The sequence below is a fragment of the Phalangium opilio genome, unplaced genomic scaffold (genome assembly GCF_054372755.1).
Source record: "Phalangium opilio isolate 3A_F unplaced genomic scaffold, DU_Popi_V2 ptg000021l_1, whole genome shotgun sequence".
Taxonomy (NCBI): domain Eukaryota; kingdom Metazoa; phylum Arthropoda; class Arachnida; order Opiliones; family Phalangiidae; genus Phalangium; species Phalangium opilio.
In genome coordinates, this window is record NW_028324153.1 from 4,619,670 (window position 1) to 4,691,758 (window position 72,089).

General features: G+C 42.7%; 2 protein-coding genes and 10 non-coding genes across 13 annotated transcripts; 2 read left to right on the forward strand and 10 right to left on the reverse strand.

Moving 5' to 3' along the window:
• Positions 1–1,453: 1,453 nt before the first annotated feature.
• Positions 1,454–1,526, reverse strand: TRNAY-GUA (transfer RNA tyrosine (anticodon GUA)). Its single transcript has one exon. It is a non-coding gene; the product is annotated as a tRNA-Tyr (tRNA).
• Positions 1,527–3,655: 2,129 nt separating this feature from the next.
• Positions 3,656–3,728, reverse strand: TRNAY-GUA (transfer RNA tyrosine (anticodon GUA)). Its single transcript has one exon. It is a non-coding gene; the product is annotated as a tRNA-Tyr (tRNA).
• Positions 3,729–4,390: 662 nt separating this feature from the next.
• Positions 4,391–4,463, reverse strand: TRNAY-GUA (transfer RNA tyrosine (anticodon GUA)). Its single transcript has one exon. It is a non-coding gene; the product is annotated as a tRNA-Tyr (tRNA).
• Positions 4,464–5,858: 1,395 nt separating this feature from the next.
• On the reverse strand, positions 5,859–5,931 carry TRNAY-GUA (transfer RNA tyrosine (anticodon GUA)). Its single transcript has one exon. It is a non-coding gene; the product is annotated as a tRNA-Tyr (tRNA).
• A 1,397-nt stretch (positions 5,932–7,328) lies between these two features.
• On the reverse strand, positions 7,329–7,401 carry TRNAY-GUA (transfer RNA tyrosine (anticodon GUA)). Its single transcript has one exon. It is a non-coding gene; the product is annotated as a tRNA-Tyr (tRNA).
• A 1,397-nt stretch (positions 7,402–8,798) lies between these two features.
• On the reverse strand, positions 8,799–8,871 carry TRNAY-GUA (transfer RNA tyrosine (anticodon GUA)). Its single transcript has one exon. It is a non-coding gene; the product is annotated as a tRNA-Tyr (tRNA).
• A 7,328-nt stretch (positions 8,872–16,199) lies between these two features.
• TRNAD-GUC (transfer RNA aspartic acid (anticodon GUC)) lies at positions 16,200–16,272 on the reverse strand. Its single transcript has one exon. It is a non-coding gene; the product is annotated as a tRNA-Asp (tRNA).
• A 957-nt stretch (positions 16,273–17,229) lies between these two features.
• TRNAD-GUC (transfer RNA aspartic acid (anticodon GUC)) lies at positions 17,230–17,302 on the reverse strand. The gene has a single exon. It is a non-coding gene; the product is annotated as a tRNA-Asp (tRNA).
• An 8,655-nt stretch (positions 17,303–25,957) lies between these two features.
• Positions 25,958–26,030, reverse strand: TRNAS-GCU (transfer RNA serine (anticodon GCU)). The gene has a single exon. It is a non-coding gene; the product is annotated as a tRNA-Ser (tRNA).
• A 23,596-nt stretch (positions 26,031–49,626) lies between these two features.
• LOC149697267 (uncharacterized) lies at positions 49,627–51,136 on the forward strand. Its single transcript, XM_089867368.1, has 2 exons — positions 49,627–49,649; positions 49,734–51,136. Exon 2 carries the CDS (start codon positions 49,747–49,749, stop codon positions 51,049–51,051), a length of 1,305 nt encoding a protein of 434 aa, XP_089723494.1. The 5' UTR covers positions 49,627–49,649; positions 49,734–49,746; the 3' UTR covers positions 51,052–51,136.
• LOC149697268 (uncharacterized) lies at positions 50,644–52,613 on the reverse strand. 2 transcript variants are annotated; one of them, XR_016382466.1, is made up of 3 exons: positions 51,748–52,613; positions 51,454–51,687; positions 50,644–50,774 (listed from the first exon to the last, which is right to left on the reverse strand). XR_016382466.1 is itself a non-coding variant. In XM_089867369.1 (2 exons), exons 1-2 carry the CDS (start codon positions 52,242–52,244, stop codon positions 51,516–51,518), a joined length of 669 nt encoding a protein of 222 aa, XP_089723495.1. In that variant the 5' UTR covers positions 52,245–52,613; the 3' UTR covers positions 51,338–51,515. The 2 variants fall into 2 exon arrangements, 1 of the variants encoding a protein (XP_089723495.1); XM_089867369.1 differs by lacking the exon at positions 50,644–50,774 and having other exon boundaries at positions 51,338–51,687.
• Positions 52,614–70,151: 17,538 nt separating this feature from the next.
• TRNAT-GGU (transfer RNA threonine (anticodon GGU)) lies at positions 70,152–70,224 on the forward strand. Its single transcript has one exon. It is a non-coding gene; the product is annotated as a tRNA-Thr (tRNA).
• The last annotated feature ends 1,865 nt before the right edge of the window (positions 70,225–72,089 follow it).

Consider the following 72,089-nt stretch of genomic DNA (forward strand, 5'->3'; position numbering starts at 1 on the left):
ACCTGAAGATCATTTAATTTCAAAGCTTCCGTGGCGCAATGGTTAGCGCGTACAGCTGTTAACCGAAAGGTTGGTGGTTAGAGCCCAGCCAGAAGCGGGGTTGTGAAGTCTCTGATGTAACGTAAAAATTCAAAGTTTCGCCAAAATATGTGACGATAATTGTTTTTCAAAGCTTCCGTGGCGCAATGGTTAGCGCGTTCGGGTTTTAACCGAAAGGTTGGTGTTTCGAGCCCAGCCAGGAGCGGTGTTGTGAAGTCTCTGATGTAACGTAAAAAGTCAAAGTTTTGCCAAAATACGTGACGATAATTGTTTTCAAAGCTTTTGTGCTGCAATGGTTAGCGCGTTCGGCTGTAAACCGAAGGGTTGTTGGTTTTAGTCCACCCGGGAGCGTTGTTGTGAAGTCTTATAAATAACTTAAAAGTTCAAAGTTTTTCCACAATACCTGAAGATCATTTAATTTCAAAGCTTCCGTGGCGCAATGGTTAGCGCGTACAGCTGTTAACCGAAAGGTTGGTGGTTCGAGCCTAGCCAGAAGCGGGGTTGTGAAGTCTCTGATGTAACGTAAAAAATCAAAGTTTCGCCAAAATATGTGACGATAATTGTTTTTCAAAGCTTCCGTGGCGCAATGGTTAGCGCGTTCGGGTTTTAACCGAAAGGTTGGTGGTTCGAGCCCAGCCAGGAGCGGTGTTGTGAAGTCTCTGATGTAACGTAAAAAGTCAAAGTTTTGCCAAAATACGTGACGATTATTGTTCTTCAAAGCTTCCGTGGTGCAATGGTTAGCGCGTTCGGCTGTTAATCGAAAGTTTGGTGGTTCAAGCCCAGCCAGAAGCGGTGTTGTGAAGTCTCTTATGTAACGAAAAAAGTCAAAGTTTTGCCAAAATACGTGACGATTGTCGTTCTTCAAAGCTTCCGTGGTGCAATGGTTAGCGCGTACAGCTGTTAACCGAAAGGTTGGTGGTTCGAGCCCAGCCAGAAGCGGGGTTGTGAAGTCTCTGATGTAACGTAAAAAATCAAAGTTTCGGGTGGACTAAAACCAACAACCTTTCGGTTTACAGCCGAACGCGCTAACCATTGCACCACGGAAGCTTCGAAAAACAATTATCGTCGCGAATTTTGGCAAAACTTGCCTATTTTCGTTACATCAGAGACTTCACAACACCGCTCCTGGCTGGGCTCGAACCACCAACCTTTCGGTTAAAAGCCGAACGCGCTAACCATTGCGCCACGGAAGCTTTGAAAAACTATTATCGTTACATATTTTGGCAAAACTTTGATTTTTTACGTTACATCAGAGACTTCACAACACCGCTTCTGGCTGGGCTCGAACCACCAACCTTTCGGTTAACAGTTGTACGCGCTAACCATTCCGCCACGGAAGCTTTGAAATTAAATGATCTTCAGGTATTGTAGAAAAACTTTGAATTTTTACGTTATTTATAAGTCTTCACAACAACGCTCCCGGGTGGACTAAAACCAACAACCTTTCGGTTTACAGCCGAACGCGCTAACCATTGCACCACGGAAGCTTCGAAAAACAATTATCGTCGCGAATTTTGGCAAAACTTTGACTTTTTTCGTTACATAAGAGACTTCACAACACCGCTTCTGGCTGGGCTTGAACCACCAAACTTTCGATTAACAGCTGAACGCGCTAACCATTGCGCCACGGAAGCTTTGAAAAACAATTATCGTCACATATTTTGTCAAAACTTTGATTTTTTACGTTACATCAGAGACTTCACAACACCGCTTCTGGCTGGGCTCGAACCACCAACCTTTCGGTTAACAGCCGAACGCGCTAACCATTGCACCACGTAAGCTTTGAAAAACAATTATCGTCACATATTTTGGCGAAACTTTGATTTTTTACGTTACATCAGAGACTTCACAACCCCGCTTCTGGCTGGGCTCGAACCACCAACCTTTCGGTTAACAGCTGTACGCGCTAACCATTGCACCACGGAAGCTTTGAAGAACGATAATCGTCACGTATTTTGGCAAAACTTTGACTTTTTTTGTTACATAAGAGACTTCACAACACCGCTTCTGGCTGGGCTTGAACCACCAAACTTTCGATTAACAGCCGAACGCGCTAACCATTGCACCACGGAAGCTTTGAAGAACAATAATCGTCACGTATTTTGGCAAAACTTTGACTTTTTACGTTACATCAGAGACTTCACAACACCGCTCCTGGCTGGGCTCGAACCACCAACCTTTCGGTTAAAACCCGAACGCGCTAACCATTGCGCCACGGAAGCTTTGAAAAACAATTATCGTCACATATTTTGGCGAAACTTTGATTTTTTACGTTACATCAGAGACTTCACAACCCCGCTTCTGGCTGGGCTCGAACCACCAACCTTTCGGTTAACAGCTGTACGCGCTAACCATTGCGCCACGGAAGCTTTGAAATTAAATGATCTTCAGGTATTGTGGAAAAACTTTGAATTTTTACGTTATTTATAAGACTTCACAACAACGCTCCCGGGTGGACTAAAACCAACAACCCTTCGGTTTACAGCCGAACGCGCTAATCATTGCACCACGGAAGCTTTGAAAAACAATTATCGTCGCGAATTTTGGCAAAACTTTGACTTTTTTCGTTACATAAGAGACTTCACAACACCGCTTCTGGCTGGGCTTGAACCACCAAACTTTCGATTAACAGCCGAACGCGCTAACCATTGCAGCACAAAAGCTTTGAAAACAATTATCGTCACGTATTTTGGCAAAACTTTGACTTTTTACGTCACATCAGAGACTTCACAACACCGCTCCTGGCTGGGCTCGAACCACCAACCTTTCGGTTAAAACCCGAACGCGCTAACCATTGCGCCACGGAAGCTTTGAAAAACAATTATCGTCACATATTTTGGCGAAACTTTGATTTTTTACGTTACATCAGAGACTTCACAACCCCGCTTCTGGCTGGGCTCGAACCACCAACCTTTCGGTTAACAGCTGTACGCGCTAACCATTGCACCACGGAAGCTTTGAAGAACGATAATCGTCACGTATTTTGGCAAAACTTTGACTTTTTTTGTTACATAAGAGACTTCACAACACCGCTTCTGGCTGGGCTTGAACCACCAAACTTTCGATTAACAGCCGAACGCGCTAACCATTGCAGCACAAAAGCTTTGAAAACAATTATCGTCACGTATTTTGGCAAAACTTTGACTTTTTACGTCACATCAGAGACTTCACAACACCGCTCCTGGCTGGGCTCGAAACACCAAACTTTCGATTAACAGCCGAACGCGCTAACCATTGCAGCACAAAAGCTTTGAAAACAATTATCGTCACGTATTTTGGCAAAACTTTGACTTTTTTCGTTACATCAGAGACTTCACAACCCCGCTTCTGGCTGGGCTCGAACCACCAACCTTTCGGTTAACAGCTGTACGCACTAACCATTGCACCACGGAAGCTTTGAAGAACGATAATCGTCACGTATTTTGGCAAAACTTTGATTTTTTACGCTACATCAGAGACTTCACAACACCGCTTCTGGCTGGGCTCGAACCACCAACCTTTCGGTTAACAGTTGTACGCGCTAACCATTCCGCCACGGAAGCTTTGAAATTAAATGATCTTCAGGTATTGTAGAAAAACTTTGAATTTTTACGTTATTTATAAGTCTTCACAACAACGCTCCCGGGTGGACTAAAACCAACAACCTTTCGGTTTACAGCCGAACGCGCTAACCATTGCACCACGGAAGCTTCGAAAAACAATTATCGTCGCGAATTTTGGCAAAACTTTGACTTTTTTCGTTACATAAGAGACTTCACAACACCGCTTCTGGCTGGGCTTGAACCACCAAACTTTCGATTAACAGCTGAACGCGCTAACCATTGCGCCACGGAAGCTTTGAAAAACAATTATCGTCACATATTTTGTCAAAACTTTGATTTTTTACGTTACATCAGAGACTTCACAACACCGCTTCTGGCTGGGCTCGAACCACCAACCTTTCGGTTAACAGCCGAACGCGCTAACCATTGCACCACGGAAGCTTTGAAGAACAATAATCGTCACGTACTTTGGCAAAACTTTGACTTTTTACGTTACATCAGAGACTTCACAACACCGCTCCTGGCTGGGCTCGAACCACTAACCTTTCGGTTAAAACCCGAACGCGCTAACCATTGCGCCACGGAAGCTTTGAAAAACAATTATCGTCACATACTTTGGCAAAACTTTGATTTTTTACGCTACATCAGAGACTTCACAACACCGCTTCTGGCTGGGCTCGAACCACCAACCTTTCGGTTAACAGCTGTACGCGCTAACCATTGCGCCACGGAAGCTGTGAAATTAAATAATCTTCAGGTATTGTGGAAAAACTTTGAATTTTTACGTTATTTATAAGACTTCACAACAACGCTCCCGGGTGGACTAAAACCAACAACCCTTCGGTTTACAGCCGAACGCGCTAACCATTGCACCACGGAAGCTTTGAAAAACAATTATCGTCGCGAATTTTGGCAAAACTTTGACTTTTTTCGTTACATCAGAGACTTCACAACACCGCTCCTGGCTGGGCTCGAACCACCAACCTTTCGGTTAACAGCCGAACGCGCTAACCATTGCACCACGGAAGGTTTGAAGAACAATAATTGTCACGTATTTTGGCAAAACTTTGACTTTTTTCGTTACATAAGAGACTTCACAACACCACTTCTGGCTGGGCTTGAACCACCAAACTTTCGATTAACAGCCGAACGCGCTAACCATTGCAGCACAAAAGCTTTGAAAACAATTATCGTCACGTATTTTGGCAAAACTTTGATTTTTACGTCACATCAGAGACTTCACAACACCGCTCCTGGCTGGGCTCGAACCACCAACTTTTCGGTTAACAGCCGAACGCGCTAACCATTGCACCACGGAAGCTTTGAAGAACAATTATCGTCACATACTTTGGCAAAACTTTGATTTTTTATGCTACATCAGAGACTTCACAACACCGCTTCTGGCTGGGCTCGAACCACCAACCTTTCGGTTAACAGCTGTACGCGCTAACCATTGCACCACGGAAGCTTTGAAGAACGATAATCGTCACGTATTTTGGCAAAACTTTGACTTTTTTCGTTACATAAGAGACTTCACAACACCGCTTCTGGCTGGGCTTGAACCACCAAACTTACGATTAACAGCCGAACGCGCTAACCATTGCACCACGGAAGCTTTGAAGAACAATAATCGTCACGTATTTTGGCAAAACTTTGACTTTTTACGTTACATCAGAGACTTCACAACACCGCTCCTGGCTGGGCTCGAACCACCAACCTTTCGGTTAAAACCCGAACGCGCTAACCATTGCGCCACGGAAGCTTTGAAGAACAATTTTCGTCACATACTTTGGCAAAACTTTGATTTTTTACGCTACATCAGCGACTTCACAACACCGCTTCTGGCTGGGCTCGAACCACCAACCTTTCGGTTAACAGCTGTACGCGCTAACCATTGCACCACGGAAGCTTTGAAGAACGATAATCGTCACGTATTTTGGCAAAACTTTGACTTTTTTCGTTACATAAGAGACTTCACAACACCGCTTCTGGCTGGGCTTGAACCACCAAACTTACGATTAACAGCCGAACGCGCTAACCTTTGCACCACGGAAGCTTTGAAGAACAATAATCGTCACGTATTTTGGCAAAACTTTGACTTTTTACGTTACATCAGAGACTTCACAACACCGCTCCTGGCTGGACTCGAACCACCAACCTTTCGGTTAACAGCTGTACCCGCTAACCATTGCGCCACGGAAGCTTTGAAATTAAATGATCTTCAGGTATTGTGGAAAAACTTTGAACTTTTACGTTATTTATAAGTCTTCACAACAACGCTCCCGGGTGGACTAAAACCAACAACCTTTCGGTTTACAGCCGAACGCGCTAACCATTGCACCACGGAAGCTTCGAAAAACAATTATCGTCGCGAATTTTGGCAAAACTTTGACTTTTTTCGTTACATAAGAGACTTCACAACACCGCTTCTGGCTGGGCTTGAACCACCAAACTTTCGATTAACAGCTGAACGCGCTAACCATTGCGCCACGGAAGCTTTGAAAAACAATTATCGTCACATATTTTGTCAAAACTTTGATTTTTTACGTTACATCAGAGACTTCACAACACCGCTTCTGGCTGGTCTCGAACCACCGACCTTTCGGTTAACAGCTGTACGCGCTAACCATTGCGCCACGGAAGCTTTGAAATTAAACGATCTTCAGGTATTGTGGAAAAAATTTGAATTTTTACGTTATTTATAAGACTTCACAACAACGCTCCCGGGTGGACTAAAACAAACAACCCTTCGGTTTACAGCCGAACACGCTAAACATTGCACCACGGAAGCTTTGAAAAACAATTATCGTCGCGAATTTTCGCAAAACTTTGACTTTTTTCGTTACATAAGAGACTTCACAACACCGCTTCTGGCTGGGCTTGAACCACCAAACTTTCAATTAACAGCCGAACGCGCTAACCATTGCACCACGGAAGCTTTGAAAAACAATAATCGTCACGTATTTTGGCAAAACTTTGACATTTTACGTCACATCAGAGACTTCACAACACCGCTCCTGGCTGGGCTCGAACCACCAACCTTTCGGTTAACAGCCGAACGCGCTAACCATTGCACCACGGAAACTTTGAAGAACAATAATCGTCACGTATTTTGGCAAAACTTTGACATTTTACGTCACATCAGAGACTTCACAACACCGCTCCTGGCTGGGCACGAACCACCAACCTTTCGGTTAACAGCCGAACGCGCTAACCATTGCACCACGGAAGCTTTGAAGAACGATAATCGTCACGTATTTTGGCAAACCTTTGACTTTTTTCGTTACATAAGAGACTTCACAACACCGCTTCTGGCTGGGCTTGAACCACCAAACTTTCGATTAACAGCCGAACGAGCTAACCATTGCACCACGGAAGCTATGAAGAACAATAATCGTCACGTATTTTGGCAAAACTTTGACTTTTTACGTTACATCAGAGACTTCACAACACCGCTCCTGGCTGGGCTCGAACCACTAACCTTTCGGTTAAAACCCGAACGCGCTAACCATTGCGCCACGGAAGCTTTGAAAAACAATTATCGTCACATACTTTGGCAAAACTTTGATGTTTTACGCTACATCAGAGACTTCACAACACCGCTTCTGTCTGGGCTCGAACCACCAACCTTTCGGTTAACAGCTGTACGCGCTAACCATTGCGCCACGGAAGCTTTGAAATTAAATGATCTTCAGGTATTGTGGAAAAACTTTGAATTTTTACGTTATTTATAAGTCTTCACAACAACGCTCCCGGGTGGACTAAAACCAACAACCTTTCGGTTTACAGCCGAACGCGCTAACCATTGCACCACGGAAGCTTCGAAAAACAATTATCGTCGCGAATTTTGGCAAAACTTTGACTTTTTTCGTTACATAAGAGACTTCACAACACCGCTTCTGGCTGGGCTTGAACCACCAAACTTTCGATTAACAGCTGAACGCGCTAACCATTGCGCCACGGAAGCTTTGAAAAACAATTATCGTCACATATTTTGTCAAAACTTTGATTTTTTACGTTACATCAGAGACTTCACAACACCGCTTCTGGCTGGTCTCGAACCACCGACCTTTCGGTTAACAGCTGTACGCGCTAACCATTGCGCCACGGAAGCTTTGAAATTAAACGATCTTCAGGTATTGTGGAAAAAATTTGAATTTTTACGTTATTTATAAGACTTCACAACAACGCTCCCGGGTGGACTAAAACAAACAACCCTTCGGTTTACAGCCGAACGCGCTAAACATTGCACCACGGAAGCTTTGAAAAACAATTATCGTCGCGAATTTTCGCAAAACTTTGACTTTTTTCGTTACATAAGAGACTTCACAACACCGCTTCTGGCTGGGCTTGAACCACCAAACTTTCAATTAACAGCCGAACGCGCTAACCATTGCACCACGGAAGCTTTGAAAAACAATAATCGTCACGTATTTTGGCAAAACTTTGACATTTTACGTCACATCAGAGACTTCACAACACCGCTCCTGGCTGGGCTCGAACCACCAACCTTTCGGTTAACAGCCGAACGCGCTAACCATTGCACCACGGAAACTTTGAAGAACAATAATCGTCACGTATTTTGGCAAAACTTTGACATTTTACGTCACATCAGAGACTTCACAACACCGCTCCTGGCTGGGCACGAACCACCAACCTTTCGGTTAACAGCCGAACGCGCTAACCATTGCACCACGGAAGCTTTGAAGAACGATAATCGTCACGTATTTTGGCAAAACTTTGACTTTTTTCGTTACATAAGAGACTTCACAACACCGCTTCTGGCTGGGCTTGAACCACCAAACTTTCGATTAACAGCCGAACGAGCTAACCATTGCACCACGGAAGCTATGAAGAACAACAATCGTCACGTATTTTGGCAAAACTTTGACTTTTTACGTTACATCAGAGACTTCACAACACCGCTCCTGGCTGGGCTCGAACCACTAACCTTTCGGTTAAAACCCGAACGCGCTAACCATTGCGCCACGGAAGCTTTGAAAAACAATTATCGTCACATACTTTGGCAAAACTTTGATGTTTTACGCTACATCAGAGACTTCACAACACCGCTTCTGTCTGGGCTCGAACCACCAACCTTTCGGTTAACAGCTGTACGCGCTAACCATTGCGCCACGGAAGCTTTGAAATTAAATGATCTTCAGGTATTGTGGAAAAACTTTGAATTTTTACGTTATTTATAAGACTTCACAACAACGCTCCCGGGTGGACTAAAACCAACAACCCTTCGGTTTACAGCCGAACGCGCTAACCATTGCACCACGGAAGCTTTGAAAAACAATTATCGTCGCGAATTTTGGCAAAACTTTGACTTTTTTCGTTACATAAGAGACTTCACAACACCGCTTCTGGCTGGGCTTGAACCACCAAACTTTCGATTAACAGCCGAACGCGCTAACCATTGCAGCACAAAAGCTTTGAAAACAATTATCGTCACGTATTTTGGCAAAACTTTGACTTTTTACGTCACATCAGAGACTACACAACACCGCTCCTGGCTGGGCTCGAACCTCCAACCTTTCGGTTAAAACCCGAACGCGCTAACCATTGCGCCACGGAAGCTTTGAAAAACAATTATCGTCACATATTTTGGCGAAACTTTGATTTTTTACGTTACATCAGAGACTTCACAACCCCGCTTCTGGCTGGGCTCGAACCACCAACCTTTCGGTTAACAGCTGTACGCGCTAACCATTGCACCACGGAAGCTTTGAAGAACGATAATCGTGACGTATTTTGGCAAAACTTTGACTTTTTTCGTTACATAAGAGACTTCACAACACCGCTTCTGGCTGGGCTTGAACCACCAAACTTTCGATTAACAGCCGAACGCGCTAACCATTGCACCACGGAGAGATCTTTTGGCTCCAGCGACGAAGGAGGTAGGCCTGAGCACCTTTTTGTTTATTTTAAAGAAAGTTTTGACTTGTAATATTTTTGAGAGATGACAGGGTGAGTCGATAATAAAATTTGATATGAAAAGTACGTGTATTTACTCTAGGTAAGCCTACCAGTTTTGTAGGGCTTACAAACTGGCGCCCAACGTGGGGCTTTGAAACCGTAGAGTGATACATGTACTTAAGTTAATTTTTATCTCGAAAATTTAAATCTAAAGAGTGAGGGCCACTAGTCGGGTAGTTGATTGAAAGTTAGTTTAGTTTAGAGTTTAGTGATTTTAGTATAGTGATACCACTATATTGAATTATGCCGGAAACTAGATCCGGGCTATCCGCTAATAATGGTGAAGGCGCTGAGTCCGGAGACCCGGCTCAGCAAATGAGCCAAATTATTAGTGATGCCTTGCGTCAAGCCTTTCAAGGCTTTGTCTCAGGTAGTGGGGTAGCTAGTGTTGGAAATCCAACGCAAACACCTCAGGTAAGGTTGCGAGTAGACGCTCCAACCTATTTAGGACCCGCAGATGAGAAATCTCTGATGTATTTCCTCGAGGCTCTTCTGCGGTATCAATCAGCGACCGGCTATAGTGATAAGGATATCCTTTTTCACGTGATCCCTTTGTCTTTACAAGGGCCGGCCGATCGCTGGTTTAAATTTGTGGGGGGTTCAGCCGCTTTCAAAAACCTTTCGGAATTCCGAGAGTGTTTTAGAAAAGAGTATCAGGCAACTGATTACTCTAGGCGCATTCAAATTGAGTTGGATAACCGAACTCAAGGAGAAAATGAACCGTTGACTCAGTACATCCATTGTTTATCGGAGTATTCTCACCGATTAGAAACACCGGAGTCTGAGTCGGTACAAATTCAGCGCGTCCTACGGCAGTGTCATCCGACATACCGTAGAATGCTAAGGGGGAAAGCTTTCGCTACCCTTGCTGAATTGGCTGAGGAGGCTAAGATTATTCAATCTGATCTCCTAGCCGAGGTAATGTACAGACCCCCACCGTCAATGGCGGAGTCTTTAGAGCCTGGTCTGGCATATGGGGCAGGTATTTCGATTGAGCAATCGCTTCAATCGGTTAATAAAGCCGTCAGTATGTCTGTTTCCGCGGATGCAAATGCATTTGCGGGAAATCAGGTGGGAGTAGGATTGGCAGCCTTGGATCCGTACTCTTATTTTAGAGTAGAGAGACAAGTGATGAGCGGAGTAAATACTCGCTCAGGTAATAATTCTGGTGCAACTTTTAATGCACATTCCAATGGCGGAAATCCAGTCCAAAGGAAAGATAATCGGGGTATTGGGCGCTGTTACAAGTGCAACCAACCCGGCCATTTCAAAAGGGATTGTACTAATCCGGGAAATGGGCAAACGAGGCAACCAAGATAATCGGAAATCCGAATTATTCTTGGGAGGGGCCTCGTGATAAAATTGAAACCAAAATAACGAGGGCCAAAAACCAGGCAAGAAATTCGAAAACTCGAATTTTCGCGCCATCGGTTAATCGCTGTTCTGATTTTGGCGGGAAAACTCCCCCATTATTGAGATTTCAAGCTATGGGGCAATCGTTCCTTGGCTTGTTAGACAGCGGATCGTCAGTTTCTTTGTTGGGCGATGAATTCATACCCATGTTTGAAGAACGCGAAATGGCGATAAAAGCTAACAGAACAATGGTTAGATTCGGTCGCGGCACATGCCGCGTAGCCGGAGATATCCGTCTCCAGGTATATTGGCCCGGAGGGAAAAGAAGACAGCGCTTTCTTATTGTGCGAGGTCTTACCCCCTCAGTTATTTTTGGGAGAGATTTTCTTCGCGGAACGGGTATAGACATTAGGCTGAGTGAAGGCGGGTGGTCAATGGGCCCCTTCCCTCAGAAAGTTATATCGTTCGATTGCGAAGATATGGAAAAGGGGGCGTCTAATTGCTTTGGCGAAATCGTCAAAAGTGAAAAAGACCCCTTAAATGTGTTAAAAGCTTTAGCGTCGAAATCGACCTGTAGCAAAGATGAAAGAGCTAGGTTGGTGGATATGCTCTTGGAATTCCAAAGTATATTCACAAAGAAACCTGGCGAAACCTCGCTAATTGAGCACTCTATAGAGACGGGCGACGCTAAGCCTATAGCGTGTCATCCCCGTCCGGTTAGCAATAAGAAGAGGGAAGAAATAGACAGGGCTTTTGATGAGTTGTTGGAACTGGGAGTTATACGACAATCGAATAGTCCCTGGGCGTCCCCGATAGTTCTCCAGGTTTGTATGAACCCTGCACCTATTATTTTATACACAGAAAAATATAAATTTTTTCCCCTTATATTCTTTGGTTTTAAAACTCAAATACTTCACATTCTCTCAACCAAAACACCAAGTCAAAATTATCTTTGCTTCAAATAGTTGCTCAAATTATTTCAAACTACGAAAAAAATGTCCTTTAAACGATAAAAAAAACTTAGGGCAACCACACCCAATGTAATCGTCGCTCAAAAAAATATAAAAACTTTGAAATTAAAGCGTTCAAAGATTCAATTCCACGTGATATGGAGCGATTCACCCTTAATATTCAATAGCTATAAAGCCCATCCCATTCTGACTTCAACTTATCTCTGCAAAGTCCAAGTCAAACAGATAAGGTACCTAAGACTACATAAAACAAGTCCGTTAAAGAAACAATAACAAAAGAAAAAAAACCGTCATCAAAGTGCCATTGAAAGAAAAAGTCACCTTTGAAAAATAAAAGAAATAAAATTGGACTCGAGAAAAAGGGAGATAGCCTAGCCTGATTCCTGATACGGTTCAAAGAGTGAAAACGTGGATGTTGCATTTACAGGGGATACACCTTAATTTAGTAGGGAGAGGTAAGGAATGGATCCTTAAAAATACCCTCAAAATGGCGGAGAATATTACACCACCGAGTGGCTATATGGGCCTGGGACCTTTAGAAAGCCCTTTATACCAACAAATTCTATAAATTTGAACACGAAATCATACGGCATACCCTCAAAATGGCGGAATTTAAATTAAAACAGGAAATCATACAGCATACCCTCAAAATGGCGGAATTTAAATTAAAACAGGAAATCATACAGCATACCCTCAAAATGGCGGAATTTAAATTAAAACAGGAAATCATACAGCATACCCTCAAAATGGCGGAATTTAAATTAAAACAGGAAATCATACAGCATACCCTCAAAATGACGGAATTTAAATTAAAACAGGAATGCATACAGCATACCCTTAAAATGGCGGAATTTAAATTAAAACAGGAATGCATACAGCCATAAGTTCATAAGATATGCTCCATAAGTTTATCACTGGCTACAAACTGGAGCTTGTCATGAAGTGACAACGTAGGTCGTAGATTCTCGAAAAGCGACGGCTGATAGTGCTGTCAAAGGCTTAGTAATGCAGACTAAATAGGAAGATGGAAGTCATGCAAAATTAACCGAGTGTAGCCATTCAATTCTCGCTTGCCGTTCCCGAACTATCTCGAGCTGTAAGTCTCTAGCATAAGCATTACGAAGTATGGGTAGTGCAGTGTTCAGTTTAAAATATATCAGTATCAATTAGTTTTTAATAAAATTTTCATTCGATAAACAATGTAAATACCTATAATTAAAAATTGCCTGCAATTATAATCGGTCTCGAACTTGAGGCGGCCATATTAACTAGAAGAATGTCGGAGTTCGCGCCGGCGGTTGGGTTTGGCTACGTACACAGGCACTGGTGGTAAATAAATTTCGCGTTTATGACGTCAGTCAATTCGAGTAAATGGCGAGAAATTACGGGAATTCGAAATTTAAAACACAGATAAGAATATTTAAAAGCACTAGGCCTATCTTAGCATTTGCAGTGACGAAATTAACTATGCGTTTTGTTTTTTAGGCTTGGGCACACCAAGTCCTTTATTATATAATTTATTCAATTGTTTTGTTAATCGAAAGATTGGTGGTTCGAGCCCACCCGGGAGAGGTGTTGTGTGGTCTAAGATGTAGCGCAAAAGTCAGAACTTTTCCACAATACGTGACAACCATTTAATTTCTGAGCTTCCGTGGCTCAATGGTTAGCGCGTTCGGCTGTTAACCAACAGGTTGGTGGTTCGAGCCCACCCAGGAGCGGTGTTGAGGAGTCTCAAATGTAACGTAGAAAGCCAAAGTTTTTCCACAATACCTGACAACCATTTAATTTCTGAGCTTCCGTGGCTCAATGGTTAGCGCGTTCGGCTGTTAACCAATAGGTTGGTGGTTCGAGCCCATCCGGGAGCGGTGTTGTGAGGTCTCAGATGTGACGTAGAAAGCAAAAGTTTTTCCACAATACCTGACAACCATTTAATTTCTGAGCTTCCGTGGCTCAATGGTTAGCGCGTTCGGCTGTTAACCAATAGGTTGGTGGTTCGAGCCCACCCAGGAGCGGTGTTGTGGAGTCTCAAATGTAACGTAGAAAGCCAAAGTTTTTCCATAATACCTGACAACCATTTAATTTCTGAGCTTCCGTGGCTCAATGGTTAGCGCGTTCGGCTGTTAACCAATAGGTTGGTGGTTCGAGCCCATCCGGGAGCGGTGTTGTGAGGTCTCAGATGTGACGTAAAAAGTCAAGGTTTTTACACAATACCTGACGAGCATTTAACTTTTGGGCTTCCGTGGCGCAATGGTTAGCGCGTTCGGCTGTTAACCAATAGGTTGGTGGTTCGAGCCCATCCGGGAGCAGTGTTGTGTGGTCTCAGAAGTGACGTAAAAAGTCAAGGTTTTTACACAATACCTGACGAGCATTTAACTTTTGGGCTTCCGTGGCGCAATGGTTAGCGCGTTCGGCTGTTAACCAATAGGTTGGTGGTTCGAGCCCATCCGGGAGCGGTGTTGTGAGGTCTCAGATGTGACGTAGAAAGCCAAAGTTTTTCCACAATACCTGACAACCATTTAATTTTTGGGCTTCCGTGGCGCAATGGTTAGCGCGTTCAGCTGTTAATCGAAAGATTGGTGGTTCGAGCCCACCCGGGAGAGGTGTTGTGTGGTCTAAGATGTAGCGCAAAAGTCAGAACTTTTCCACAATACGTGACAACCATTTAATTTCTGAGCTTCCGTGGCTCAATGGTTAGCGCGTTCGGCTGTTGACCAACAGGTTGGTGGTTCGAGCCCACCCAGGAGCGGTGTTGAGGAGTCTCAAATGTAACGTAGAAAGCCAAAGTTTTTCCACAATACCTGACAACCATTTAATTTCTGAGCTTCCGTGGCTCAATGGTTAGCGCGTTCGGCTGTTAACCAATAGGTTGGTGGTTCGAGCCCATCCGGGAGCGGTGTTGTGATGTCTCAGATTTGACGTAAAAAGTCAAGGTTTTTACACAATACCTGACGAGCATTTAACTTTTGGGCTTCCGTGGCGCAATGGTTTGCGCGTTCGGCTGTTTACCAATAGGTTGGTGGTTCGAGCCCATCCGGGAGCGGTGTTGTGAGGTCTCAGATGTGACTTAAAAAGTCAAGGTTTTTACACAATACCTGACGAGCATTTAACTTTTGGGCTTCCGTGGCGCAATGGTTAGCGCGTTCGGCTGTTAACCAATAGGTTGGTGGTTCGAGCCCATCCGGGAGCAGTGTTGTGTGGTCTCAGATGTGACGTAAAAAGTCAAGGTTTTTACACAATACCTGACGAGCATTTAACTTTAGGGCTTCCGTGGCGCTATGGTTAGCGCGTTCGGCTGTTAACCAATAGGTTGGTGGTTTGAGCCCATCCGGGAGCGGTGTTGTGAGGTCTCAGATGTGACGTAAAAAGTCAAGGTTTTTACACAATACCTGACGAGCATTTAATTTTTGGGCTTCCGTGGCGCAATGGTTAGCGCTTTTAGCTGTTAATCGAAAGATTGGTGGTTCGAGCCCACCCGGGAGAGGTGTTGTGTAACATTTTACGTTACATCTGAGACGTCACAACACCGCTCCCGGGAGGGCTCAAACCACCAGTCTTTTGAATACCATTTGCGCCACGGAAGCCCAAAAATTTAATGGTCGTCAGGTATTGTGGAAAAACCTTGACTTTTTACTTCACATCTGAGACGTCACAACACCGCTCCCGGATGGGATCGAACCACCAACCTATTTGTTAACAGCCGAACGCGCTAAACATTGAGCCACGGAAGCTCAGAAATTAAATGGTTGTCAGGTATAGTGAATAACAGCTGAACGCGCTAACCATTGCGCCACGGAAGCCTAAATATTAAAGGGTCGTCAGGTATTGTTGAAAAGCCTTGACTTCTTACGTCATATCTGAGAACTCACAACACCGCTCCCGGATAGGCTCGAACCAACAACCTTTCGGTTAACAGCAGAACGCGCTAACCATTGCGCAACGGACGCCAAAAAATTAAATGGTCGTCAGGTATTGTGGAAAAACTTTGGCTTTCTACGTTACATTTGAGATCCCAAAACACCGCTCCCGGGTGGGCTCGAACCACCAACCTATTGATTAACAGCCGAACGCGCTAACCATTGAGCCACAGAAGCTCAGAAAATAAATGATCGTCAGGTATTGTGGAAAAACTTTGGCTTTCTACGTTACATTTGAGATCCCAAAACACCGCTCCCGGGTGGGCTCGAACCACCAACCTATTGATTAACAGCCGAACGCGCTAAGCATTGAGCTACGGAAGCTCAGAAAATAAATGGTTATCAAGAATTATGGAAAAGGTTTGACTTTTCACGCTACATCTGAGACCTCACAACACCGCTCCCGGATGGGCTCGAACCACCAACCTTTCGGATGACAGCCGAACGCGCTAACCATTGCGCCACGGAAGCCCAAAAATTAAATGTTCGTCAGGTATTGTGTAAAAACCTTGACTTTTTACGTTACATCTGAGACTTCACAACACCGCTCCCGGGAGGGCTAAAACCACCCGTCCTTTGAATAGCAGCTGAACGAGCTAACCATTGCGCCACGGAAGCCCAAAAATGAAATGGTCGTCAGGTATGGTGGAAAAAACCTTGACTTTTTACGTCACATCTGAGACGTCACAACACCGCTCCCGGATGGGCTCGAACCACCAACCTATTGGTTAACAGCCGAACACGCTAACCATTGAGCCACGGAAGCTCAGAAATTAAATGGATGTCAGGTATTGTGGAAAAGTTATGACTTTTTACGTTACATCTGAGACCCTACAACACCTCTCCCGGGTGGGCTCGAACCACCAACCTTTCGGTTAACAGCCGAACGCGCTAACCATTGCGCCACGGAAGCCCAAAAAGCTAATGGTCGTCAGGTATTGTGGAAAAACTTTGGCTTTCTACGTTACATTTGAGATCCCACAACACCACTCCCGGGTGGGCTCGACCCACCAACCGATTGGTTAACAGCCGAACGCGCTAACCATTGAGCCACGGAAGCTCAGAAATTAAATGGTTGTCACGTATTGTGGAAAAGTTTTGACTTTTCACGCTACATCTGAGACCCCACAGCACCTCTCCGGGGTGGTCTCGAACCACCAACCTTTCGGTTAACAGCCGAACGCGCTAACCATTGAGCCACGGAAGCTCAGAAAATAAGTGATCGTCAGGTATTGTGGAAAAACTTTGGCTATCTACGTTACATTTGAGATCCCAAAACACCGCTCCCGGGTGGGCTCGAACCACCAACCTATTGGTTAACAGCCGAACGCGCTAACCATTGAGCTACGGAAGCTCAGAAAATAAATGGTTATCAAGAATTATGGAAAAGGTTTGACTTTTCACGCTACATCTGAGACCTCACAACACCGCTCCCGGATGGGCTCGAACCACCAACCTTTCGGATGACAGCCGAACGCGCTAACCATTGCGCCACGGAAGCCCAAAAATTAAATGTTCGTCAGGTATTGTGTAAAAACCTTGACTTTTTACGTTACATCTGAGACTTCACAACACCGCTCCCGGGAGGGCTAAAACCACCCGTCCTTTGAATAGCAGCTGAACGAGCTAACCATTGCGCCACGGAAGCCCAAAAATGAAATGGTCGTCAGGTATGGTGGAAAAAACCTTGACTTTTTACGTCACATCTGAGACGTCACAACACCGCTCCCGGATGGGGTCGAACCACCAACCTATTGGTTAACAGCCGAACACGCTAACCATTGAGCCACGGAAGCTCAGAATTAAATGGATGTCAGGTATTGTGGAAAAGTTATGACTTTTTACGTTACATCTGAGACCCTACAACACCTCTCCCGGGTGGGCTCGAACCACCAACCTTTCGGTTAACAGCCGAACGCGCTAACCATTGCGCCACGGAAGCCCAAAAAGCTAATGGTCGTCAGGTATTGTGGAAAAACTTTGGCTTTCTACGTTACATTTGAGATCCCACAACACCACTCCCGGATGGGCTCGAACCACCAACCTATTGGTTAACAGCCGAACACGCTAACCATTGAGCCACGGAAGCTCAGAAATTAAATGGATGTCAGGTATTGTGGAAAAGTTATGACTTTTTACGTTACATCTGAGACCCTACAACACCTCTCCTGGGTGGGCTCGAACCACCAACCTTTCGGTTAACAGCCGAACGCGCTAACCATTGCGCCACGGAAGCCCAAAAAGCTAATGGTCGTCAGGTATTGTGGAAAAACTTTGGCTTTCTACGTTACATTTGAGATCCCACAACACCACTCCCGGGTGGGCTCGACCCACCAACCGATTGGTTAACAGCCGAACGCGCTAACCATTGAGCCACGGAAGCTCAGAAATTAAATGGTTGTCACGTATTGTGGAAAAGTTTTGACTTTTCACGCTACATCTGAGACCCCACAGCACCTCTCCGGGGTGGTCTCGAACCACCAACCTTTCGGTTAACAGCCGAACGCGCTAACCATTGAGCCACGGAAGCCCAAAAATTAAATGGTCGTCAGGTATTGTGGAAAAACATTTGCTACTTACGTTACATCTGAGACCCCACAACACCTCTCCCGGGTGGGCTCGAACCACTAATTTTTCGTTTAACAGCCGAACGCGCTAACCATAGCGCCACGGACGCCAAAAAATTAAATGGTCGTCAGGTATTGTGGAAAAACTTTGGCTTTCCACGTTACATTTGAGATCCCAAAACACCGCTCCCGGGTGGGCTCGAACCACCAACCTATTGGTTAACAGCCGAACGCGCTAACCATTGAGCCACGGAAGCTCAGAAAATAAATGATCGTCAGGTATTGTGGAAAAACTTTGGCTTTCTACGTTACATTTGAGATCCCAAAACACCGCTCCCGGGTGGGCTCGAACCACCAACCTATTGGTTAACAGCCGATCGCGCTAACCATTGAGCCACGGAAGCTCAGAAAATAAATGGTTATCACGAATTATGGAAAAGGTTTGACTTTTCACGTTACATCTGAGACCTCACAACACCTCTCCCGGGTGGGCTCGAACCACCAACCTTTCGGTTAACAGCCGAACGCGCTAACCATTGCGCCACGGAAGCCCAAAAAGCTATTGGTCGTCAGGTATTGTGGAAAAACTTTGGCTTTCTACGTTACATTTGAGATCCCACAACACCACTCCCGGCTGGGCTCGACCCACCAACCGATTGGTTAACAGCCGAACGCGCTAACCATTGAGCCACGGAAGCTCAGAAATTAAATGGTTGTCACGTATTGTGGAAAAGTTTTGACTTTTTACGCTACATCTGAGACCCCACAACACCTCTCCCGGGTGGGCTCGAACCACCAACCTTTCGATTAACAGCTGAACGCGCTAACCATTGAACCACGGAAGATCAGAAATTAAATGGTTGTCAGGTATTGTGCAAAAGTTATCACTTTTCACGCTACATCTGAGACCCCACAGCACCTCTCCCGGGTGGTCTCGAACCACCAACCTTTCGGTTAACAGCCGAACGCGCTAACCATTGAGCCACGGAAGCCCAAAAATTAAATGGTCGTCAGGTATTGTGGAAAAACATTTGCTACTTACGTTACATCTGAGACCCCACAACACCTCTCCCGGGTGGGCTCGAACCACTAATTTTTCGTTTAACAGCCGAACGCGCTAACCATTGCGCCACGGACGCCAAAAAATTAAATGGTCGTCAGGTATTGTGGAAAAACTTTGGCTTTCCACGTTACATTTGAGATCCCAAAACACCGCTCCCGGGTGGACTCGAACCACCAACCTATTGGTTAACAGCCGAACGCGCTAACCATTGAGCCACGGAAGCTCAGAAAATAAATGATCGTCAGGTATTGTGGAAAAACTTTGGCTATCTACGTTACATTTGAGATCCCAAAACACCGCTCCCGGGTGGGCTCGAACCACCAACCTATTGGTTAACAGCCGAACGCGCTAACCATTGAGCCACGGAAGCTCAGAAAATAAATGGTTATCACGAATTATGGAAAAGGTTTGACTTTTCACGTTACATCTGAGACCTCACAACACCGCTCCCGGATGGCCTCGAACCACCAACCTTTCGGTTAACAGCCCAACGCGCTAACCATTGCGCCACGGAAGCCCAAAATTTAAATGGTCGTCAGGTATTATGGAAAAACATTTGCTATTAACGTTACATCTTAGACCCCACAACACCTCTCCCGGGTGGGCTCGAACCACTAAACTTTCGGTTAACAGCCGAACGCAATAACCATGGCGCCACGGACGCCCAAAATTTAAATGGTCGCCAGGTATTGTGGAAAAACTTTGGCTTTCTACGTTACATTTGAGATTCCAAAACACCGTTCCCGGGTGGGCTCGAACCACCAACCTATTGGTTAACAGCCGAACGCGCTAACCATTGAGCCACGGAAGCTCAGAAAATAAATGGTCGTCAGGTATTGTGGAAAAACGTTGGCTTTCTACGTTACATTTGAGATCCCAAAACACCGCTCCCGGGTGGGCTCGAACCACCAACCTATTAGTTAACAGCCGAACGCGCTAACCATCGAGCCACGGAAGTTCAGAAAATAAATGGTGGTCAGGTATTTTGGAAAAACTTTGGCTTTCTACGTTACATTTGAGATTCCAAAACACCGTTCCCGGGTGGGCTTGAACCACCAACCTATTGGTTAACAGCCGAACGCGCTAACCATTGAGCCACGTAAGCTCAGAAAAAAAATGATCGTCAGGTATTGTGGAAAAACTTTGGCTTTCTACGTTACATTTGAGATCCCAAAACACCGCTCCCGGGTGGGCTCGAACCAACAACCTATTGGTTAACAGCCGAACGCGCTAACCATTGTGCCACAGAAGCTCAGAAAACAAATGGTTATTACGTATTGTGGAAAAGTTTTGAATTTTTACGCTAAATCTGGGACCCCACAGCAACTCTTCTGGGTGGGCTCGAACCACCAACCTTTCGGTTGACAGCTGAACGCGCTAACCATTGAACCACGGAAGATCAGAAATTAAATGGTTGTCAGGTATTGTGGAAAAGTTATGACTTTTTACGCTACATCTGAGACCCCACAACACCTCTTCCGGGTGGGCTCGAACGACCAACCTTTCGGTTAACAGCCGAACGCGCTAACCATTGCGCCACGGAAGCCAAAAATTAAATGGTCGTCATTTATTGTGGAAACACATTGACTTTTTACGTCACATCTGAGACCTCACAACACAGTTCCCGGGTGGGCTCGAACCACCAACCTATTGGTTAACAGCCGAACGCGCTAACCATTGAGCCACGGAAGCTCAGAAAATAAATGGTCGTCAGGTATTGTGGAAAAACTTTGGCTTTCTACGTTACATTTGAGATCCCAAAACACCGCTCCCGAGTGGGCTCGAATCACCAACCTGTTGGTTAACAGCCGAACGCGCAAACCATTGAGCCCCTGAAGCTCAGAAAATAAATGGTTGTCAGGTATTGTTGAAAAGTTACGACTTTTCACGCTTCATCTGAGACCCCACAAAACCTCTTCCGGGTCGGCTCGAACCACCAACCTTTCGATTAACAGCTGAACGCGCTAACCATTGCGCCACGGAAGCCCAAAAATTAAATGTTCGTCAGGTATTGTGGAAAAACTCTGACATTTTACGTTACATCTGAGACCTCACAACACCGCTCCCGGATGGGCTAGAACCACCAACCTATTGGTTAACAGACGAACGCGCTAACCATTGAGCCACGGAAGCTCAGAAATTAAATGTTTGTCAGGTATTGTAGAAAAGTTTCGACTTTTCACGCTACATCTGAGACCCCACAAAACCTCTCTCGATTGGGCTCGAACCACCAACCTTTCAATTAACAGCTGAACGCACTGACCATTGCGCCAATGAAGCCCAAAAATTAAATTTTCGTCAGGTATTGAGGTAAAACTTTAACTTTCTACTTCACATCTGAGACCTCACAACACCGCTCCCGGATGGGCTCGAACCACCAAGCTTTCGGTTAACAGCCGAACGCGCTAACCATTGAACCACGGAAGATCAGAAATTAAATGGTTGTCAGGTATTGTGGAAAAGTTATGACTTTTCACGCTACATCTGAGACCCCACAACACCTCTTCCGGGTGGGCTCGAACGACCAACCTTTCGGTTAACAGCCGAACGCGCTAACCATTGCGCCACGGAAGCCAAAAATTAAATGGTCGTCATTTATTGTGGAAACACATTGACTTTTTACGTCACATCTGGGACCTCACAACACCGTTCCCGGGTGGGCTCGAACCACCAACCTATTGGTTAACAGCCGAACGCGCTAACCATTGCGCCACGGAAGCCAAAAATTAAATGGTCGTCACTTATTGTGGAAACACATTGACTTTTTACGTCACATCTGGGACCTCACAACACCGTTCCCGGGTGGGCTCGAACCACCAACCTATTGGTTAAAAACCGAACGCGCTAACCATTGAGCCCCGGAAGCTCAGAAAATAAATGGTTGTCAGGTATTGTTGAAAAGTTACGACTTTTCACGCTACATCTGAGACCCCACAAAACCTCTTCCGGGTCGGCTCGAACCACCAACCTTTGGATTAACAGCTGAACGCGCTAACCATTGCGCCACGGAAGCCCAAAAATTAAATGTTCGTCAGGTATTGTGGAAAAACTTTAACTTTTTACTTAACATCTGAGACCTCACAACACCGCTCCCGGATGGGCTCGAACCACCAAGCTTTCGGTTAACAGCCGAACGCGCTAACCATTCGCCACGGACGCCCAAAAATTAAATTGTCGTCAGGTATTGTGGAAAAACTTTGGCTATTTACGTTACATTTGAGATCCAACAAGTTGGGAAAACCAAAATATTACCTCTCCGAGTCAAGAGGTCTACTACTACAAACTTATTTACCTAGATATGGAATTATTTCACTTTTTTGAAGTAAAAGTTTACGAAATATTGAAGCAGTATTCCAAACATAGTGAATGTACAGTAAAGCAGACGACATTTTACATCCAAATCTTGGACACATGGAAATCAGTCAATGGGGAAAAGAACAGGAAATGAAGTCTACGCTTCAGCTGTTTACCGTATATTCTGATAGCTACATTCACAACTGGTTTGCAGTGTAAACACTATTGTCTCGTCTCACCTCAACAATATTCTTAATTTGCCAACATGAATGTTAACGTTAAATAACACCAAAGCTGAATTGTAGCTAGACGCTCTAATAGTCAATACGCACCATAAAGGGAATAATAAGTCTGTACCTACTACCCGTTTACCACAAGCCCTTTTACTAATCTAATTGCCACCATCTTTTCTTCTATTTTAAAATCTTAACCTGATTATTTAAGAGTGTATTTAACTTTCGGCTCACTCTGAACCGTTAATGTCTCTTCATTTCAGAGACGAAAATCAAAGCCAAAAGTTTACTTCACCTCAGGCCTCAATTAATTACTCTTTGTTTCACTAAGCCTATTGCGGATAATGCGCGCTTGTTATACCCGCCGGAGTCTAGGTCTTAGTTTTCTTCATGAAATCACTAAACCAAGGATTATTCTATATACAGTTGTAGTATAGCTTAAGTAATATATAAACAACCATTTCAAATAACAATATTAAAAAAAATCTTTGGAATATCAAAATGAAACAGAGCTTTAAAGCTACAAAAGTACTAAATGCATCATAATTACGAAAAATACTTCCACATATTCACTTTATATTATGGAAAAAGGGAATATTAAGGTTCTGTATGATTTCTTAACACATCAACACAAGGCTAACTGCTAACGCGACGCACTAGTGTAACAATGGACGGACACACACACAGACAAAAACATAGACTGCTTTTTAACTCTTTCCGTATTAATTTTGAGTTGAGAAAAGAGATTATCTTAAATATTAAAATAAATATAATTAATATTAAATATTTTCTTCGTCAGTTGTTTGCCTTATTGAGCGTTACATCGTTTTGATAAAGAACAATTAAACATTCTTGAGAGACCTGACAAATATTGGCGTTTGAAATGAAGCATACGCCCGTTGCGTCGCCTTACTCAAATAGGTAGTATATAAGGGTGTCGAACTACAATTCAAAGCAAGAACAACCGCAATTGCGAAAACCTTTGGTGGACAACCCACCTTAGGGAGGCTAGACGTTTCTCGTAACCCTAGCTGATCGCCGCGAATGTCTTAATTCAAACGATGACGATGGAGTAGAAGCCAGGTGTGCAGACTGGTGTCCATGTGGGATGGACAAAAACAAAGACTAGCAGATGGTGGTGTAGAAGCCAGGTGTACAGACTGGTATCCATGTGAGATGGACAAAAACAAAGACCAGAAGATGGTGGTGTTAGAAGCCAGTGTGTACAGACTGGTGTCCATGTGGGATGGACAATGACCAGAAGATGGTGGTGTTAGAAGCCAGTAAGTACAGACTGGTGTCCATGTGGGATGGACAAAAACAAAGACCAGAAGATGGTGGTGTTAGAAGCCAGTGTGTTCAGACTGGTGTCCATGTGGGGTGGACAATGACCAGAAGATGGTGGTGTTAGAAGCCAGTAAGTACAGACTGGTGTCCGTGTGGGATGGACAAAGACCAGAAGATGGTGGTGTGGGAACTCAAGTAGAGTAGCCATTTCCGTGACTGTGAAAGCAGTTCGGAAATGGCGAACACGTTTGCTCCGATTTGGAAACTGCGAACGCGGTCACGTGGGTGTAACAACAGACACACACACAGACACACAGACAGACAGACAGACACACACGATCGTTACAGAACCTCTCCGTGACATACGTCACTCGGAGAGGTAAAAACACCGCTCCCGGGTGGGCTCGACCCACCAACCTATTGGTTAACAGACGAACGCGCTAACCATTGAGCCACGAAAGGTCAGAAAATAAATGGTTATCACGTATTATGGAAAAAGTTTGACTTTTCACTCTACATCTGGGACCTCACAACACCGCTCCCGGATGGGCTCGAACCACCAACCTTTCGATTAACAGCCGAACGCGCTAACCATTGAGCCACGGAAGCTCAGAAATTAAATGGTTGTCACGTATTGTGGAAAAGTTTTGACTTTTTACGCTACATCTGAGACCCCACAACACCTCTCCCGGGTGGGCTCGAACCACCAACCATTCGATTAACAGCTGAACGCGCTAACCATTGAGCCACGGAAGCCCAAAAATTAAATGCTCGTCAGATATTGTAAAAAAACTCTGACATTTTACGTTACATCTGAGACGTCACAACACCGCTCCCGGGAGGGCTCGAACCACCAACCTATTGGTTAACAGCCGAACGCGCTAACCATTGAGCCACGGAAGCCCAAAAATTAAATGGTTGACGGGTATTGTGGAAAAGTTTTGACTTTTTACACTACATCTGAGACTCCACAACACTTCTCCCGGGTGGGCTCGAACCACCAACCTTTCGATTAACAGCTGAACGCGTTAACCATTTCGCCACGGAAGCCCGAAAATTAAATGCTTGTCAGGTATTGTGTAAAAACCTTGACTTTTTACGTCACATCTGAGACCTCACAACACCGCTCCCGGATGGGCTAGAACCACCAACCTTTCGATTAACAGCCGAACGCGCTAACCATTAAGCCACGGAAGCTCAGAAATTAAATGGTTGTAAGGTATTGTGGATAAGTTATGACTTTTCACGTTACATCTCAGACCCTACAACACCTCTCCCGGGTAGGCTCGAACCACCAACCATTCGATTAACAGCTGAACGCGCTAACCATTGCGGCACGGAAGCTCAAAAATTAAATGCTCGTCAGGTATTGTGGAAAAACTCTGACATTTTACGTTACATCTGAGACGTCAAAACACCGCTCCCGAATGGGCTCGAACCACCAACCTATTGGTTAACAGCCGAACGCGCTAACCATTGAGCCACGGAAGCTCAGAAATTTAATGGTTGTCGGGTATTGTGGAAAAGTTTTGACTTTTTACACTACATCTGAGACCCCACAACACTTCTCCCGGGTGGGCTCGAACCACCAACCTTTCGATTAACAGCTGAACGCGTTAACCATTGCGCCACGGAAGCCCAAAAATTAAATGTTCGTCAGGTATTGTGTAAAAACCTTGACTTTTTACGTCACATCTGAGACCTCACAACACCGCTCCCGGATGGGCTCGAACCACCAACCTATTGGTTAGCAGCCGAACGCGCTAACCATTGCGCCACGGAAGCCCAAAAATTAGATGGTCGTCAGGTATTGTGGAAAAACTTTGGCTTTCTACGTTACAATTGAGATCCCACAACACCGCTCCCGGGTGGGCTCGAACCACCAACCTATTGGTTAACAGCCGAACGCGCTAACCATTGAGCCACTGAAGCTCAGAAATTAAATGGTTGACACGTATTGTGGAAAAGTTTTGACTTTTTACGCTACATCTGAGACCCCACAACACCTCTCCCGGGTGGGCTCGAACCACCAACCTTTCGATTAACAGCTGAACGCGATAACCATTGCGCCACGGAAGCCCAAAAATTAAATGCTCGTCAGGAATTGTGGAAAAACTCTGACATTTTACGTTACATCTGAGACGTCACAACACCGCTCCCGGGAGGGCTCGAACCACCAACCTATTGGCTAACAGCCGAACGCACTAACCATTGAGCCAAGGAAGCCCAAAAATTAAATGTTCGTCAGTGATTGTGGAAAAACTCTGACATTTTACGTTACATCTGAGACGTCACAACACCGCTCCCGAATGGGCTCGAACCACCAACCTATTGGTCAACAGCCGAACGCGCTAACCATTGAGCCACGCAAGCTCAGAAATTAAATGGTTGTCAGTTAATGTTGAAAAGTTACGACTTTTCACGCTACATATCAGACCCCACATAACCTCTCTCGTTTGGGCTCGAACCACCAATCTTTCGGTTAACATCTGAACGCGCTGACCATGGCGCTACTGAAGCCCAAAAATTAAATTTTCGTCAGGTATTGAGGAAGACTTTGACTTTTACTTCACATCTGAGACCTCACAACACCGCTCCCGGATGGGCTCGAACCACCAACCTTTCGGTTAACAGCCGAACGCGCTAACCATTCGCCACGGACGCCCAAAAATTAAATGGTCGTCAGGTATTGTGGAAAAACTTTGGCTATTTACGTTAAATTTGAGATCCAAAAACACCGCTCCCGGGTGGGCTCGAACCACCAACCTATTGGTTAACAGCCGAACGCGCTAACCATTGAACCACGAAAGCTCAGAAAATAAATGGTTATCACGTATTGTGGAAAAGTTTTGACTTTTTACGCTACATCTGAGACCCCACAACACCTTTCCCGGGTGGGCTCGAACCACCAACCTTTCGGTTAACAGCCGAACGCGCTAACCATTCGCCACGGACGCCCAAAAATTAAATGGTCGTCAGGTATTGTGGAAAAACTTTGGCTATTTACCTTAAATTTGAGATCCAAAAACACATCTCCCGGGTGGGATCGAACCACCAACCTATTGGTTAACAGCCGAACGCGCTAACCATTGAACCACGAAAGCTCAGAAAATAAATGGTTATTACGTATTATGGAAAAAGTTTGACTTTTCACGCTACATCTGAGACCTCACAACACCGCTCCCGGATGGGCTCGAACCACCAACCTTTCGATTAACAGCCGAACGCGCTAACCATTGAGCCACGGAAGCTCAGAAATTAAATGGTTGTCACGTATTGTGGAAAAGTTTTGACTTTTTACGCTACATCTGAGACCCCACAACACCTTTCCCTTATGGGCTCGAACCACCAACCTTTCGATTAACATCTGAACGCGCTAACCATTGCGCCACGGAAGACCAAAAGTTAAATGCTCGTCAGGTATTGTGGAAAAACTGTGACCTTTTACGTTACATCTGAGACGTCACAACAGCGCTCCCGGGAGGGCTCGAAAAACCAACCTATTGGTTAACAGCCGAACGCGCTAACCATTGAGCCACGGAAGCCCAAAAATTAAATGTTCGTCAGGTATTGTGGTAAAACTCTGACATTTTACGTTACATCTGAGACGTCACAACACCGCTCCCGAATGGGCTCGAACCACCAACCTATTGGTTAACAGCCGAACGCGATAACCATTGAGCCACGGAAGCTCAGAAATTTATTGGTTGTCGGGTATTGTGGAAAAGTTTTGACTTTTTACGTCACATCTGAGACCTCACAACACCGCTCCCGGATGGGCTCGAACCACCAACCTTTCGATTAACAGCTGAACGCGCTGACCATGGCGCTACTGAAGCCCAAAAATTAAATTTTCGTCAGGTATTGAGGAAGACTTTGACTTTTACTTCACATCTGAGACCTCACAACACCGCTCCCGGATGGGCTCGAACCACCAACCTTTCGGTTAACAGCCGAACGCGCTAACCATTCGCCACGGACGCCCAAAAATTAAATGGTCGTCAGGTACTGTGGAAAAACTTTGGCTATTTACGTTACATTTGAGATCCAAAAACCCCGCTCCCGTTTGGGCTCGAACCACCAACCTATTTGTTAACAGCCGAACGCGCTAACCATTGAGACACGGAAGCTCAGAAATTTATTGGTTGTCGGGTATTGTGGAAAGTTTTGACTTTTTACACTTCATCTGAGACCCCACAACACTTCTCCCGGGTGGGCTCGAACCACCAACCTTTCGATTAACAGCTGAACGCGTTAACCATTGCGCCACGGAAGCCCAAGAATTAAATGCTCGTCAGGTATTGTGGAAAAACTCTGACATTTTACGTTACATCTGAGACGTCACAACACCGCTCACGGGAGGGCTCGAACCACCAACCTATTGGCTAACAGCCGAACGCACTAACCATTGAGCCACGGAAGCCCAAAAATTAAATGTTCGACAGGTATTGTGGAAAAACTCTGACATTTTACGTTACATCTGAGACGTCACAACACCGCTCCCGAATGGGCTCGAACCACCAACCTATTGGTTAACAGCCGAACGCGCTAACCATTGAGCCACGGAAGCTCAGAAATTAAATGGCTGTCAGGTATTGTTGAAAAGTTACGACTTTTCACGCTACATCTCAGACCCCACAAAACCTCTCTCGTTTGGGCTCGAACCACCAACCTTTCGGTTAACAGCTGAACGCGCTGACCATGGCGCCACTGAAGCCCAAAAATTAAATGCTCGTCAGATATTGTGGAAAAACTCTGACATTTTACGTTACATCTGAGACGTCACAACACCGCTCACGGGAGGGCTCGAACCACCAACCTATTGGCTAACAGCCGAACGGACTAACCATTGAGCCACGGAACCCCAAAAATTAAATGTTCGTCAGGTATTGTGGAAAACTCTGACATTTTACGTTACATCTGAGACGTCACAACACCGCTCCCGAATGGGCTCGAACCACCAACCTATTGGTTAACAGCCGAACGCGCTAACCATTGAGCCACGGAAGCTCAGAAATTAAATGGTTGTCAGGTATTGTTGAAAAGTTACGACTTTTCACGCTACATCTCAGACCTCACAACACCGCTTCCGGGTGGGCTCGAACCACCAACCTATTGGTTAACAGCCGAACGCGCTAACCATTGAGCCACGGAAGCTCAGAAATTAAATGGTTGACACGTATTGTGGAAAAGTTTTGACTTTTTACGCTACATCTGAGACCCCACAACACCTCTCCCGGGTGGGCTCAAACCACCAACCTTTCGATTAACAGCTGAACGCGCTAACCATTGCGCCACGGAAGCCCAAAAATTAAATGTTCGCCAGGTATTGTGGAAAAACTTTGGCTTTCTACGTTACATTTGAGATCCCACAACACCGCTCCCGGGTGGGCTCGAACCACCAAGCTATTGGTTAACAGCTGAACGCGCTAACCATTGCGCCACGGAAGCCCAAAAATTAAATGCTCGTCAGGTATTGTGTAAAAACCTTGTCCTTTTACGTCACATCTGAGCCCTCACAACAGCGCTCCCGGATGGGCTCGAACCACCAACCTATTGGTTAACAGCCGAACGCGCTAACTAATGAGCCACGGAAGCTCAGAAATTAAATTGTTGTAACGTATTGTGGTAAAGTTTTGACTTTTTACGCTACATCTGAGACCCTACAACACCTCTACCGGGTGGGCTCGAACCACCAACCTTTCGATTAACAGCTGAACGCGCTAACCATTGCGCCACGGATGCCCAAAAATTAAATGGTTGTCAGGTATTGTGGAAAACCTCTGACATTTTACGTTACATCTGAGACGTCACAACACCGCTCCCGGGAGGGCTCGAACCACCAACCTATTGGTTAACAGCCGAACGCGCTAACCATTCTTTCGATTAACAGCTGAACGCGCTAATCATTGCGCCACGGAAGCCCAAATATTAAATGTTCGTTATGTATTGTGGAAAAACTCTGACATTTTATGTTACAACTGAGACCTCACAACACCGCTCCCGGATGGGCTCGAACCACCAACATATTGGTTAACAGCTGAACGCGCTAGCCCTTGAGCCACGGAAGCTCAGAAATTAAATTGTTGTCAGGTATTGTGGATGAGTTATGACTTATTACGTTACATCTGAGACCCTACAACACCTCTCCCGGTTGGGCTCGAACCACCAACCTTTCGGTTAACAGCCGAACACGCTAACCATTGCGCCAAGGAAGCCCAAAAATTAAATGGTCGTCAGGTATTGTGGAAAACTTTGGCTTTCTACGTTACATTTGAGATCCCACAACACCGCTCCCGGGTGGGCTCGAACCACCAACCTATTGGTTAACAGCCGAACGCGCTAACCATTGCGCCACGGAAGCCCAAAAATTGAATGGTCGTCAGGTATTGTGGAAAAATTTTGGCTTTCTACGTTACACTTGAGATCCCAAAGCACCGCTCTCGGGTGGGCTCGAACCACCAACCTATTGGTTACCAGCCGAACTCACTAACCATTGAGCCACCGAAGCTCAGAATTTAAATGGTTGTCACGTATTGTGGAAAAGTTTTGACTTTTTACGATACATCCGAGACCCCACAACACCTCTCCCGGGTGGGCTCGAACCACCAACCTTCCGATTAACAGCTGAACGCCCTAACCATTGCGCCACGGAAGCCCAAAAATTCAATGTTCGTCAGGTATTGTGGAAAAACTCTGACATTTTATGTTACATCTGAGACGTCACAACACCGCCCCCGGGAGGGCTCAAACCACCAGTCTTTTGAATAGCAGCTGAACGCGCTAACCATTGCGCCACGGAAGCCCAAAAATTAAATGGTCGTCAGGTATTGTGGAAAAACTTTGGCTTTTTACGTCACATCTGAGACGTCACAACACCGCTCCCGGATGGGCTCAAACCACCAACCTATTGGTTAACAGCCGAACGCGCTAACCATTGAGCCACGGAAGTTCAGAAATTAAATGGTTGTCACGTATTGTGGAAAAGTTTTGACTTTTTACGCTACATCTGAGACGCCACAACACCTCTCCCGGGTGGGCTCGAACCTTCAACCTTTCGATTAACAGCTGAACGCGCTAATCATTGAGCCACGGAATCCCAAAAATTAAATGTTCGTCAGGTATTGTGGAAAAACTCTGACATTTTACGTTACATCTAATACCTCACAGCGCCGCTCCCGGATGGGCTCGAACCACCAACCTATTGGTTAACAGCCGAACGCGCTAACCATTGAGCCACGGAAGCTCAGAAATTAAATGGTCGTCACGTATTGTGGAAAAACTTTGGCTATTTACGTTACATTTGAGATCCAAAAACCCCGCTCCCGGGTGGGCTCGAACCACCAACCTATTTGTTAACAGCCGAACGCGCTAACCATTGAGACACGGAAGCTCAGAAATTTATTGGCTGTCGGGTATTGTGGAAAGTTTTGACTTTTTACACTTAATCTGAGACCCCACAACACTTCTCCCGGGTGGGCTCGAACCACCAACCTTTCGATTAACAGCTGAACGCGTTAACCATTGCGCCACGGAAGCCCAAAAATTAAATGCTCGTCAGGTATTGTGGAAAAACTCTGACATTTTACGTTACATCTGAGACGTCACAACACCGCTCACGGGAGGGCTCGAACCACCAACCTATTGGCTAACAGCCGAACGCACTAACCATTGAGCCACGGAAGCCCAAAAATTAAATGTTCGACAGGTATTGTGGAAAAACTCTGACATTTTACGTTACATCTGAGACGTCACAACACCGCTCCCGAATGGGCTCGAACCACCAACCTATTGGTTAACAGCCGAACGCGCTAACCATTGAGCCACGGAAGCTCAGAAATTAAATGGCTGTCAGGTATTGTTGAAAAGTTACGACTTTTCACGCTACATCTCAGACCCCACAAAACCTCTCTCGTTTGGGCTCGAACCACCAACCTTTCGGTTAACAGCTGAACGCGCTGACCATGGCGCCACTGAAGCCCAAAAATTAAATGCTCGTCAGATATTGTGGAAAAACTCTGACATTTTACGTTACATCTGAGACGTCACAACACCGCTCACGGGAGGGCTCGAACCACCAACCTATTGGCTAACAGCCGAACGGACTAACCATTGAGCCACGGAACCCCAAAAATTAAATGTTCGTCAGGTATTGTGGAAAACTCTGACATTTTACGTTACATCTGAGACGTCACAACACCGCTCCCGAATGGGCTCGAACCACCAACCTATTGGTTAACAGTCGAACGCGCTAACCATTGAGCCACGGAAACTCAGAAATTAAATGGTTGTCAGGTATTGTTGAAAAGTTACGACTTTTCACGCTACATCTCAGACCTCACAACACCGCTCCCGGGTGGGCTCGAACCACCAACCTATTGGTTAACAGCCGAACGCGCTAACCATTGAGCCACGGAAGCTCAGAAATTAAATGGTTGACACGTATTGTGGAAAAGTTTTGACTTTTTACGCTACATCTGAAACCCCACAACACCTCTCCCGGGTGGGCTCAAACCACCAACCTTTCGATTAACAGCTGAACGCGCTAACCATTGCGCCACGGAAGCCCAAAAATTAAATGTTCGCCAGGTATTGTGGAAAAACTTTGGCTTTCTACGTTACATTTGAGATCCCACAACACCGCTCCCGGGTGGGCTCGAACCACCAAGCTATTGGTTAACAGCTGAACGCGCTAACCATTGCGCCACGGAAGCCCAAAAATTAAATGTTCGCCAGGTATTGTGGAAAAACTTTGGCTTTCTACGTTACATTTGAGATCCCACAACACCGCTCCCGGATGGGCTCAAACCACCAACCTATTGGTTAACAGCCGAACGCGCTAACCATTGAGCCACGGAAGTTCAGAAATTAAATGGTTGTCACGTATTGTGGAAAAGTTTTGACTTTTTACGCTACATCTGAGACGCCACAACACCTCTCCCGGGTGGGCTCGAACCTTCAACCTTTCGATTAACAGCTGAACGCGCTAATCATTGAGCCACGGAATCCCAAAAATTAAATGTTCGTCAGGTATTGTGGAAAAACTCTGACATTTTACGTTACATCTAATACCTCACAGCGCCGCTCCCGGATGGGCTCGAACCACCAACCTATTGGTTAACAGCCGAACGCGCTAACCATTGAGCCACGGAAGCTCAAAAATTAAATGGTCGTCACGTATTGTGGAAAAACTTTGGCTTTCTACGTTACATTTGAGATCCCACAACACCGCTCCCGGGTGGGCTCGAACCACCAACCTATTGGTTAACAGCCGAACGCGCTAACCATTACGCCACGGAAGCCCAAAAATTGAATGGTCGTCAGGTATTGTGGAAAAACTTTGGCTTTCTACGTTACATTTGAGATCCCACAACGCCGCTCCCGGGTGGGCTCGAACCACAAACCTATTGGTTAACAGCTGAACGCGCTAACCATTGCGCCACGGAAGCCCAAATATTAAATGCTCGTCAGGTATTGTGTAAAAACCTTGACTTTTTACGTCACATCTGAGACCTCACAACACCGCTCCCGGGTGGGCTCGAACCACTAACCTATTGGTTAACAGCTGAACGCGCTAACCATTGCGCCACGGAAGCCCAAAAATTAAATGGTCGTCACGTATTGTGGAAAAACTTTGGCTTTCTACGTTACATTTGAGATCCCACAACACCGCTCCCGGGTGGGCTCGAACCACCAACCTATTGGTTAACAGCCGAACGCGCTAACCATTACGCCACGGAAGCCCAAAAATTGAATGGTCGTCAGGTATTGTGGAAAAACTTTGGCTTTCTACGTTACATTTGAGATCCCACAACGCCGCTCCCGGGTGGGCTCGAACCACAAACCTATTGGTTAACAGCTGAACGCGCTAACCATTGCGCCACGGAAGCCCAAATATTAAATGCTCGTCAGGTATTGTGTAAAAACCTTGACTTTTTACGTCACATCTGAGACCTCACAACACCGCTCCCGGATGGGCTCGAACCACCAACCTATTGGTTAACAGCCGAACGCGCTAACCATTGAGCCACGGAAGCTCAGAATTTAAATGGTTGTCACGTATTGTGGAAAAGTTTTGACTTTTTACGATACATCCGAGACCCCACAACACCTCTCCCGGGTGGGCTCGAACCACCAACCTTTCGATTAACAGCTGAACGCCCTAACCATTGCGCCACGGAAGCCCAAAAATTCAATGTTCGTCAGGTATTGTGGAAAAACTCTGACAATTTATGTTACATCTGAGACGTCACAACACCGCCCCCGGGAGGGCTCAAACCACCAGTCTTTTGAATAGCAGCTGAACGCGCTAACCATTGCGCCACGGAAGCCCAAAAATTAAATGGTCGTCAGGTATTGTGGAAAAACTTTGACTTTTTACGTCACATCTGAGACGTCACAACACCGCTCCCGGATGGGCTCAAACCACCAACCTATTGGTTAACAGCCGAACGCGCTAACCATTGAGCCACGGAAGCTCAGAAATTAAATGGTTGTCACGTATTGTGGAAAAGTTTTGACTTTTTACGCTACATCTGAGACGCCACAACACCTCTTTCGGGTGGGCTCGAACCTTCAACCTTTCGATTAACAGCTGTACGCGCTAATCATTGAGCCACGGAATCCCAAAAATTAAATGTTCGTCAGGTATTGTGGAAAAACTCTGACATTTTACGTTACATCTGATACCTCACAACGGCGCTCCCGGATGGGCTCGAACCACCAACCTATTGGTTAACAGCCGAACGCGCTAACCATTGAGCCACGGAAGCTCAGAAATTAAATGGTCGTCACGTATTGTGGAAAAACTTTGGCTTTCTACGTTACATTTGAGATCCCACAACACCGCTCCCGGGTGGGCTCGAACCAACAACCTATTGGTTAACAGCCGAACGCGCTAACCATTACGCCACGGAAGCCCAAAAATTGAATGGTCGTCAGGTATTGTGGAAAAACTTTGGCTTTCTACGTTACATTTGAGATCCCACAACGCCGCTCCCGGGTGGGCTCGAACCACTAACCTATTGGTTAACAGCTGAACGCGCTAACCATTGCGCCACGGAAGCCCAAAAATTAAATGCTCGTCAGGTATTGTGTAAAAACCTTGACTTTTTACGTCACATCTGAGACCTCACAACACCGCTCCCGGATGGGCTCGAACCACCAACCTATTGGTTAACAGCCGAACGCGCTAACCATTGAGCCACGGAAGCTCAGAATTTAAATGGTTGTCACGTATTGTGGAAAAGTTTTGACTTTTTACGATACATCCGAGACCCCACAACACCTCTCCCGGGTTGGCTCGAACCACAAACCTTTCGATTAACAGCTGAACGCCCTAACCATTGCGCCACGGAAGCCCAAAAATTCAATGTTCGTCAGGTATTGTGGAAAAACTCTGACATTTTATGTTACATCTGAGACGTCACAACACCGCCCCCGGGATGGCTCAAACCACCAGTCTTTTGAATAGCAGCTGAACGCGCTAACCATTGCGCCACGGAAGCCCAAAAATTAAATGTTCGTCAGGTATTGTGGAAAAACTTTGACTTTTTACGTCACATCTGAGACGTCACAACACCGCTCCCGGATGGGCTCAAACCACCAACCTATTGGTTAACAGCCGAACGCGCTAACCATTGAGCCACGGAAGCTCAGAAATTAAATGGTTGTCACGTATTGTGGAAAAGTTTTGACTTTTTACGCTACATCTGAGACGCCACAACACCTCTCCCGGGTGGGCTCGAACCTTCAACCTTTCGATTAACAGCTGAACGCGCTAATCATTGAGCCACGGAATCCCAAAAATTAAATGTTCGTCAGGTATTGTGGAAAAACTCTGACATTTTACGTTACATCTGATACCTCACAACGCCGCTCCCGGATGGGCTCGAACCACCAACCTATTGGTTAACAGCCGAACGCGCTAACCATTGAGCCACGGAAGCTCAGAAATTAAATGGTCGTCACGTATTGTGGAAAAACTTTGGCTTTCTACGTTACATTTGAGATCCCCCAACACCGCTCCCGGGTGGGCTCGAACCACCAACCTATTGGTTAACAGCCGAACGCGCTAACCATTACGCCACGGAAGCTCAAAAATTGAATGGTCGTCAGGTATTGTGGAAAAACCTTGACTTTTTACGTCACATCTGAGACCTCACAACACCGCTCCCGGATGGGCTCGAACCACCAACCTATTGGTTAACAGCCGAACGCGCTAACCATTGAGCCACGGAAGCTCAGAATTTAAATTGTTGTCACGTATTGTGGAAAAGTTTTGACTTTTTACGATACATCCGAGACCCCACAACACCTCTCCCGGGTGGGCTCGAACCACCAACCTTTCGATTAACAGCTGAACGCCCTAACCATTGCGCCACGGAAGCCCAAAAATTCAATGTTCGTCAGGTATTGTGGAAAAACTCTGACATTTTATGTTACATCTGAGACGTCACAACACCGCCCCCGGGAGGGCTCAAACCACCAGTCTTTTGAATAGCAGCTGAACGCGCTAACCATTGCGCCACGGAAGCCCAAAAATTAAATGGTCGTCAGGTATTGTATAAAAACTCTGACATTTTATGTTACATCTGAGACGTCACAACACCGCTCCCGGATGGGCTCAAACCACCAACCTATTGGTTAACAGCCGAACGCGCTAACCATTGAGCCACGGAAGCTCAGAAATTAAATGGTTGTCACGTATTGTGGAAAAGTTTTGACTTTTTACGCTACATCTGAGACGCCACAACACCTCTCCCGGGTGGGCTCGAACCTTCAACCTTTCGATTAACAGCTGAACGCGCTAATCATTGAGCCACGGAATCCCAAAAATTAAATGTTCGTCAGGTATTGTGGAAAAACTCTGACATTTTACGTTACATCTGATACCTCACAACGCCGCTCCCGGATGGGCTCGAACCACCAACCTATTGGTTAACAGCCGAACGCGCTAACCATTGAGCCACGGAAGCTCAGAAATTAAATGGTCGTCACGTATTGTGGAAAAACTTTGGCTTTCTACGTTACATTTGAGATCCCCCAACACCGCTCCCGGGTGGGCTCGAACCACCAACCTATTGGTTAACAGCCGAACGCGCTAACCATTACGCCACGGAAGCTCAAAAATTGAATGGTCGTCAGGTATTGTGGAAAAACCTTGACTTTTTACGTCACATCTGAGACCTCACAACACCGCTCCCGGATGGGCTCGAACCACCAACCTATTGGTTAACAGCCGAACGCGCTAACCATTGAGCCACGGAAGCTCAGAATTTAAATTGTTGTCACGTATTGTGGAAAAGTTTTGACTTTTTACGATACATCCGAGACCCCACAACACCTCTCCCGGGTGGGCTCGAACCACCAACCTTTCGATTAACAGCTGAACGCCCTAACCATTGCGCCACGGAAGCCCAAAAATTCAATGTTCGTCAGGTATTGTGGAAAAACTCTGACATTTTATGTTACATCTGAGACGTCACAACACCGCCCCCGGGAGGGCTCAAACCACCAGTCTTTTGAATAGCAGCTGAACGCGCTAACCATTGCGCCACGGAAGCCCAAAAATTAAATGGTCGTCAGGTATTGTATAAAAACTCTGACATTTTATGTTACATCTGAGACGTCACAACACCGCTCCCGGATGGGCTCAAACCACCAACCTATTGGTTAACAGCCGAACGCGCTAACCATTGAGCCACGGAAGCTCAGAAATTAAATGGTTGTCACGTATTGTGGAAAAGTTTTGACTTTTTACGCTACATCTGAGACGCCACAACACCTCTCCCGGGTGGGCTCGAACCTTCAACCTTTCGATTAACAGCTGAACGCGCTAATCATTGAGCCACGGAATCCCAAAAATTAAATGTTCGTCAGGTATTGTGGAAAAACTCTGACATTTTACGTTACATCTGATACCTCACAACGCCGCTCCCGGATGGGCTCGAACCACCAACCTATTGGTTAACAGCCGAACGCGCTAACCATTGAGCCACGGAAGCTCAGAAATTAAATGGTCGTCACGTATTGTGGAAAAACTTTGGCTTTCTACGTTACATTTGAGATCCCCCAACACCGCTCCCGGGTGGGCTCGAACCACCAACCTATTGGTTAACAGCCGAACGCGCTAACCATTACGCCACGGAAGCTCAAAAATTGAATGGACGTCAGGTATTGTGGAAAAACCTTGACTTTTTACGTCACATCTGAGACCTCACAACACCGCTCCCGGATGGGCTCGAACCACCAACCTATTGGTTAACAGCCGAACGCGCTAACCATTGAGCCACGGAAGCTCAGAATTTAAATTGTTGTCACGTATTGTGGAAAAGTTTTGACTTTTTACGATACATCCGAGACCCCACAACACCTCTCCCGGGTGGGCTCGAACCACCAACCTTTCGATTAACAGCTGAACGCCCTAACCATTGCGCCACGGAAGCCCAAAAATTCAATGTTCGTCAGGTATTGTGGAAAAACTCTGACATTTTATGTTACATCTGAGACGTCACAACACCGCCCCCGGGAGGGCTCAAACCACCAGTCTTTTGAATAGCAGCTGAACGCGCTAACCATTGCGCCACGGAAGCCCAAAAATTAAATGGTCGTCAGGTATTGTATAAAAACTCTGACATTTTATGTTACATCTGAGACGTCACAACACCGCTCCCGGATGGGCTCAAACCACCAACCTATTGGTTAACAGCCGAACGCGCTAACCATTGAGCCACGGAAGCTCAGAAATTAAATGGTTGTCACGTATTGTGGAAAAGTTTTGACTTTTTACGCTACATCTGAGACGCCACAACACCTCTCCCGGGTGGGCTCGAACCTTCAACCTTTCGATTAACAGCTGAACGCGCTAATCATTGAGCCACGGAATCCCAAAAATTAAATGTTCGTCAGGTATTGTGGAAAAACTCTGACATTTTACGTTACATCTGATACCTCACAACGCCGCTCCCGGATGGGCTCGAACCACCAACCTATTGGTTAACAGCCGAACGCGCTAACCATTGAGCCACGGAAGCTCAGAAATTAAAAGGTCGTCACGAATTGTGGAAAAACTTTGGCTTTCTACGTTACATTTGTGATCCCACAACACCGCTCCCGGGTGGGCTCGAACCACCAACCTATGGTTAGATGGGGGACAATTTGGACTATATCACATCCTAAGGACATCCCCGTATCTCTAGTAGACACAGAGTTATGGGCCTGCAAAGTATAGTCTAATGCATTTCCTATGGACGGGTTGTTTGTTTACGTTTAGCTTAATTACTCGGCCCCAGTTTGTCGTAGCTCAATGTTTTTAGTATGGTTAGATGAAGGACAAATTGGACTATAACATATCCTAAGGACATCTCGGTATCTCTAGTAGACACAGAGTTATGGGCCTGCAAAGTATAGTCTAATGCATTTCCTATGGACGGGTGGTTTGTTTACGTTTAGCTTAATTACTCGGCCCCTGTTTGTCGTAGCTCAATGTTTTTAGTATGGTTAGATGGGGGACAAATTGGAATATAACATACTCAAAGGACATCGCCGTATCTACAGTAGAAACAGAGTTACGAGCCTGCAAAGTATAGTCTAATGCATTTTCTATGGAGGGGTTTGTTTGTTCACGTATTGCTTAATTACTTGACCCTGTTCTTTCGATTAAAAATAATAACATATCTTTAGTGTAGCGGTTATCGCATCCGCCTCACTCCCGGAAGGCCACAGGTTCGAAACCGCGAAGTTTTTTTTTTTGCTTGGAACATGCAAAGACCTTTATAATTATCCGAACATTTGTGTGAAGGTCACAATATTTACATCCCCGTATCTCTGGTAGAACCAGAGTTACGAGCCTGCAAAGTTTATTTTCAAAAATCAAAAGTAACCTTCTAACAATAAGTGAGACAAAAAATAAGTTGACGACGATATTGAGGTAGCCTCAAGTTTAAAGTATCCTTGTATGGGGAGAAAAGAGTACTATAACATATCCAAAGGAGATCCCAGTATCTCTTGTAGAACAAGAGTTATGAGCCTCCAAAGTTTAGTGCAAAAATCATAAGTAACATAATAAAAGTAAGTGAGACGATACCAAAGTTGACGAACATTTTGCTTAATATCTCGGCCCCTGTTTGTCGTAGCTCAATTTTTTTAGTATGGTTAGATGGGCAACAATTTGGACTATATCACATCCTAAGGACATCCCCGTATCTCTAGTAGACACAGAGTTATGGGCCTGCAAAGTATAGTCTAACGCATTTCCTATGGACGGGTTGTTTGTTTACGTTTAGCTTAATATCTCGGCCCCTGTTTGTCGTAACCCAAAGTTTTTAGTATGGTTAGAAGGGAGACAATTTGGACTATAACATATCCTAAGGACATCCCCGTATCTCTAGTAGACACAGAGTTATGGGCCTTCAAAATAGTCTAATGCATTTCCTATGGAGGGGTTGTTTGTTTACGTTTAGCTTAATTTTTCGGCCCCTGTTTGTCGTAGCTCAATGTTTTTAGTATGGTTAGATGGGGGACAAATTGGAATATAACATACTCAAAGGACATCGCCGTATCTACAGTAGAAACAGAGTTACGAGCCTGCAAAGTATAGTCTAATGCATTTTCTATGGAGGGGTTTGTTTGTTCATGTATTGCTTAATTACTTGACCCTGTTCTTTCGATTAAAAATAATAACATATCTTTAGTGTAGCGGTTATCGCATCCGCCTCACTCCCGGAAGGCCACAGGTTCGAAACCGCGAAGTTTTTTTTTTGCTTGGAACATGCAAAGACCTTTATAATTATCCGAACATTTGTGTCAAGGTCACATTATTTACATCCCCGTATCTCTGGTAGAACCAGAGTTACGAGCCTGCAAAGTTTATTTTCAAAAATCAAAAGTAACCTTCTAACAATAAGTGAGACAAAAAATAAGTTGACGACGATATTGAGGTAGCCTCAAGTTTAAAGTATCCTTGTATGGGGAGCAAAGAGTACTATAACATATCCAAAGGAGATCCCAGTATCTCTTGTAGAACAAGAGTTATGAGCCTCCAAAGTTTAGTGCAAAAATCATAAGTAACATAATAAAAATAAGTGAGACGATACCAAAGTTGACGAACATTTTGCTTAATATCTCGGCCCCTGTTTGTCGTAGCTCAATGTCTTTAGTATGGTTAGATGGGGGACAATTTGGACTATATCACTTCCTAAGGACATCCCCGTATCTCTAGTAGACACAGAGTTATGGGCCTGCAAAGTATAGTCTAATGCATTTCCTATGGACGGGTTGTTTGTTTACGTTTAGCTTAATTACTCGGCCCCTGTTTGTCGTAGCTCAATGTGTTAAGTATGGTTAGATGAAGGACAAATTGGACTATAACATATCCTAAGGACATCCCGGTATCTTTAGTAGACACAGAGTTATGGGCCTGCAAAGTATAGTCTAATGCATTTCCTATGGACGGGTTGTTTGTTTACGTTTAGCTTAATATCTCGGCCCCTGTTTGTCGTAACCCAAAGTTTTTAGTATGGTTAGAAGGGGGACAATTTGGACTATAACATATCCTAAGGACATCCCCGTATCTCTAGTAGACACAGAGTTATGGGCCTGCAAAATATAGTCTAATGCATTTCCTATGGAGGGGTTGTTTGTTTACGTTTAGCTTAATTTTTCGGTACCTGTTTGTCGTAGCTCAATGTTTTTAGTATGGTTAGATGGGGGACAAATTGGACTATAACATACTCAAAGGACATCCCCGTATCTCCAGTGGAAACAGAGTTACGAGCCTGCAAAATATAGTGTAACTCATTTCCTATGGAGGGGGTTTGTTTCTTTACGTTTTGCTTAAGTACTCGGCCCCTGTTTGTCATAGCCCAAAGTTTTTAGTATGGTTAGATGAAGGACAATTTGGTCTATAACATATCCTAAGGACATCCCCGTATCTCTACACTCTAAGAAAAAAAGGTTCTACTTGGCCGAGAAAAGGGTTCTTAACGCTTGTCCCCTATTTTAAACCCTTTTTTGATCTACAAAGAACTCTTTGATATGGGTTCTCTATAAAGCCCTAAGGAGTTCATCTACGATCCGAGCTGGGGTTTTTCTTTGAACCAAGTTAGTTTCTTTTGGAACCGTATTAGGTTCCTACCTGAATCATGTGGCGTGTGCTTCAAAACCTTGTTCAGTTGTAATCGGAACCATGTGTAGTTTGACTGAGAACCATGTTGAGTTCGACTCTGAACCTGGTTTATTTCGACTCTGAACCCCACTTCGTACGGTTAAGAACCGTATTGCGTTAAGCCCAGAACCCGGTTTATTCGACTCAGAACCCTGTTTAGTTCGACCCAGAGCCCGGTTTAGTTCGACCCAGAACCCGGTTTAGTTCGACTCAGAACCCTGTTTAGTTATAATCCGAACGCTGTGTAGTTCGACTCTGAACCCTGTTTAGTTATAATCAGAACGCTGTGTAGTTCGACTCTGAACCCTATCGAGTTTGCCTCTGAACCCTATCGAGTTTGCCTCTGAACCCTATCGAGTTTGCCTCTGAACCCTGTCGAGTTAGCCTAAGAACCGTGTTGCAGTCAACCCAGAACCCGTGTAGCTCGAATCTGACTCCGGTTTAGTTCAAATCTGAACCTGATTTATTTTGACTCAGAACCCTCGTTTGTTTCAAATCCGTTGGAAATATATTATAGGGAGAGGGCAAACCCATTGCCACGTCATAGGCTTATATCTCTTACCTCGATTCCATCCCCCTAACGGGGGAATTTCAGCATCGCGCCTACAAACGCTCCCGTAAGTAGAGGAATAAAATGACGTCGGATGTTCTTTCCCTCCCTGACAAACGCCCTCTCCCTATAGCATATGACCACCTCATAGAGGTTCTTATTTTAACAGTGTTAGGTTGCAATCATGACAATGATATTCAATTTTTCTCTCTTGGTGACTCCTTAAAAACACTTCACCATGAAGTATAAGTTTACACTATATATAAATGTAGTAAAGCTGAATTAAAGAGTAAACACCAAATTTGAAATATTTATATAAAATCATTTCTTGGAATATTGAAATGAAACAGAGCTTTATAGCTACAAAACTACTAAAGGAATCGTAATGCTGAAACATATTTAACATATTTTCATTTAATATTCAGCAATAAGAAAATGTTATGATTTTGTAAGAGATCATCAATTTATCCTACTCGCTTTATATTAACCTTGTGTTTCTATTCATATGCAATCTTCATTACTCGTTCTATATAAACTTTCACTTGTGCCGTTCCAAAGAAAAGAAGATTATCTTAAATAATTAAATAAATATAACTGATATTAATTTTTTTAATCGTCAGTATTTTACCTTAATTCTAGTTAAGCCGTTTTAAGAAACATTATTCTTAAAATTAGTTTAAACATAGCTATTGTTGACGTTTGACTTCTAGCGTATAGCGTTATCACAATTTTTGGAATTTTAGGGTATATAAAGCGATTCATTCACAAATGATAAAAATGAGAGCAATTGCGTTAGCATTTGGGAGGCTAAACGTTTCTCGTAACCGTAGCCGATCGCGCGTACATCTTAACCACAACGATTATAATGTAGTAGAAGCCAAGGTTCCAGATTGGCGTGTATGTGGTATACACAGAAGACCAATGGTGTTGTCAGAAGGCAGTAAGGACAGATTTGCGTGTATGTGGTATATACCATACGGAAGACAAGTGTGGAGATACCGTAATGAAGTAGAATTTTCCCAATTTCTGTTAACTGCGAACGCGGTCCGGAAATTGCGAACACGGTTGCTCTGATTTGCCAACTGCCAACGCGGTGATAGACAGACACAGACACGTCCAGTGTTATACCTCTTCGTGACGTCATCGTCACTCGGAGAGGTAAAAACCTGTGTTAAGGGAAAATTCAAGTAATTTTTATGAATTCCTCTAATTTGAAGACATTCCAGCATATTGAACTCTCCGAGAATTATTTCTCAATGACTTAAAAATGAAAAAAATATGAGTTCCTTCAAATATTTAGTATAAGGTAGTCCGAAGAATTATAAATTAATTTTGATTATTAAAATCTTTGGGATATTTTTAGAATGTTTCACTATGCAGGTAGAATTAATAGATGATTTCTCTCTTCACCCTTCACGATCTAAGTTCATATTGAAAAACCTTTAACTTAAAAACACACCATATGAGGAAAAAAGTGTTAAGTAAAGCCCAAAGGTGTTAATCCCCACCATTCAAACAGTTTTATGTTAAACAACAATGCGATTCGGAATTGATTCGGCTAAAAACGGTTGTGTAATCTTGTCCAATGCGTTGGCAACGGTTGTGCAAGCTCGTGTAAACGCGGCTTATATTTCCGTTTATAAACATTTCAATAAGGGTCAATTAACACCGTGCCGTTTTTCTAAGCACCCATTGATAGAACACCTTCCAACTGAAACAAAAACACCCTGCAGATTAAAGCACATCTGGAAGAGTTAATAAAACCTAAAGGTGTTTCTAAGTACCAGTGAATCGCCATTTCCTTTAAAAATACCTAAAAAGAGTCAACTAGCACGTTTTTACGGAGAAAGTACCATCCCAGTTACAAAACACTCTAAAAAACACCCATGAAACACCTTTTTTTCAAACAGTGTTTTTTCACGAACCTTTAAGGATCTTTCAAGAACCCGTATTTTTTTCATGAACCCTCAAGGATCTATCAAGAACCGAAATGTTCTTTCACGAACCCTCAAGGATCTATCGAGAACCTGAATGTTCTCTCAAGAACCGTGAAGGCTCTCGCAAGAACCCAAATGTTCGTTCAAGAACGTTCAAGGATCTTTCAAGAACCCGAATGTTCTTTCAAGAACCTTCAAGGATCTATTAAAACCCCACACGTTATTACAAGAACCCTTTTAATTAGATACGATCTGCTAAGAACCTTCCTGTTCTACTGTGAACCTTCATCCACGTCTGGGAACCAACTAGAACGTAAGAGTGCTATTGAAAACCCTCGAAGAACCCCTTTTTTTTACAGTGTAGTAGACACAGAGTTATGGGCCTGCAAAGCATAGTCTAATGCATTTCCTTTGGACGGGTTGTTTGTTTACGTTTAGCTTAATTACTCGGCCCCTGTTTGTCGTAGCTCAATGTTTTTAGTATGGTTAGATGGGGGACAAATTGGAATATAACATACTCAAAGGACATCGCCGTATCTACAGTAGAAACAGAGTTACGAGCCTGCAAAGTATAGTCTAATGCATTTCCTATGGAGGGGTTTGTTTGTTCACGTATTGCTTAATTACTTGACCTTGTTCTTTCGATTAAAAATAATAACATATCTTTAGTGTAGCGGTTATCGCATCCGCCTCACTCCCGGAAGGCCACAGGTTCGAAACCGCGAAGTTTTTTTTTTTTGCTTGGAACATGCAAAGACCTTTATAATTATCCGAACATTTGTGTCAAGGTCACATTATTTACATCCCCGTATCTCTGGTAGAAGTTTATTTTCAAAAATCAAAAGTAACCTTCTAACAATAAGTGAGACAAAAAATAAGTTGACGACGATATTGAGGTAGCCTCAAGTTTAAAGTATCTTTGTATGGGGAGCAAAGAGTACTATAACATATCCAAAGGAGATCCCAGTATCTCTTGTAGAACAAGAGTTATGAGCCTCCAAAGTTTAGTGCAAAAATCATAAGTAACATAATAAAAATAAGTGAGACGATACCAAAGTTGACGAACATTTTGCTTAATATCTCGGCCCCTGTTTGTCGTAGCTCAATGTTTTTAGTATGGTTAGATGGGGGACAATTTGGACTATATCTCCAGTGGAAACAGAGTTACGAGCCTGCAAAATATAGTCTAACTCATTTCCTAAGGAGGGGGTTTGTTTCTTTACGTTTTGCTTAAGTACTCGGCCCCTGTTTGTCATAGCCCAAAGTTTTTAGTATGGTTAGATGAAGGACAATTTGGACTATAACATATCCTAAGGACATCCCCGTATCTCTAGTAGACACAGAGTTATGGGCCTGCAAACCATAGTCTAATGCATTTCCTTTGGACGGGTTGTTTGTTTACGTTTAGCTTAATTACTCGGCTTCTGTTTGTCGTAGCTCAATGTTTTTAGTATGGTTAGATGGGGGACAAATTGGACTATAACATACTCAAAGGACATCCCCGTATCTCCAGTGTAAACAGAGTTACGAGCCTGCAAAATATAGTCTAACTCATTTCCTATGGAGGGGGTTTGTTTCTTTACGTTTTGCTTAAGTACTCGGCCCCTGTTTGTCATAGCCCAAAGTTTTTAGTATGGTTAGATGAACGGCAATTTGGTCTATAACATATCCTAAGGACATCCCCGTATCTCTAGTAGACACAGAGTTATGGGCCTGCAAAGCATAGTCTAATGCATTTCCTTTGGACGGGTTGTTTGTTCACGTTTAGCTTAATTTCTCGGCATCTGTTTGTCGTAGCTCAATGTTTTTAGTATGGTTAGATGGGGGACAAATTGGAATATAACATACTCAAAGGACATCGCCGTATCTACAGTAGAAACAGAGTTACGAGCCTGCAAAGTATAGTCTAATGCATTTTCTATGGAGGGGTTTGTTTGTTCACGTATTGCTTAATTACTTGACCTTGTTCTTTCGATTAAAAATAATAACATATCTTTAGTGTAGCGGTTATCGCATCCGCCTCACTCCCGGAAGGCCACAGGTTCGAAACCGCGAAGTTTTTTTTTTTGCTTGGAACATGCAAAGACCTTTATAATTATCCGAACATTTGTGTCAAGGTCACATTATTTACATCCCCGTATCTCTGGTAGAAGTTTATTTTCAAAAATCAAAAGTAACCTTCTAACAATAAGTGAGACAAAAAATAAGTTGACGACGATATTGAGGTAGCCTCAAGTTTAAAGTATCTTTGTATGGGGAGCAAAGAGTACTATAGCATATCCAAAGGAGATCCCAGTATCTCTTGTAGAACAAGAGTTATGAGCCTCCAAAGTTTAGTGCAAAAATCATAAGTAACATAATAAAAATAAGTGAGACGATACCAAAGTTGACGAACAATTTGCTTAATATCTCGGCCCCTGTTTGTCGTAGCTCAATGTTTTTAGTATGGTTAGATGGGGGACAATTTGGACTATATCTCCAGTGGAAACAGAGTTACGAGCCTGCAAAATATAGTCTAACTCATTTCCTAAGGAGGGGGTTTGTTTCTTTACGTTTTGCTTAAGTACTCGGCCCCTGTTTGTCATAGCCCAAAGTTTTTAGTATGGTTAGATGAAGGACAATTTGGACTATAAAATATCCTAAGGACATCCCCGTATCTCTAGTAGACACAGAGTTATGGGCCTGCAAAGCATAGTCTAATGCATTTCCTTTGGACGGGTTGTTTGTTTACATTTAGCTTAATTACTCGGCCCCTATTTGTCGTAGCTCAATGTTTTTAGTATGGTTAGATGGGGGACAAATTGGACTATAACATACTCAAAGGACATCCCCGTATCTCCAGTGTAAACAGAGTTACGAGCCTGCAAAATATAGTCTAACTCATTTCCTATGGAGGGGGTTTGTTTCTTTACGTTTTGCTTAAGTACTCGGCCCCTGTTTGTCATAGCCCAAAGTTTTTAGTATGGTTAGATGAACGGCAATTTGGTCTATAACATATCCTAAGGACATCCCCGTATCTCTAGTAGACACAGAGTTATGGGCCTGCAAAGCATATTCTAATGCATTTCCTTTGGACGGGTTGTTTGTTCACGTTTAGCTTAATTACTCGGCATCTGTTTGTCGTAGCTCAATGTTTTTAGTATGGTTAGATGAAGGACAAATTGGACTATAACATATCCTAAGGACATCCCGGTATCTCTAGTAGACACAGAGTTATGGGCCTGCAAAGTATAGTCTAATGCATTTCCTATGGACGGGTTGCTGGTTATAAATAATGTCATCTTGAGTACAGGCTAGACATCATCAACATAATTCTAATGTGAACAGATTAAGAACATGCCATTAACGGTTTTAAAGGAAAAGTTCAGGGTACCCAACATTGTATATTAAATGAAAGGCCTTGTTATGGAATTATCAAAATATTTGCTTAAAAAAAATTAACTTACTACAATCACGATTAATCTCCAATTAATTAACCACAAAATTGAAGATTGGAAGCGCGCCATATTTTAAATCACGTGGCTAAAACCTAGACACGCATCTCTCATTCGCCAAAATACTAGCGAATTGTAAGGCTCGATTTTTCTAGCAGACAATTTCCGAAGGTCGTGGTCGTGGAATGCGTGGATTAGGCCCGATTAGAGTACAGTACGTGTCTTAAAGGTAGTTTACTCTTGACTTTTCTTTATTTACAATGCCTATTTGTATTATTGATGGGTGTACAAACAATTCAAGGCGGAAAAATGTACGGTTATTCGCGATTCCCATCTGTTTTAAATATCCAAAGCTTACTAGAAAATGGATAAACTACGCGAGGCCTGGTATACGTGTTTTTTATGAGCGTGTTTTGGATGAAATTGAAGCAAAGGGTGTTCTATCAAAGACAAGTCTTGAAATGCACAATTTCATATCATCGACTTACAAATATAGAGTTTGCGAAAATCATTTCGCAGTTGAAAACTATAAATCTAATTCGAAGCTTTTTCCTGATGCAATTCCATCACTAAACTTGGGGACTTTAGACTCAAACATTCTAGTAAATAAGTTAGAGGTACAGCATCCCAATACTGAAATTGAACCACCAAACACTGAAATCGAACCACCAAACATTGAAATCGGACCACCAAACATTGAAATCGAACCACCAAACATTGAAATGGAACCACCAAACATTGAAATCGAACCACCAAACATTGAAATTGAACCACCAAACTTTGAAATTGAGTCATCAAGCTTGGAGGCTCAATTCCCTGTTTATGAAATATCATCACCAAGTACAAATGTTGATCTTTCAAAACAACCCCATGAAAGTTTATCCAAGTACAAAAGCGTTGGAACAGATACATGCACAGTGGAGTTAATCGAACAAGAGTTTGAAAGAGAAATCACTATTCTCAAAGAAAATATTTTGAAAGATCATGCATATTCCATTACAATCGTTGATAATAATTCCACTGATAATCCTACAGTAGTAAAACCCATGAAAGAAAGAAAGGTTATACATTCAACTCCAAAGAGGTCAGAAATATTCAAGGGTCCTGAAACATCACCTGTCTTTTCATCACCAGCAACGCCAGGAAAAGTTGGTAATGAATCATTTTACGAGCCAAGCATGGATCTGACGGAAGAAAGTGATTCATTTTTTGAGGACATTAAACAACCAAATGAAGAAACGATTGTCAATGAACCAAAATATATTGTATTTGATAGTCAGTTGAATAAACTACTTCATAGAGCAAGATGCGAGAAATGTAATAATATCATTGATATTAGCACCATTGTTAAATCAACCAACGAGGGAAGTCAACTCACTGTTAAATATGATTGCCTAGAAGGACATGAAAATATATGGAAAAGTCAGCCGCTAATTGGCAAAATGCCAGCTGGAAACCTCTTAATTGCCGCTTGCATTTTATTAACTGGGTGTATTTTCCATCAAATACAATCCTTTTTCGACTATATGAGATTATACGGTATCGGAAGAACAACATATTTTTCAATTCAACGAAGTGTCTTACTCCCAGAAATAAAGTCAACGTGGTTGAAAGAACAACGCACTCTCTTTTCGGAATTCAGAAAAAAAAAGCAGTTAACATATCTGCTGATGGTCGATGTGACTCTCCTGGTCATTCGGCAAGATACTGTACTTATACATTAATGGACCAGGACACTGATAAATGCATCCATTTTGAATTACTTCAAAAATCGGAAACTGATTACAAATCAACAAACATGGAACTTGAAGGCCTGAAACGATGCTTGAACAAAATGAAGCAAGAGAAGATAAAAATTACAAGATTAACAACTGATAGACATATACAGGTTAGAGCATATTTACGAAACTTCTGGCCTAAAATATCACATCAATTTGACGTCTGGCATCTAGCCAAATCAGTCAGGGTTAAGTTGTTAAGGTTGGCTAACAAAAAAGAACATTCCGACTTAAAACAATGGTTAAAATCTGTTTGTCGCCATCTATGGTATTGTTCGCAAAATTGCAAGAACAACCCCAATGTTTTAATTGACATGTGGAAGTCTGTGTCATTTCACATGATTAATCGACACCGCTTTCCGAGCCTAAAAAATCATAAAAAATGTGAACATCCAAAATTAACGAAGGAACAAATAGAAAGAAAGATATTTTTAAAATTCAACAGCTCGACTCATTTGGCATTTGATAGTTTGGTTAATGATAAGCGGCTGCTGAAAGATCTTAAACAAATCAATGAATTTTCTCACACTTCTGCTCTGGAAAGCTACCATAGTTTGATGAACAAATATTGTAGTAAACAAAGAGACTTTGACTTCAACGCCATGGAGGGCAGAACGATATTAACTATTCTTGACCACAATTTCAACGCCAAGCGAAAATATTGCTATGAAACAAATGAAACAACAGATGAAAGCAGTACCGAAAATTTCACTTTCTATTATTCTAAAGCTACTGCAGAGTGGCATGCTAGACCCTTGAAAGAGCCAAAGTCATATACATACATATATGATCTTTTACAAAACATTGTTAAGCGCAAATTGGATGGGGAGGTTGAACCCATTACGAAACCAAACAAATTACCAAAAAACATCGCACCAATTCCATGCCCTAACAAAACTGACTTGATAACTGAAGCTAAAAGGAGGAGATTAAACTTTTGAACTTTCTGTATTTGAGTCTTTTTATATTTTTTGTGACTTTTTTGTGAAAACTAATTATCTATTAATAAAAAAATTCAAAATTCAATGATTCATAGCTATGGGGCGCCAATTTCGGCTTTTTTATTTAATTTTTAAAACAGATTTAATATAATTTTTTAAATTCCTGAATTTTTAATATAATTTAAAAAGATATTATTAAAACTGTTTTAAAAATTAAATTGAAACGCCTGGAATTTAAAAGTTGAACTAAAACGACTTAAAAATATATTAAAACTCGTTCAAAAAATATTTGAAAACTAATTTTGCCATGATCGGCAAAATGGTTTTTTATTTTTCCACACATACATCACAGTATAGTTATTAGGAATATGCAAATTATGATTCTAATAAAAAATATCAAACCATAGTTATTAGGCAGGTGTAAATTATTGTTGAAAGAGCTTGGCGTTTTAGTTTTTGTTATTCTACAAATATGCCCACGCAGCTTTAAAACCTACATAGTCTTGGGGGTTCTCCTCGGGAAACTTTTTTCTAATACGCAGTAACACGCAGAGTGGCAGCATTTTTCTGTGCTTCCAACCAATTTTATGATGGATCATGTGGGTGAAGGTACGATATGATGTATACCTATAAGTCCTATAAATTAGAAAAATATCAATAACTGAAACTTTTGAAAATTCAATTGTAACAATTTACCGCTTTGAAAGCTCTCTTGGTGGGGTTCCGTGTCTCTTCAAATGAAACAAAGCTCGGTACGTACCTTTGAGCGATCTCCTTCTCAAACACTTACTTTTAAAAATACTATGAAGTGTGATACAGGATATTCCAATGTCATTCTCATCATCCTGGCTATCTTCCTCTTCATCACTTCCCCCAGCTAAAAACTCTTGCACTTGGGGGATTTGCTGACAACATATAATACCATTATTTATGTCAGATTCGGTCACTAGATTTTTAAGCCTTTCCCGCATTAGTTCTTCAATTTCTCTCTCATTACCACCAGCCTCTTCATGCAACCAATTAGGCACACAATTGCCACAAGTACAATTTTCTTTCATGCCAGCAATGTTAATGGCAATAACATTTTCGGGCCGAGGCCTAGCCTCTTCATCTCTAGCCCTGGCTCTTTCGGCCATCTGTTCATCGGTATATTCTGGTTCAAACTGATAAGGAAGCACCCTAATACCCTCCATAGACTAATATTTATAATACAAAATACAAAAGAAACAAATTATAAGTTTATTGCAGCACAGAAATAGACTTACTGCCAAACTGGAGTGAACTGTAGCAAAAATCTTCAGAATTCTCCATCGTTTCTGCTAGCCTACTGCTAGAAAAATCGAGCCTTACAATTCGCTAGTATTTTGGCGAATGAGAGATGCGTGTCTAGGTTTTAGCCACGTGATTTAAAATATGGCGCGCTTCCAATCTTCAATTTTGTGGTTAATTAATTGGAGATTAATCGTGATTGTAGTAAGTTAATTTTTTTTAAGCAAATATTTTGATAATTCCATAACAAGGCCTTTCATTTAATATACAATGTTGGGTACCCTGAACTTTTCCTTTAAAGCATTAAAGGCGGTAACAGACTTTTTCTTCTTTTTTAAATCCCTCCCCGGCTCCACTTAGCTCTATGAGGATGACAAGCACTATCCACACAGGCTCACAACCCCTTTTAATAACGGTCAATGATAACAAAAATCCAAATAATTTAAAAAAATGTATGCAATAAATTTAATGCGCTTATTAAATGAAGCGTCTACTAAATTACAATACAAGTTAACTGCAAACTAACACGTATGCGAGAAATAAATCATAAAATACACGCAAATATCGCGTGTAATAAATTATATGTATTAAACGCGAAAAAAATAACTATTTATTATGAGAGAATGAAAAAAAGTACATGTCAAATTGGATATTAAAGAAACTTTGGTGAAATTGAATAAATAGAATATCTACAATGAGTACTATAAAATCACAAAGGAGAATACAATAATCAGAGAGAGTTTATGTCATCATGAAGAAAGTGCATACCAAATTGAGCATTGAAAATAATCGAAATACAGGGAGACGTTATTCAAACAACCTATCATGGCATTTAGAAAATTATCTACAGTAAAGTAGAACATGCTTGGCATGTGCATGTCTTCAAAAAACAAAACTAGTCATTATTTTCAGGCTGCAATTGTTCACTTCGGTCATGATGTTGGCTTGAATACTCTCGGTTTCCAGTCTAAACCTTTTATTTTCAAACCTTAGCTTTTCGTATTCATTCCTAGCCCTTTCATTTTCAGTCATTATTTGCCAAACAGACGGAAACATGAGTAGGGCCTCCACACATGCATTAGCGGAAGCTATGAGCGTTTCTTACTAGGCAGCGACTAAGCTATAAGAAAGTTAAAGCCCATTTATAAATGAAACAATAAAGGAAGGCCATGCATGCAAAAAGAATAGCAAGGAATGATGGAAAAAAGAACAATGAAATGTTGAAGTGAAGAATAAAATTAAAAGGACACTGCAGTAACTTTTAATGGCTAACTGACTTTGCAGCAACCCTCTATCTCAAAAAAATATCCAAATAAAATTTTCAGGTGGACTATTATACGCTATGTCGAATAGAAACCATTCTTATGACCATTTCTGTGTTCTTCAGTGGCAAGTGGATGAGCACCATGTTCATGGAAAGCAGAAGGCTCTTTGAGGAATCTTCAGCAAAAACTGGAGGAAGGCTATTCAAGAAGCTTGCACCCACCTGCAACAAAAAAATAATGTTAATAACATGGTTAATACATTACGAGAACTTACCAAATTTGCAATACGCAGAGCTTCACGTTCTTCTATAATAAGTGGAATATTGTTGAGGAATGCCTTTCATTGTCACCTCGGGAAAGGGTTCTCTGTTGGCGGTGGACATCATTTACCTGCTTTGTGATATGTTATCATATCTTTGTACTCTCTTCGGGCGTGTTACCTAAGTCACTGATGACCAACAAGGGTACAACCTTCAACTCATAGAGGGAATGTGGCGCCTTTTTCTGTTTTTTAAACATGTTTCCTTACTATCTATAATTCAATACGATAACTACAAATAAATCTTACCAATGTTAGATTATAAAAATATACATGTAATTACAACTTCAAAAGTTGAAGATAAATTACACAGAATGAAAAAATTACTGTTTCACCATTACCAATAAAACTACTGACACAAAAATCGGTGTGCCCTTCACGTTATGCCTTCATTACGCTTAGGTAGTTGCGGTTCGATGTTGTCAAAGTAACAACATGGAAACAGGGAAAGATTTGACATTTAATATTTAATTAAGTTAATTCGGCAATAACAATTGGTTTTTAATTTTTTATACAAATATGTCAAGCACATTATTTACGTGAAAATATATAACTTAAACGATGTTACCTTAACAAGCGGTTGTCTGACTTGTCTCAAATACGTTGAGGTCATTTAAAATTAAAAAAGAGCAGACGGCACGAAATTACTATTCAGTTCATATGATAGGTGGCGTTAATAGCTTAAACGTTTCCGGTGAAAGGTTGCAGCACTGACCTTTGGCGACAAATTTACACTGTACACTGACCTTACACCGAAATTTGGTTCAACTTGAAACTCAAACTGAACTGAATTCAAAGACTTATTTTTGCCGGTTGAACCTCCAATCACTGAGCCAAGGCATGTAACGTCATCGGTAGACGTAGCCAATTAAAAGGCCAAGGGCAATGGTTGACGGTCCAATCAGAGAGCCAAGGGCAGAAGGAGGAGCTTAACTTTTCTGCAGAATACGGCCGCTGGGTGGGCTCGAACCACCAACCTATTGGTTAACAGCCGAACGCGCTAACCATTGAGCCACGGAAGCTCAGAAATTAAATGGTTGTCACGTATTGTGGATAGGTTTTGACTTTTGCGCTACATCTGAGACCACACAACACCTCTCCCGGGTGGGCTCGAACCACCAATCTTTCGATTAACAGCTGAACGCGCTAACCATTGCGCCACGGAAGCCCAAAAATTAAATGTTCGTCAGGTATTGTGGAAAAACTCTGACATTTTACGTTACATCTGAGACGTCACAACACCGCTTCGGGGAGGGCTCAAACCACCAGTCTTTTGAATAGCAGCTGAACGCGCTAACCATTGCGCCACGGAAGCCCAAAAATTAAATGGTCGTCAGGTATTGTGGAAAAACCTTGACTTTTTACTTCACATCTGAGGCGTCACAACACCGCTCCCGGATGGGCTCGAACCACCAACCCATTGGTTAACAGCCGAACGCGCTAACCCTTGAGCCACGGAAGCTCGGAAATTAAATGGTTGACAGGTATTGTGGAAAAACCTTGACTTTTTACGTCACATCTGAGACGTCACAATACCGCTCCCGGATGGGATCGAACCACCAACCTATATGTTAACAGCCGAACGCGCTAACCATTGAGCCACGGAAGCTCAGAAATTAAATGGTTGTCAGGTACTGTGAATAACAGCTGAACGCGCTAACCATTGCGCCACGGAAGCCTAAATATTAAATGCTCGTCAGGTATTGTGTAAATGTACCTCGAGTTTTAATAACATTTTCAAAATCGACGTTTCTCGGCCAGAGAAGCACATTTTGAGAATTTTTTCACTGTTTCAAAATATAACCACTGAAACCATTATTTTTGTACTTTTTGCTTTAATTCAAGCAAATATAACGATATTCATTCAAAAAACTGTTCAAATTCAATTTTCAATAAGAAATCGTTGTCACGGATTTTGTATCTTGAAGAAAAAAAACATGCGATTTTTTCGGTACATTTTTAATGCATTTTTTTCTGGACAAATGTTTGCCCGAATTCAAATAAATTACCTATAAAATACTCATTAAAAGTGATTTCATTTCGATTGATCAATAAATAAAAATGAACCTCGATTTTAAATAACATTTTCAAAATCGACGTTTCTCGGCCAGAGAAAAACATTTTGAGAATTTTTTCACTATTTTCAAATATAACCATTGAAACCATTATTTTTGTAATTTTTGCTTTAATTCAAGCAAATATAACGATATTCATCCAAAAAACTGTTAAAATTCAATTTCCAATAAGAAATCGTTGTCACGGATTTTGTATCTTGAAGAAAAAAAACATGCGATTTTTTCGGTACACTTTTGAATGCATTTTTTTCTGGACAAATTTTTGACCGAATTCAGCTTATTTACTTATAAAATACTCATTAAAAGTGATTTCATATCGATTGATCAATAAATAAAAATGTGCCTTTATTTTTAATAACATTTTCAAAATCGACGTTTCTCGGCCAGAGAAGCACATTTTGAGAATTTTTTCACTATTTTAAAATATAACCACTGAAACCATTTTTTTGTACTTTTTGCTTTAATTCAAGCAAATATAACGATATTCATCCAAAAAACTTTTAAAATTCAATTTCCAATAAGAAATCGTTGTCACGGATTTTGTATCTTGAAGAAAAAAACATGCGATTTTTTCGGTACACCTTTTAATGAATTTTTTTCTGGACAAATTTTTGACCGAATTCAGCTTATTTACCTATAAAATACTCATTAAAAGTGATTTCATATCGATTGATCAATAAATTAAAATGTACCTCGAGTTTTAATAATATTTTCAAAATCGACGTTTCTCGGCCAGAGAAGCACATTTTGAGAACTTTTTCACTATTTTAAAATATAACCACTGAACCCACTATTTTTGTACTTTTTGCTTTAATTCAAGCAAATATAACGATATTCATTCAAAAAACTGTTCAAATTCAATTTTCAATACGAAATCCTTGTCACGGATTTTGTATCTTGAAGAAAAAAAACATGCGATTTTTTCGGTACACTTTTGAATGCATTTTTTTCTGGACAAATTTTTGACCGAATTCAGCTTATTTACCTATAAAATACTCATTAAAAGTGATTTCATATCGATTGATCAATAAATAAAAATGTACCTCGAGTTTTAATAACATTTTCAAAATCGACGTTTCTCGGCCAGAGAAGCACATTTTGAGAATTTTTTCACTGTTTCAAAATATAACCACTGAAACCATTATTTTTGTACTTTTTGCTTTAATTCAAGCAAATATAACGATGTTCATCCAAAAAACTGTTAAAATTCAATTTCCAATAAGAAATCGTTGTCACGGATTTTGTATCTTGAAGAAAAAAAACATGCGATTTTTTCGGTACACTTTTTAATGAATTTTTTTCTGGGCAAATTTTTGACCGAATTCAGCTTATTTACCTATAAAATACTCATTAAAAGTGATTTCATATCGATTGATCAATAAATAAAAATGTACCTTTATTTTTAATAACATTTTCAAAATCGACGTTTCTCGGCCAGAGAAGCACATTTTGAGAATTTTTTCACTATTTTAAAATGTAACCACAGAATCCATTATTTTTGTACTTTTTGCTTTAATTCAAGCAAATATAACGATATTCATTCAAAAAACTGTTCAAATTCAATTTTCAATAAGAAATCGTCGTCACGGATTTTGTATCTTGAAGAAAAAAAACATGCGATTTTTTCGGTACATTTGTAATGCATTTTTTTCTGGACAAATGTTTGACCGAATTCAAATAAATTACCTATAAAATACTCATTAAAAGTGATTTCATTTCGATTGATCAATAAATAAAAATGAACCTCGATTTTAAATAACATTTTCAAAATCGACGTTTCTCGGCCAGAGAAAAACATTTTGAGAATTTTTTCACTATTTTCAAATATAACCATTGAAACCATTATTTTTGTACTTTTTGCTTTAATTCAAGCAAATATAACGATATTCATCCAAAAAACTGTTAAAATTCAATTTCCAATAAGAAATCATTGTCACGGATTTTGTATCTTGAAGAAAAAAACATGCGATTTTTTCGGTACACCTTTTAATGAATTTTTTTCTGGACAAATTTTTGACCGAATTCAGCTTATTTACCTATAAAATACTCATTAAAAGTGATTTCATATCGATTGATCAATAAATTAAAATGTACCTCGAGTTTTAATAACATTTTCAAAATCGCCGTTTCTCGGCCAGAGAAAAACATTTTGAGAATTTTTTCACTGTTTTAAAATATAACCACTGAAACCATTATTTTTGTACTTTTTGCCCACGCATTGTGATATATTTCCTTCATTGCCTCCTATATCTATCGAGGCCCGTGCATTGCGATATATTTTTGAGAACAACAACCAAAATGGGAAGCTCCTCTCAGAACCATAATAATTTGTTTTCTCTGTTATATGAAATGAAAATATGGATAATATTTTCGGCAATTCGATTTGAATGGCTCTTTCTGATGTATCATTCTCTCAGCACTGTTCATAATGGACAGGAACGTAGAGATTCGAGACACTTGGAATTACGATAGTGTTTCAAATCCTCTGTAATGAGGGCTTAACGACTTGGAGTGACTGGAAAGATAGATACACATCCTATTTTTTAGTTGTACCATGCGTACCACAATGTTGCCAGGCGTTTATTGAAGGATGCTTGGGTACTTGGTACAGACTGTTACGTCTACCAAGTTTCCTAGCATCCAAGAATAAATAGGATTCATAGAAGCCAGTGTTATGGGCATGTCATGGGTCAAGTCGTTAAATATATCGACGCAGTTAAATAGCTGATGGCATTATTTTATCCACTTTCTCATTGCGTTTCGAGTGGAAGTTCAACTTTGGCACGGACGACAGATGGCGCTCTTAACCTTCTACCCCCAAAAATCGCTGTTGTCTGCTCGTTTTCCCCTTCCGCGTTTTTTCGTTATAAACTTATGATTTAACGAACTGTTAAGATAAAATTTCATATTTCCTAAGACAGATAAGCTTCTACTCCTTTCATCTTACTCCCAGTTAGATTTAACCTTGTTAAAACATAATCAGATGAATTTGAGTTATAATGTCCTAAAATCCTGTGCATACAGTTACCTAGGAGTGATAGAGACATTTTTACCGATGTCTAGAGATGTTAAGCTTAAGCGAAATTGTTTTACCTTTGAATAAAAATACCGCTTCCAGTAGTGGGTTTATAGTACTCCTTGTTTGTGTAAGATTAGTGTAGCTGTAGAGCGTTGTTGCTGTTTAGTTTATACGCCCCCTAGGCCTATTTGTGAAAGACCTTTTTTACGCACTTTTATTGATCATTCTTTATTTGAAAAAAGTGTTGGCAATGTATATTTTTTAAATATGACGGAATTGCTGTTGGTATGATAGCGCCCTATTAGCGAAGAAAACCTTTTTTTAAACAGTTGATTCATTCTTTGATAGAATTTCGAAGGAAGCAGTTAAGTGTTAAATTTGCTCGATTAATTTTGTTCGGCAAATAATATAATTAAGCCTTACGTATTACTGAAGGAGATTGATTTTGCCAACCTGTGTAAGTATTTAACTGTTTAGTAAGTATTTTGGTTAAGTGGGAGCCTAGCTTATGTGTGATTGTGTTGTGGCTTCCATGTTTTGGGACATTTGCTTTTTGTGTGGCGAGGTATGATTCAGCTTTGATATGGACAAATATTACAAATCGTACTGGTAGACTAAGAATACGGTTGAGGTATAGCGAGAGACTAGAGTTTCCACAGCAATTGAGAGATATTGAAAAGGCTTGAACAATTGACTATTTTAAAATTGCATTCCTGCACTTGCAAAGAATTAAAAAAAGCGATAGATGCATATATTTAGGTTGTTTAAGGGGTAGTGAAAGTCATCTCCACTCGGAGAGGTAATATTTTGGCTTTCCCAACTTGTTTTCTTTTGTTATTGTTTCTTTAAAGGACTTGTTTTATGTAGTCTTAGGTACCTTATCTGTTTGACTTGGGCTTTGCAGAGATAAGTTGAAGTCAGAATGGGATGGGCTTTATAGCTATTGAATATTAAGGGTGAATCGCTCCATATCACGTGGAATTGAATCTTTGAACGCTTTAATTTCAAAGTTTTTATATTTTTTTGAGCGACGATTACATTGGGTGTGGTTGCCTTAAGTTTTTTATCGTTTAAAGGACATTTTTTTCGTAGTTTGAAATAATTTGAGCAACTATTTGAAGCAAAGATAATTTTGACTTGGTGTTTTGGTTGAGAGAATGTGAAGTATTTGAGTTTTAAAACCAAGAATATAAGGGGAAAAAATTTATATTTTTCTGTGTATAAAATACCCTCAAAATGGCGGAGAATATTACACCACCGAGTGGCTATATGGGCCTGGGACCTTTAGAAAGCCCTTTATACCAACAAATTCTATAAATTAGAACACGAAATCATACGGCATACCCTCAAAATGGCGGAATTTAAATTAAAACAGGAAATCATACAGCATACCCTCAAAATGGCGGAATTTAAATTAAAACAGGAAATTATACAGCATACCCTCAAAATGGCGGAATTTAAATTAAAACAGGAAATCATACAGCATACCCTCAAAATGGCGGAATTTAAATTAAAACAGGAAATCATACAGCATACCCTCAAAATGACGGAATTTAAATTAAAACAGGAATGCATACAGCATACCCTTAAAATGGCGGAATTTAAATTAAAACAGGAATGCATACAGCCATAAGTTCATAAGATATGTTCCATAAGTTTATCACTGGCTACAAACTGGAGCTTGTCATGAAGTGACAACGTAGGTCGTAGATTCTCGAAAAGCGACGGCTGATAGTGCTGTCAAAGGCTTAGTAATGCAGAATAAATAGGAAGATGGAAGTCATGCAAAATTAACCGAGTGTAGCCATTCAATTCTCGCTTGCCGTTCCCGAACTATCTCGAGCTGTAAGTCTCTAGCATAAGCATTACGAAGTATGGGTAGTGCAGTGTTCAGTTTAAAATATATCAGTATCAATTAGTTTTTAATAAAATTTTCATTCGATAAACAATGTAAATACCTATAATTAAAAATTGCCTGCAATTATAATCGGTCTCGAACTTGAGGCGGCCATATTAACTAGAAGAATGTCGGAGTTCGCGCCGGCGGTTGGGTTTGGCTACGTACACAGGCACTGGTGTTAAATAAATTTCGCGTTTATGACGTCAGTCAATTCGAGTAAATGGCGAGAAATTACGGGAATTCGAAATTTAAAACACAGATAAGAATATTTAAAAGCACTAGGCCTATCTTAGCATTTGCAGTGACGAAATTAACTATGCGTTTTGTTTTTTAGGCTTGGGCACACCAAGTCCTTTATTATATAATTTATTCAATTGTTTTGAATAAATTTTTGTCACAATAAAAAAATTGATGTTGAGTCCATAGACAGGGTACAATTTTATTGTGTAAAGTAGGCTTTAAGGCAACTCCCCTTGCCCCTGTAAAGTAAGCTTTAACGCAACTCCCTTTGCCCCTGTAAAGTAGGCTTTAACGCAACTTCCTTTGCCCCTGTAAAGTAGGCTTTAACGCAACTCCGTTTGCCCCTGTAAAGTAGGCTTTAATGCTACTCCTTTTGCCCCTGTAAAGTAGGCTTTAACGCAACTTCCTTTGCCCCTGTAAAGTAGGCTTTAACGCAACTTCCTTTGCCCCTGTAAAGTAGGCTTTAACGCAACTTCCTTTGCCCCTGTAAAGTAGGCTTTAACGCAACTCCCCTTGCCCCTGTAAAGTAGGCTTTAACGCACCTTCCTTCGCCCCTGTAATGTAGGCTTTAACGCAACTCCCCTTGCCCCTGTAAAGTAGGCTTTAACGCAACTTCCTTTGCCCCTGTAAAGTAGGCTTTAACGCAACTTCCTTTGCCCCTGTAAAGTAGGCTTTAACGCAACTTCCTTTGCCCCTGTAAAATAGGCTTTAACGCAACTTCCTTTGCCCCTGTAAAGTAGGCTTTAACGCAACTTCCTTTGCCCCTGTATAGTAGGCTTTAACGAAACTCCCGTTGCCCCTGTAAAGTAGGCTTTAACGCACCTTCCTTCGCCCCTGTAATGTAGGCTTTAACGCAACTCCCCTTGCCCCTGTAAAGTAGGCTTTAACGCAACTTCCTTTGCCCCTGTAAAGTAGGCTTTAACGCAACTCCCCTTGCCCCTGTAAAGTAGGCTTTAACGCAACTCCTTTGCCCCTTTAAAGTAGGCTTTAACGCAACTTCCTTTGCCCCTGTAAAGTAGGCTTTTACGCAACTTCCTTTGCCCCTGTAAAGTAGGCTTTAACGCAACTTCCTTTGCCCCTGTAAAGTAGGCTTTAACGCAACTTCCTTTGCCCCTGTAAAGTAGGCTTTAACGCAACTCCCCTTGCCCCTGTAAAGTAGGCTTTAACGCACCTTCCTTCGCCCCTGTAATGTAGGCTTTAACGCAACTCCCCTTGCCCCTGTAAAGTAGGCTTTAACGCAACTTCTGCGGCGCCCTTGACCATATTGCCACAGCCACGCATCTCATAAACAATGATTTTATAACCTTCACCATAAGTAACATTAATAACCCAAAAGTATACCACTTCCCATCCCATGGCATTGTTAGCGGCGCAAGGTGCAACAGGTAGCGAGATAAAATTCGTCATATATAATGATTAGTTTAGCTAGCTCTTCAAACAAAATCCGCCTAGATACGCTGAAAAATTACCTGGCTACACAATACTTCCTATTAGCTGCCTTAATCGTTGACTGAGTGTCAACTTATTGTTTTTATATTACTTATGATTTAACTAAAGGCGTAAGGACACCTTTTGACGAATAATTTCATCACATTTTTGGTGATTAGAGCGATTTTAGTGGCGTCTAGTAAACTTGCCACATCCATTATAGTATTAATTATTCTTACACCCAAATTATAAATAAATTAATTCTAATTAATATTGATAATTTACAATTAAAAATACCACCCCGGGACAACTTTTGGAAAACAAATTTCCCATAGATTTCCAGGTTTTCTCCCCATATATTTCCGTGAGTTTTCCAGGTTTTCTCCCGCATATGGGGTATCTTATGGAGCAAATGTAAACGAAGTAGGGAGGGGGGCAAATAGGACTAAAACATAATCAAAGGACATCCCCGTATCTCTAATATAACAAGAGTTATAGCCTCCAAAGTATAGTGTAATGTTAATCTTATGGAGGGATTGCTCACGAACATTTTGCTTAATTACTCGGCCCCTGTTTGACGCAAATTTCCCTGATTTCCCTGAATTTTACTAAAAACTCTAAATTTCCCTGAGGTTTTTGTCAACTATTTATTTCCCTGATTTTTCCAGGTTTGTATGAACCCTGCACCTATTATTTTATACACAGAAGAATATAAATTTTTTCCCCTTATATTCTTTGGTTTTAAAACTCAAATACTTCACATTCTCTCAACCAAAACACCAAGTCAAAATTATCTTTGCTTCAAATAGTTGCTCAAATTATTTCAAACTACGAAAAAAATGTCCTTTAAACGATAAAAAAAACTTAAGGCAACCACACCCAATGTAATCGTCGCTCAAAAAAATATAAAAACTTTGAAATTAAAGCGTTCAAAGATTCAATTCCACGTGATATGGAGCGATTCACCCTTAATATTCAATAGCTATAAAGCCCATCCCATTCTGACTTCAACTTATCTCTGCAAAGCCCAAGTCAAACAGATAAGGTACCTAAGACTACATAAAACAAGTCCTTTAAAGAAACAATAACAAAAGAAAAAAAAAACCGTCATCAAAGTGCCATTGAAAGAAAAAGTCACCTTTGAAAAATAAAAGAAATAAAATTGGACTCGAGAAAAAGGGAGATAGCCTAGCCTGATTCCTGATACGGTTCAAAGAGTGAAAACGTGGATGTTGCATTTACAGGGGATACACCTTAATTTAGTAGGGAGAGGTAAGGAATGGATCCTTAAAAATACCCTCAAAATGGCGGAGAATATTACACCACCGAGTGGCTATATGGGCCTGGGACCTTTAGAAAGCCCTTTATACCAACAAATTCTATAAATTTGAACACGAAATCATACGGCATACCCTCAAAATGGCGGAATTTAAATTAAAACAGGAAATCATACAGCATACCCTCAAAATGGCGGAATTTAAATTAAAACAGGAAATCATACAGCATACCCTCAAAATGGCGGAATTTAAATTAAAACAGGAAATCATACAGCATACCCTCAAAATGACGGAATTTAAATTAAAACAGGAATGCATACAGCATACCCTTAAAATGGCGGAATTTAAATTAAAACAGGAATGCATACAGACATAAGTTCATAAGATATGTTCCATAAGTTTATCACTGGCTACAAACTGGAGCTTGTCATGAAGTGACAACGTAGGTCGTAGATTCTCGAAAAGCGACGGCTGATAGTGCTGTCAAAGGCTTAGTAATGCAGACTAAATAGGAAGATGGAAGTCATGCAAAATTAACCGAGTGTAGCCATTCAATTCTCGCTTGCCGTTCCCGAACTATCTCGAGCTGTAAGTCTCTAGCATAAGCATTACGAAGTATGGGTAGTGCAGTGTTCAGTTTAAAATATATCAGTATCAATTAGTTTTTAATAAAATTTTCATTCGATAAACAATGTAAATACCTATAATTAAAAATTGCCTGCAATTATAATCGGTCTCGAACTTGAGGCGGCCATATTAACTAGAAGAATGTCGGAGTTCGCGCCGGCGGTTGTGTTTGGCTACGTACACAGGCACTGGTGGTAAATAAATTTCGCGTTTATGACGTCAGTCAATTCGAGTAAATGGCGAGAAATTACGGGAATTCGAAATTTAAAACACAGATAAGAATATTTAAAAGCACTAGGCCTATCTTAGCATTTGCAGTGACGAAATTAACTATGCGTTTTGTTTTTTAGGCTTGGGCACACCAAGTCCTTTATTATATAATTTATTCAATTGTTTTGAATAAATTTTTGTCACAATAAAAAAATTGATGTTGAGTCCATAGACAGGGTACAATTTTATTGTGTAAAGTAGGCTTTAAGGCAACTCCCCTTGCCCCTGTAAAGTAGGCTTTAACGCAACTCCCTTTGCCCCTGTAAAGTAGGCTTTAACGCAACTTCCTTGGCCCCTGTAAAGTAGGCTTTAACGCAACTCCCTTTGCCCCTGTAAAGTAGGCTTTAATGCTACTCCCTTTGCCCCTGTAAAGTAGGCTTTAACGCAACTTCCTTTGCCCCTGTAAAGTAGGCTTTAACGCAACTTCCTTTGCCCCTGTAAAGTAGGCTTTAACGCAACTTCCTTTGCCCCTGTAAAGTAGGCTTTAACGCAACTCCCCTTGCCCCTGTAAAGTAGGCTTTAACGCACCTTCCTTCGCCCCTGTAATGTAGGCTTTAACGCAACTCCACTTGCCCCTGTAAAGTAGGCTTTAACGCAACTTCCTTTGCCCCTGTAAAGTAGGCTTTAACGCAACTCCCCTTGCCCCTGTAAAGTAGGCTTTAACGCAACTCCTTTGCCCCTGTAAAGTAGGCTTTAACGCAACTTCCTTTGCCCCTGTAAAGTAGGCTTTTACGCAACTTCCTTTGCCCCTGTAAAGTAGGCTTTAACGCAACTTCCTTTGCCCCTGTAAAGTAGGCTTTAACGCAACTTCCTTTGCCCCTGTAAAGTAGGCTTTAACGCAACTCCCCTTGCCCCTGTAAAGTAGGCTTTAACGCACCTTCCTTCGCCCCTGTAATGTAGGATGGTGGTTCGAGCCCATCCGGGAGCGGTGTTGTGAGGTCTCAGATGTGACGTAAAAAGTCAAGGTTTTTACACAATACCTGACGAGCATTTAATTTTTGGGCTTCCGTGGCGCAATGTTTAGCGCGTTCAGCTATTAATCGAAAGGTTGGTGGTTCGAGCCCACCCGGGAGAGGTGTTGTGGGGTCTCAAATGAAACGTAGAAGCAAAAGTTTTTCCACAATACCTGACAACCATTTAATTTCTGAGCTTCCGTGGCTCAATGGTTAGCGCGTTCGGCTGTTAACCAATAGGTTGGTGGTTCGAGCCCACCCGGGAGCGGTGTTGTGGGATCTCAAATGTAACGTAGAAAGCCAAAGTTTTTCCACAATACCTGACGACCATTTAATTTTTGGGCTTCCGTGGCGCAATGGTTAGCACGTTCGGCTGTTAACCAAAAGGTTGGTGGTTCGAGCCCATCCGGGAGCGGTGTTGTGAGGTCTCAGATGTGACGTAAAAAGTCAAGGTTTTTACACAATACCTGACGAGCATTTAATTTTTGGGCTTCCGTGGCGCAATGGTTAGCGCGTTTAGCTGTTAATCGAAAGGTTGGTGGTTCGAGCCCACCCGGGAGAGGTGTTGTGGGGTCTCAAATGAAGCGTAGAAAGCAAAAGTTTTTCCACAATACCTGACAACCATTTAATTTCTGAGCTTCCATGGCTCAATGGTTAGCGCGTTCGGCTGTTAACCAATAGGTTGGTGGTTCGAGCCCACCCGGGAGCGGTGTTGCGGGATCTCAAATGTAACGTAGAAAGCCAAAGTTTTTCCACAATACCTGACGACCATTTAATTTTTGGGCTTCCGTGGCGCAATGTTTAGCGCGTTCGGCTGTTAACCGAAAGGTTGGTGGTTCAAGCCCACCCGGGAGCGGTGTTGTGACGTCTCAGATGTGACGAAAAAAGTCAAGGTTTTTACACAATACCTGAAGAGCATTTAAATTTTGGGCTTCCGTGGCGCAATGGTTAGCGCGTTCGGCTGTTAACCGAAAGGTTGGTGGTTCAAGTCCACCCGGGAGCGGTGTTGTGGGATCTCGAATGTAACGTAGAAAGCCAAAGTTTTTCCACAATACCTGACGACCATTTTATTTTTGGGCTTCCGTGGCGCAATGGTTAGCGCGTTCGGCTGTTAACCGAAAGGTTGGTGGTTCAAGCCCATCCGGGAGCGGTAATGTGACGTCTCAGATGTGACGTAAAAAGTCAAGGTTTTTACACAATACCTGAAGAGCATTTAAATTTTGGGCTTCCGTGGCGCAATGGTTAGCACGTTCGGCTGTTAACCAATAGGTTGGTGGTTCGAGCCCAACCGGGAGAGGTGTTGCAGGGTCTCAGATGTAACGTAATAAGTCATAACTTATCCACAATACCTGACAACCATTTAATTTCTGAGCTTTCGTGGCTCAATGGTTAGCGCGTTCGGCTGTTAACCAATAGGTTGGTGGTTCGAGCCCATCCGGGAGCGGTGTTGTGAGGTCTCAGATGTGACGTAAAAAGTAAAGCTTTTTACACAATACCTGACGAGCATTTAACTTTTGGGCTTTCGCGGCGCAATGGCTAGCGCGTTCGGCTGTTAACCAATAGGCTGGTGGTTCGAGCCCATCCGGGAGCGGTGTTGTGGGATCTCAAATGTAACGTAGAAAGCCCAAGTTTTTCCACAATACCTGACGACCATTTAATTTTTGGGCCTCCGTGGCGCAATGGTTAGCGCGTTCAGCTGTTAATCGAAAGGTTGGTGGTTCGAGCCCACCCGGGAGAGGTGTTGTGGGGTCTCAAATGAAACGTAGAAAGCAAAAGTTTTTCCACAATACCTGACAACCATTTAATTTCTGAGCTTCCGTGGCTCAATGGCTAGCGCGTTCGGCTGTTAACCAATAGGTTGGTGGTTCGAGCCCATCCGGGAGCGGTGTTGTGAGGTCTCAGATGTGACGTAAAAAGTCAAGGTTTTTACACAATACCTGACGAGCATTTAATTTTTGGGCTTTCGTGGCGCAGTGGTTAGCGCGTTCAGCTGTTAACCAATAGGTTGGTGGTTCGAGCCCACCCGGGAGCGTTGTTGTGGGATCTCAAATGTAACGTAGAAAGCCAAAGTTTTTCCACAATACCTGACGACCATTTAATTTTTGGGCTTCCGTGGCGCAATGGTTAGCACGTTCGGCTTTTAACCAAAAAGTTGGTGGTTCGAGCCCACCCGGGAGCGGTGTTGCGGGATCTCAGATGTGACGTAAAAAGTCAAGGTTTTTACACAATACCTGAAGAGCATTTAAATTTTGGGCTTCCGTGGCGCAATGGTTAGCACGTTCGGCTGTTAACCAATAGGTTGGTGGTTCGAGCCCAACCGGGAGAGGTGTTGCAGGGTCTCAGATGTAACGTAATAAGTCATAACTTATCCACAATACCTGACAACCATTTAATTTCTGAGCTTCCGTGGCTCAATGGTTAGCGCGTTCGGCTGTTAACCAATAGGTTGGTGGTTCGAGCCCATCCGGGAGCGGTGTTGTGAGGTCTCAGATGTGACGTAAAAAGTAAAGGTTTTTACACAATACCTGACGAGCATTTAATTTTTGGGCTTTCGTGGCGCAATGGTTAGCGCGTTCAGCTGTTAACCAATAGGTTGGTGGTTCGAGCCCACCCGGGAGCGTTGTTGTGGGATCTCAAATGTAACGTAGAAAGCCAAAGTTTTTCCACAATACCTGACGACCATTTAATTTTTGGGCTTCCGTGGCGCAATGGTTAGCACGTTCGGCTGTTAACCAAAAAGTTGGTGGTTCGAGCCCATCCGGGAGCGGTGTTGTGAGGTCTCAGATGTGACGTAAAAAGTCAAGGTTTTTACACAATACCTGACGAGCATTTAATTTTTGGGCTTCCGTGGCACAATGGTTAGCGCGTTCGGCTGTTAAACAAAAAGTTGGTGGTTCGAGCCCATCCGGGAGCGGTGTTGTGAGGTCTCAGATGTGACGTAAAAAGTCAAGGTTTTTACACAATACCTGACGAGCATTTAATTTTTGGGCTTTCGTGGCGCAATGGTTAGCGCGTTCAGCTGTTAACCAATAGGTTGGTGGTTCGAGCCCACCCGGGAGCGTTGTTGTGGGATCTCAAATGTAACGTAGAAAGCCAAAGTTTTTCCACAATACCTGACGACCATTTAATTTTTGGGCTTCCGTGGCGCAATGGTTAGCACGTTCGGCTGTTAACCAAAAAGTTGGTGGTTCGAGCCCATCCGGGAGCGGTGTTGTGGGGTCACAAATGAAGCGTAGAAAGCAAAAGTTTTTCCACAATACCTGACAACCATTTAATTTCTGAGCTTCCGTGGCTCAATGGTTAGCGCGTTCGGCTGTTAACCAATAGGTTGGTGGTTCGAGCCCACCCGGGAGCGGTGTTGCGGGATCTCAAATGTAACGTAGAAAGCCAAAGTTTTTCCACAATACCTGACGACCATTTAATTTTTGGGCTTCCGTGGCGCAATGGTTAGCGCGTTCGGCTGTTAACCGAAAGGTTGGTGGTTCAAGCCCATCCGGGAGCGGTGTTGTGACGTCTCAGATGTGACGTAAAAAGTCAAGGTTTTTACACAATACCTGAAGAGCATTTAAATTTTGGGCTTCCGTGGCGCAATGGTTAGCACGTTCGGCTGTTAACCAATAGGTTGGTGGTTCGAGCCCAACCGGGAGAGGTGTTGCAGGGTCTCAGATGTAACGTAATAAGTCATAACCTATCCACAATACCTGACAACCATTTAATTTCTGAGCTTCCGTGGCTCAATGGTTAGCGCGTTCGGCTGTTAACCACTAGGTTGGTGGTTCGAGCCCATCCGGGAGCGGTGTTGTGAGGTCTCAGATGTGACGTAAAAAGTAAAGGTTTTTACACAATACCTGACGAGCATTTAATTTTTGGGCTTTCGTGGCGCAATGGTTAGCGCGTTCAGCTGTTAACCAATAGGTTGGTGGTTCGAGCCCACCCGGGAGCGTTGTTGTGGGATCTCAAATGTAACGTAGAAAGCCAAAGTTTTTCCACAATACCTGACGAGCATTTAATTTTTGGGCTTCCGTGGCGCAATGGTTAGCGCGTTCAGCTGTTAATCGAAAGGTTGGTGGTTCGAGCCCACCCGGGAGAGGTGTTGTGGGGTCTCAAATGAAGCGTAGAAAGCAAAAGTTTTTCCACAATACCTGACAACCATTTAATTTCTGAGCTTCCGTGGCTCAATGGTTAGCGCGTTCGGCTGTTAACCAATAGGTTGGTGGTTCGAGCCCACCCGGGAGCGGTGTTGCGGGATCTCAAATGTAACGTAGAAAGCCAAAGTTTTTCCACAATACCTGACGACCATTTAATTTTTGGGCTTCCGTGGCGCAATGGTTAGCGCGTTCGGCTGTTAACCGAAAGGTTGGTGGTTCAAGCCCACCCGGGAGCGGTGTTGTGGGATCTCGAATGTAACGTAGAAAGCCAAAGTTTTTCCACAATACCTGACGACCATTTAATTTTTGGGCTTCCGTGGCGCAATGGTTAGCGCGTTCGGCTGGTAACCGAAAGGTTGGTGGTTCAAGCCCATCCGGGAGCGGTGTTGTGACGTCTCAGATGTGACGTAAAAAGTCAAGGTTTTTCCACAATACCTGAAGAGCATTTAAATTTTGGGCTTCCGTGGCGCAATGGTTAGCACGTTCGGCTGTTAACCAATAGGTTGGTGGTTCGAGCCCAACCGGGAGAGGTGTTGCAGGGTCTCAGATGTAACGTAATAAGTCATAACTTATCCACAATACCTGACAACCATTTAATTTCTGAGCTTCCGTGGCTCAATGGTTAGCACGTTCGGCTGTTAACCAAAAGGTTGGTGGTTCGAGCCCATCCGGGAGCGGTGTTGTGAGGTCTCAGATGTGACGTAAAAAGTCAAGGTTTTTACACAATACCTGACGAGCATTTAATTTTTGGGCTTCCGTGGCGCAATGGTTAGCGCGTTTAGCTGTTAATCGAAAGGTTGGTGGTTCGAGCCCACCCGGGAGAGGTGTTGTGGGGTCTCAAATGAAGCGTAGAAAGCAAAAGTTTTTCCACAATACCTGACAATCATTTAATTTCTGAGCTTCCGTGGCTCAATGGTTAGCGCGTTCGGCTGTTAACCAATAGGTTGGTGGTTCGAGCCCACCCGGGAGCGGTGTTGCGGGATCTCAAATGTAACGTAGAAAGCCAAAGTTTTTCCACAATACCTGACGACCATTTAATTTTTGGGCTTCCGTGGCGCAATGGTTAGAGCGTTCGGCTGTTAACCGAAAGGTTGGTGGTTCAAGCCCACCCGGGAGCGGTGTTGTGACGTCTCAGATGTGACGAAAAAAGTCAAGGTTTTTACACAATACCTGAAGAGCATTTAAATTTTGGGCTTCCGTGGCGCAATGGTTAGCGCGTTCGGCTTTTAACCGAAAGGTTGGTGGTTCAAGTCCACCCGGGAGAGGTGTTGCAGGGTCTCAGATGTAACGTAATAAGTCATAACTTATCCACAATACCTGACAACCATTTAATTTCTGAGCTTCCGTGGCTCAATGGTTAGCGCGTTCGGCTGTTAACCAATAGGTTGGTGGTTCGAGCCCATCCGGGAGCGGTGTTGTGAGGTCTCAGATGTGACGTAAAAAGTAAAGCTTTTTACACAATACCTGACGAGCATTTAACTTTTGGGCTTTCGCGGCGCAATGGCTAGCGCGTTCGGCTGTTAACCAATAGGCTGGTGGTTCGAGCCCATCCGGGAGCGGTGTTGTGGGATCTCAAATGTAACGTAGAAAGCCCAAGTTTTTCCACAATACCTGACGACCATTTAATTTTTGGGCTTCCGTGGCGCAATGGTTAGCACGTTCGGCTGTTAACCAAAAAGTTGGTGGTTCGAGCCCACCCGGGAGCGGTGTTGCGGGATCTCAGATGTGACGTAAAAAGTCAAGGTTTTTACACAATACCTGAAGAGCATTTAAATTTTGGGCTTCCGTGGCGCAATGGTTAGCACGTTCGGCTGTTAACCAATAGGTTGGTGGTTCGAGCCCAACCGGGAGAGGTGTTGCAGGGTCTCAGATGTAACGTAATAAGTCATAACTTATCCACAATACCTGACAACCATTTAATTTCTGAGCTTCCGTGGCTCAATGGTTAGCGCGTTCGGCTGTTAACCAATAGGTTGGTGGTTCGAGCCCATCCGGGAGCGGTGTTGTGAGGTCTCAGATGTGACGTAAAAAGTAAAGGTTTTTACACAATACCTGACGAGCATTTAATTTTTGGGCTTTCGTGGCGCAATGGTTAGCGCGTTCAGCTGTTAACCAATAGGTTGGTGGTTCGAGCCCACCCGGGAGCGTTGTTGTGGGATCTCAAATGTAACGTAGAAAGCCAAAGTTTTTCCACAATACCTGACGACCATTTAATTTTTGGGCTTCCGTGGCGCAATGGTTAGCACGT

Excerpts from the sequence above, each read along its gene's own strand:
- LOC149697268 (XM_089867369.1), bottom strand. The coding sequence starts at position 52,244 with ATGGAGGGTATTAGGGTGCTTCCTTATCAGTTTGAACCAGAATATACC. Across the intron at positions 51,688-51,747 it reads CCAAGAGAGCTTTCAAAGCG|GACTTATAGGTATACATCAT; the intron begins GTAAATTGTTAC and ends TCTAATTTATAG.
- LOC149697267 (XM_089867368.1), top strand. The coding sequence starts at position 49,747 with ATGGAAAAGTCAGCCGCTAATTGGCAAAATGCCAGCTGGAAACCTCTT.